The 70,667-nt window shown below is 45.5% G+C and overlaps 5 protein-coding genes across 6 annotated transcripts in view; 2 read left to right on the forward strand and 3 right to left on the reverse strand.

Moving 5' to 3' along the window:
* The window catches only part of tmem86a (transmembrane protein 86A), a 7,689-nt gene extending 7,349 nt beyond the window's left edge, over positions 1-340 (forward strand). Inside the window, exon 3 of the mRNA XM_007887450.2 lies at positions 1-340. This exon is cut by the window's left edge and continues 1,087 nt beyond it. The gene's annotated coding sequence lies outside the window, so the exon portion shown is untranslated.
* A 4,415-nt stretch (positions 341-4,755) lies between these two features.
* Positions 4,756-22,611, reverse strand: si:dkey-9k7.3 (circularly permutated Ras protein 1). 2 transcript variants are annotated; one of them, XM_042341598.1, is made up of 19 exons: positions 22,244-22,611; positions 20,049-20,288; positions 19,614-19,757; positions 18,509-18,607; positions 17,710-17,801; positions 16,440-16,619; positions 15,719-15,769; positions 15,028-15,117; positions 14,321-14,472; positions 12,719-12,800; positions 11,630-11,751; positions 11,449-11,533; positions 10,699-10,805; positions 9,065-9,177; positions 7,580-7,691; positions 7,004-7,144; positions 5,814-5,904; positions 5,549-5,605; positions 4,756-4,863 (listed from the first exon to the last, which is right to left on the reverse strand). In XM_042341598.1, the coding sequence occupies exons 1-19, from the start codon at positions 22,305-22,307 to the stop codon at positions 4,765-4,767; spliced, it is 2,121 nt and encodes a 706-aa protein (XP_042197532.1). In that variant the 5' UTR covers positions 22,308-22,611; the 3' UTR covers positions 4,756-4,764. The 2 variants fall into 2 exon arrangements, with proteins under 2 accessions (XP_042197532.1, XP_007885640.2); XM_007887449.2 differs by having other exon boundaries at positions 5,549-5,608.
* A 6,746-nt stretch (positions 22,612-29,357) lies between these two features.
* On the forward strand, positions 29,358-32,661 carry LOC103174868 (spexin prohormone 2-like). The gene is made up of 5 exons (XM_007887453.2): positions 29,358-29,635; positions 30,417-30,494; positions 30,626-30,683; positions 31,168-31,242; positions 32,540-32,661. Exons 1-5 carry the CDS (start codon positions 29,633-29,635, stop codon positions 32,623-32,625), a joined length of 300 nt encoding a protein of 99 aa, XP_007885644.1. The 5' UTR covers positions 29,358-29,632; the 3' UTR covers positions 32,626-32,661.
* A 3,275-nt stretch (positions 32,662-35,936) lies between these two features.
* LOC103174867 (glycogen [starch] synthase, muscle) lies at positions 35,937-55,602 on the reverse strand. Its single transcript, XM_042341540.1, has 16 exons — positions 55,446-55,602; positions 51,780-51,961; positions 50,357-50,548; positions 49,362-49,547; positions 46,778-46,922; positions 46,349-46,466; positions 45,798-45,918; positions 43,341-43,447; positions 42,900-42,959; positions 42,292-42,370; positions 41,861-41,974; positions 41,524-41,650; positions 39,045-39,140; positions 37,858-38,021; positions 36,772-36,852; positions 35,937-36,389 (listed from the first exon to the last, which is right to left on the reverse strand). The coding sequence occupies exons 1-16, from the start codon at positions 55,537-55,539 to the stop codon at positions 36,114-36,116; spliced, it is 2,142 nt and encodes a 713-aa protein (XP_042197474.1). The 5' UTR covers positions 55,540-55,602; the 3' UTR covers positions 35,937-36,113.
* Positions 55,603-60,953: 5,351 nt separating this feature from the next.
* Positions 60,954-70,667, reverse strand: part of LOC103175079 (tesmin-like) — a 23,299-nt gene continuing 13,585 nt past the window's right edge. The window contains exons 7-12 of the mRNA XM_007887842.2: positions 70,425-70,516; positions 69,646-69,717; positions 65,962-66,064; positions 64,350-64,487; positions 62,616-62,797; positions 60,954-61,128 (exon numbers count right to left, since the gene is read on the reverse strand). Coding sequence (XP_007886033.2) covers positions 60,963-61,128; positions 62,616-62,797; positions 64,350-64,487; positions 65,962-66,064; positions 69,646-69,717; positions 70,425-70,516 — 753 coding nt within the window. The 3' untranslated portion in view covers positions 60,954-60,962. The remainder of the gene's footprint in view (positions 61,129-62,615; positions 62,798-64,349; positions 64,488-65,961; positions 66,065-69,645; positions 69,718-70,424; positions 70,517-70,667) is intronic.

A 70,667-nucleotide genomic window follows, 5' to 3' on the forward strand; every position in this document is an offset into this window, starting at 1 on the left:
GGCACAAGTCTCGAAACACTTTACAGCATTTATGTAAAGGGCCCTTTACTTTTCAAATATCTATTCCTCTACCTCCTTTTCTGTACCGGTCTGTCTGTACTTTCGCTGGGGCAGGGCATTTTACATTCTCACCACGGTGACGTGCTCTCCCCCGAGGGACGGTCAACTTTGGGGTTGAGTTGGCTGAAGGTGACACGTTTGGCAACGGAAGGTTGAAATCGAGCCCACCCTCTGTGGCGTCCTCAGTTGTCTGGTTCCTGAGCCAGCCGTGTCCGTAGTATTATAGAGCCCTACTGATGACAGCCCAGTCAGCCTGGCTTATTGGCAGGACTTGGAAGGGCAGACCAGTCGCTAGGGACAGGGAGTCATCCCACTCAACTCTTGTTAAACGTGCAAGCCAAAGCCCCAACGGGTAAATCGCAGTGCGGACTCGTTGGGGCGAATGACCTGTGTTCCTATATCATTCTACGTAATTCTGGGCTGCTCCTGGCTGTACAAACTACCAGTGTTCACAATGGCAAGTGTTGTGCTTTTAGCTGGTTTAAACCCCAGCAATTACCCCAATGCACTGGTGACCCTCATTGTTGGCTCTTGCCTACCTGTGCCAAACTGTCTGGAATTAGGTTTACGAGGGTGTGCGCTCCAGGGAGAGAGCGGACGCACACTCCATACCAGACCAGACCAACACAAAGGGGAAGATCACATATGAGGAACTCTTAGTAGTTTAGTTTGGAGAACTCTTAAGCACAGGGATAATGTTACATGGGTCAGACAGATCAGAAAAACCCTGAGCGTGAAGAAATGTAAAGTGCAACATAATAGCACATTTATCCTGCATTTGTACAATTCAAAAACTTGATTCTCAGAGATTCCTGCATTTGGGGCTTTCTAAAAGTTGAGGAATTTTCAGAAGTTTTCAAAAAGAGTTTATTATTATTACTACTAATAATTAATTATTATAATAGTAATTATAGGATGATACTAGTAATTCTTATTATAATAAATAACTTCACACCCTCCGAGGGAAACGGGCAAAGTCAAAGTCTGAGATTTTTTTTAATAATAATAATAATAATGATCATTCTTACATTAGATAACACGCCTTATCAGGGCGGAGGGTGGCTCAAAGTGCTTCACAGGATTTTTTAAAAAATGTAACTTTTTTTGTAGGCAAACGAGGCAGCCAATTGCACACAATGTCCCACAATAACAACAACTTGCATTTATATAACGGCCTTCACGGGGATAGAGTCTCAGTGCACTTAAAAATGGTGGAGCCTCATGGTGAGCCAGAGGGGAGGAGGGAGTTAGCCGTAGGCACAGTTAAAGAGGAATGTCTTCAGTTGCAATCTGAAGACAAGCAAAGAAGAGTTAAGGGAAGGGGTTCCAGAGTTTTGGGGTGAAGTGGCTGAAAGCATGGCTGCCGGTGGTGGAGCGGAAGGGACGAGAGTCGTGTAGAAGATCCGGTTGGCTGAGCAAAGTAGGCGAGTAGAGGAATGGGGTGTGTTGTGTTGGAGAGGGAGGGAGGTGCTAGGATATGAAGTGACTTGAAGGTGAGTGTAAGGATCTCGAAATCGATCCATGAAGTGAGTGACCAATTTTATTTGGGGGATTGTTGGCCAGGAAACAGGAAGAAACTCCCTTCTCTGTACGAATAACGCAATGGGGTCTTTAATTGCCACCTTGGTTTAATGCCTCATCCACCTCTTACAATGCAGCACTCCCCCCAGCACTTTATTAGGGCGTCAACCTAGACCATGAGCTCAACGTCCCGAAATGGTGCTTGAACCCTCACTTCTGACTCAGATGTGCGAGTGCTGCCGATTGAGCCAGGCTGATACACAGCTGTACTCTCTGACTGAAGTTACCAGATAAACCAAAGAGTCTGCCAACTGTCTGTATTAGGAATCTTGTTTTTGTTTTTCCAGTACCTCATTGACTGTATAACTGTGTCTGTTTGCAGTGTGTGGACAGCTGTGCATATAATTGTCTCTACAGCATGTGGACATCTGTGTGTATAATAGGGTGGATGTTTTCAGTGATAATGTCTCAGGATAAGGAAGCCTATTAGCAGCCTGCTCACTCTGAGCAGGGTTAGGGTTAGCGCCTGGCACAGCCCTCCTGCCTGCTAGCGTGGCCACATGGGTGTGGGCCAGGAAAGGAGGAGGGAAAGAGAAAGTAACTAACCTGGAGAAGCCAGGTGCCAGGGAGCTGAAACAGTACATTATCACTTGAGAACCTACAATAGCTTAGCCTACAAATACAGTCACTACGCATGACAGCTATCCTCTCTGAAGTGCTTTGAGACGTTTCAAATTATAGGGATATCAAATGCCTGGATTATTATTGGTCCATAGAAACCTCTCACTCAGTGGGAGGCCAGTCCATCCAATCTATTAGTGTCAGTATTTGCTCCTCCACTGAAACCATCTACTTGAACCCCAGTTCCCTGCCGATTCTCGGTCCCTCTAATCCCCTTTCTCCACACGTGCTCGCCTGATTCCCCTTTAAATACCCCCCAATTAAACCAAGTGTTGTGGCTGCGAAGGGTGTGCCAATGGGCGAGGGTATGAAAGCTGGTATCACCCCACCATGCATGTGTGGTTTACACCAGTGCATCGCTCAGTATTATGCTTATAAGAGGAATTCCCTCTTAGAAGTTATAGATGCTCAGGCACAAAGCCACCAGGGTCCTTAATGACCTTACGCCAGAGCTCTTACTCCTCCTGGGACTGAACCCTGCTGGCCAGGGTAAGTGTGGGCCACCTCACCAGTGCTCCAAACAGATTAACTGCTGGATCTGAGTTTACGCATGACAGGGTGGTGGTGGGGGAGAGAGACAGCTACAGAGATGATTACTGACATACGAGAAAGGGAAAACTTTCAAAGGGACGACGAAAAGAAAACGGCGTTCTCCAAAAAAACAAGGTGGTTAAGCGTGGAGCGGCGTGGAGCAGGCTTTTGTTTCAGGCCTGCAAGCTACTCTTTGAGTTGAAGGAAATTGGCAGCTACGGTGTGCAGGTGATTGAGGGCCTATCTGAAGATGCCAGTCCTGTCTCTGTGCAGCCGGGGCAACTCTCACTGAATGTGAAATGAACTGCAGCAACAATGCAAGTCCCTGTATTCGCTCTGTGTGAGGTGGAGCCATGGACTCTCACACAGCCTTGAACTTTATTCGATTTTTACCGTTTTTTTGGCTTCTTTTTAAGCGTTTTAGTTTTAAATGAAGTGCGTCGCTTAGTTTCCTCTGCTCTGCACAGGCAAGCGGCTCACCACGTGTAGCCACGGAGAACCACGTGTGCATCATGTATCTATTTTGGGTGCTTTGAGTGTGTGCAGTGCCTATAGCACATGTATACCACGTGTGTAACTTGCATGTACCCTCTGTGTACCATGCCAAAGAGCCTGTCACCAGTTCGACAGTCGCATGGGTCACACACACAGCACACACCGTGTCAAGTTGTAAATCCCCACATAGCAGCATTTAGCATCAATGATGTTTACGTGTTTAATGCTCTGGATTGCCTTGCAATGTCAGTGTGTAATCTGTGCCTCACTTTTCTGTACCTGTTCACACTGAGCTCACTTTTCTTGTGAACTGTTCCTTCTGGTTAAAGCGAGCACCACATAGTGGTGCTGGACATTTTGTACCGAGTCTGACGTCTGTTGCTTTTACGAGTTAACTGCGAAATTAAAAAAGTTTTTTCTGTATCCGTCGCGCTTGATTTACGACCGGTATGTCAGTCAGTACTGGAGAGAGAACAGATCTGAAAAGGATTGAGAGGTTAGATAGTGGATAACTTGCCTCTGTTAGAGGGATCCAAGGCCCAGCCTTATTATCAGAGTCAAGATGGTTAGAACTGAGCTCAACAAGCATTCCCTCGCCCGGGCTGTGAAGATGTGAAACCCTCCACCCAGCAAGTCGTACAGGTAGAGTCAATTGGGATGTTTAAAAGAGAGACGGGCAGAGAATTAGAGAGTAGAGGTATTAAGGGGTATGGTGAAAGGGCAGGGTGTTGGGATTAAAAGGTCTGACAAGAGCTTTGTAAACCGGAACAGGCTTAAATGGGCTGAATGGCCTTCTCCTAGCCCTTTTTCCCCATGGATGAATTCATCTCATCCTTCCAGACTCTGCTGTCTTAATGCATCCAAATGTATTGATCTAGGTTTAAGTTTTCAATCCCATCTAAAATCTTACATACTCTAAAAGGTCCCTGCTCAGAAGTCTTCTCTCAAGTCTGAAGAGGCTTAGCTTATCTAACCATTGCCGGTAGCTCATTTATCTAACACCGGGGATCAGTCTTGTTGCTCTCCTCTCTTCTGCACTGCCTCTCGGGCCTGAGCAGCCCCCTTATGTCACAATGACCAGAGCTGTACTGAGTGCTCTAGGTCTGGCCTGACCAGATGACCAGAACATTGTACAACCTGAATACATCTGAGGATCTAAACTCACCTGATATAGCATTATAGCCCAGCATCCTGTTTGTCTTATAACCTTGGACCTTCTGAGATCGCTACTCCTCTGACCATAGCTGTAGAAACGCTCATAAAAGGAATTGGTGAGGTGGGGGCTGGAGTCAATTTGACAAACATAATTTATTTTGATGAGAGTCACATACAGTCATAGAAGGAAGAGGTGAGGGTTCGTACAGTCAAAGGAGGTTCCCGTCTGGGTGAGTGGGGGTGGGGGAGCTGGAGGGCGGTAGGAGGAAGGGGAGTGGGGGGGGGAGTGGAAGGAAGGGGAGAGGGGCATGGGGAGGGGGCTCAGATGATGGGCACCAGGCGAGGTGGGGGCTTCTTCAGCATCTTGCTCTTGGCGTTTTTCAGGCGGTAAACCACGCTAGCCACCTCATCCGACAGCATCTAACACAGGATTCAGCCATAACAACAACAACAATGGTCAGAGAGTGGTGCTCCCAAACACTCGCTGCTTTTCATTCAACATACAGCACAGTACGATTTACATTTACTAAGCACCTTTCACATTGGCTCGGCACTGCTGGCTGAGCACCCGAGCTGGGGGGTGGGGAGCCGAAGGGGGCAGTGAGGGGACACGAGGCCAAAAGAACAGAGACTTCATACTGGAGTTCCTCTGATTCGCTCCCACCTTCCCCATCTCAACAGTTCCAGAGAACGACCACAATTGGCGGAAAGCCCAACTGCTGATGGTGGGGTGGATCCAGGGCCCGTTAAGCCTGTTCCATTGTATAATGTTAGCATCGCAAACCCAGCACAACCGTGTTGAGGGAGCTTCACAAGATGACAAGGTTCAAGGTTCCAAAACGGTCACCCAACATAGCATCAAGCTGCTTTTTAAACGAGTTCATTGATCTGGTCTCAAGCTCCCTTGGCAAACTGTTCTGCTTGTCAATTACCGTTGGGACGGTGTGTGTAACCCGTGCTGTCATTGACCTGGAAGTGTGGACGGACAGTGTAGTGGGAGCTTTACTCTGTCTCTAACCCGTGCTGTAAGGCAATGACATGACCTGTGGTGAAGGCAGAGCTCAGAATGCTCTCTCCACTGACAACCTTTACGGTAAATATTCACCTTGAAAACAGAATCACCGCCGGGAGGCTCGTTCGTCCGTTTCGCTGCTTTCACATTCTGCTGCAGAAATAAAACAAAATGGTATAAACAAGGCGTGTGTGCCTGCGTGTGCGTGTGTGTATGTGTGAGAGAGAGAGAGAGAGAGAGAGGTTCCCCGTCATTGGGGTGAAAGTGAGAGGGAATCCTCAGTCAGCAAGGGTGACGATTTCTCATCATGTGAAGACGTGAGGTTTGTGGCACAAGTGAGAACAAAGGTGGAACAAACCTCAGACTGGCTCAGGTCCTCACACACCGTGGCCACACAGTGCAGCCAATTCTGATAGATTTCCTCCTCCTCCTGATCTTGGTTCTTCTCACTGAAAACAAACCCTCAGTCAGTGACTCCATCCTCAAACACTCCAACACTGCGCCCCCACACTGGGTATCCCTACATCCCAATACTGGATGGGGCTGGGGGAGATCAGAGCTGGCCTCAGCCCTGTTCTCCTCTGACCTCTGTATCCCCTCACTTTCCAGCTGGGGTAACATGGGGGCAAAATCTGACTGAGCCTTCTTTCCCCTACCCCAGTGACACTAGGCTGATTAATATAGCGTTACATAGAGGTATATAGATTATTACAGCATTCAAACAGGCCATTCACACCAACTAGTCCGTACCGGGGTTTATAATCCACACGAGCCCCCACATCTCTATTAGCCTCTTCTTTCTCCCCTGTTTCCTGCTCCCTCATGTAGTTGTCAAGTTCCCTTTTAAACACATTGATGATGTTTGCTTCAACCACAGTTTCTGGCAGTGAGTGAGTTCCACATTCTCACCAGCTTCTGCTTGAAGAAGTTCCTCTTAACTCTCTGTTAGATGTTACTGACTGGCCTATATTTACACCCTCTAGTTCCAGACTCACCAACAAGTGGAGAGAATCTATCAACATCCACCTTATCAAATCCTTCCATAATGGTAACCCACTCGATCAAGTCCCCTCCCAATCCTTTCAGTTCCAGAGAGAGAAGCTGTGAACTGGCCACTCTGTCCTGACACCATAGTCACTCAGCCTGAGATCAGCTCAGTACTTATACACGTTCTCTCTCTAATACTACACTAAGCTTCCTGTAATGATTTGAGTCAATAACTCTGTTGGTTTGTTTCACTGCATTAGCTAAGCTCGGGCTGCCTGGTTCTCAGGACTGCAGTTTTGTACCTAAGAGTCTGGAAATTGCGAACATGTAAACAGGCATCGAAGACCCAATTCCTTCTGGTCTTAGCCTCGAGGCCATTCTCTTACAATCCAAGATTGGGCAGAATTTCAAACCAGTCTTCAAATCACTCCTGATTTGGAAATTTGTTGTTATTAAGAACAGCAGAAAATTCAGACCAAATTCAGACCAAATTGACGCACTGCTGGCCAGAGGGTGCTGCATGAACTGCGATTGGCTTTCCTGTGACGGACACCGACTCACACGATCCTCTGGATGAGTTCCTTCTGGGCCTGCATCTCTCTACACGCTTCCTTCACACGTCCCTGCATTGTCAGCCTGGCGCTCAGCTGGGCCGCGTGGATCCCGAGCACCGTGATGTTCACACTGTCCTCCACCAGGCAGCTGAGAGACAAGAATAGAATAACAGTGATACTTGCATTTGATATAGCGCCTTATCCCGTTGTTGAGACGTCTCAAAGAGCTTCACAGAGTATACTGTAAAACAAATTAGTTGACTGTATATTTTGTGGGCAAAACACGGCAGCCAATTAATTGCGCACAGCTGTATCCCACAAACACTCGTGGGTTAAGTGACCAAATTATTATCATGATTTTTTTATTTTGAAGGGATTATTACCCCTGGAAAGTGATTTGCCAATCGTCTAACATACTGTTAGGTAAACAGACGCGTGGAGTAAGGAAACTTGCCTAAGGTTTTGTCCATGCCCACAATCAAAGATATCCCAGTGTACCCAGACACCCAGTACATATTTTCCTTGTTACGAGGGAGGGGATGTGTGTGTAACACTGTGGTGGGGGGTGGGGGGGTTGTCTTACATGTTGCTGGCGATGTGCTTCTCCTGGCTGATGATGCGACAGCCCCTCCTGTTGTCCCGGGTCCTGAAGTGAACCTGCAGTTGGAAGGGAAGCTTTGCTTGTTCCTGGAGAGCTGCAAACCAAGTAGAGATTCATCCTTACACACAGCAAACACAGAGACAGGTAAAGACGCACACAGGTAAAAAGATACACACACAGGCAGAGAGAGATACACACAAGTAGATGCGCACAACAAGTATGTATATAGATTGTATAGCATGGAAACAGGGTATTGGGTGCAACTAGTCTGGGCAGGTGTTTAGACTCCACAAGTCAAAGGTCCAATTCTGCTTGATGTTCACAACGTTCTCCATCAGAGAGCTGAAAGACAAGAGATCCCCAGTGCAGGTACTCCCCAGTGCAGGTACTCCCCAGTGCAGGCACAGCAGTGAAACATGCTGAGATACTTCACGCCGGCACGTTCCCTCCCATGCTTCTGACCGTTGATTTTGTCTCACGGTGAAGGTTTGCTCCCACCCCGCAGTGTGTGATGGGCACTCTCCGGGGCAGCAACAGGCAGAAGCTCAGCTGATCATGTTGCACAGCGTGTCAGAGAGGCAACTCTCACCACCAGGTGGCAATCACCACCCACTGCTCAGTGGTAGTGCTCTCGCCTCTGACTCAGAAACCCCACGTTGGGACATGGAATCAAATAGTCTAAGCTGACATTCCAATGCAACGCTGAGGATGGGTTGCATTGTCGGATGTGTCGTCCATCGGTTGAGACGTTAAACCTCGGTCCCGTCAGCCTATTCAGGTGGACTTTAAAGATCCCATGGTACTATTCGAAAAGAGAAGGGAGTTTCTCTGTCCTGGTGTCCTGGCCAATAATCCCCCAGATAAAAAATAAGGAGTCATTTACTGGGAGCTCCTCAGTGAGCAAGTAGTAAATGCATAGAACAGGCTCCCTCCAGGAAGACGGTGGAAGCAGAAAGTGTTGATTCGTTCAAAAGCAAATTGGATAGATTTCTTTTAGGAAATAATATAATAATAATAATCATAATCCTTGAATTTGATATAGCGCTTTCCATGTCTTCTAGATGTCTCAAAGCGCTTCACAGAATAGACTATAAAGTGAATTGACTGTATATTTGTGGGCGAAATGCAGCAGCCAATTGCGCACAGCTGTGTCCCACAAACAGTCGTGGATTGAAATGACCAATTTATTATTGTATTTTTCTTGAGGGATTATTATCAGGCATGTGGAGTAAGGAACTTGCCCAAGGTTTCACCTTGCCGGGAATCGAACCTGGGTCTCTCGCTTGCAAAGTGAGTGCTCTAACCACTGAGCTACAGGACTCTTGTATTTCAGAATACAGGATATAGTTTGCGACATGACACGTGCGACTACCAGGATGGTGGAAGGCAAACTGGATGGACCTTGGTCTTCTTTTGTTGAGCAATTTTTATGTGCTTATGTACTCTGACCATCCCTGTGTCACTTACTGTCAATGTGAGATTCCTTAATCCCAAACTCAAATGTCACTTCTGTATCCTTGGTCACATTTCCAATATTCTTCACCAGCTTATTCCCTGTCTGCTCCTCGTATCCAAAATACCTTGAGGTAGAGAGACAAGACTTAGTGCATGAGAAGGGTGATGAGTGCTGTATGCGATTATCATCACATCTCCAAAAAGTGAAATCCTAACAGGTCTTGAATTGAAGTCTCTCACCATAAGAAACCCATCAAGCCTGTTCCATCAGTTTATAAAATCACAGCAGATCTTTAAATGCCACTTCTCTGCCTTTTCCCATAACCCACGATGCCCTTTCTTCCCAAGTATCTTTCCCTCTCTCCTTCTCTTTGCAATAAATTCAACAGTACAGGACAGTGAATACTCACCCCCAACCCCAATATCAGGCTGTGGAATGAATGCTCTCTCCCTGACATCAGAATAATGGTTTGACGTGAACACAGCTGAGACCTCTAGCGAGCACCATCGTGTGCTGGCAGTGACAATACTGCTGCCAGCAGACAGAGACTCACAGTTAGGATGTTGTGTCATGCTATAGCGCAGACCCCAATATTCTGTGTGCGACTGGCGGGTGACTTATGCTCTATCCCTCGAGCTAAGTGATCCCTAAGCTCTTTCTTGCTCCTATTGCCTGTGCTGAAGGTTTTACACATTTATTCTCTCCCCCACCCCAACCCCACTCCTGGGTTGTTTTCTGTAACGATACACCGTCAGGGTATATTCCCAAAGCCCTGGTCCTGGCTCAGCAACTTATATTTGGCTACATTAAGAAAGAGAAGAACATTAACTAAAATATAACATTCTATTTGATACGGCGTCTTTTCACGTCTCAAAGTGCTTCGCAAACTTTTTCTGTACAGTGTGGTGACTATGTATTTGTAGGTGAAAACAGCAGTTAATTTTAACAAGGGATTGTTGGCAATGACACTGGGAGAAACTCCCTTCTCTTTACCAGTAATATCATGGGTTCTTTAATGCTCACCTGAAAAGACGGACCTTGGTTTGTTTAGACCAAAAAGACCACAATACAGCACTCTCCCAACACTCACTGAGTGTCAGGCTGGGCTGCAAGCTCAAACTCTTGGTGCCAACACATCCTGGTGTCCTGGACAACAATACTCCAGATAAAATTGGTCATCCATATTATAATAATAATACTAATAATAATCCTTGCATTATTATTATGGCTGTTGATGGGACCTGCTGTGCACAAATCGTCTGCTACAATCGCCTACAAAATACGCTCCCTCCACTTGACAGTATATCTTGAGGAGTGCTTTGAGATGTTTGGACAACCCGATAAGGCGCTGTATCAATTATAATTATTTGACAATGCCATGACTCACTCTCAGTGGGCTCTAAGTCCCCCTTCTTCCAACCTCAATCAAAATCATTATCATTAATGACTTTTCTTTGTAACAGTGTAATTGTAAGGGGCTGAGACTCCCTAGTTATTGCCTTTTGTATATAAACCCACCGGACATCTCTTAGTGAATTACCGGCCATTAATCCAATGAAGGGTCTCGGCTGATATCACAAAAGAAGAGAGCAGCTGGAGGCCACAGACGTGCTCAGTGTATTGATTGCTGTGGAGCCTCACTTACATCTGCTCAGTCACTACGAAGGTGACCGTCACGTCAGTCGCAATCACATCGTCCTCCAAAGTGGACTGAATTTCTGTGGCTAAGTTGCTTGGATTGACGATGTTGACCTGAAATAAGAAACGACATCCTGAAGTGGGAAGATGAGCGAAAACAGGGGAGAAAGATGATCAAAGGCATGTTACATCAACGTCACAATGGCGGAGTGGACAGCTTCCACTTGAGAAGCTGGTGGGACCGTGTGGCAGGTCCAAAAATGACTCCTCACAGTCACCATTCATCTCCTGCGGCCCCTCAATCACTCCCTTCACCAAATACCTCCGTCAAAGTAAACCAGGGTGCGTCCCATCAGGGACACAGTGAGCTTTCCATTCCAGACACGTGTGTAAGTGCCTTACACATGTGGAACCCTCAGTCTGTGCTGGACATTTCTAAGTATGCTAATGGTTACACATGGGTGACCACAAAAACACAAGCCATCTTACTTTCCAATTCCTTCTTGGATTCTCTGACCCAATCTGCCTCCACCGTCTGCAAGTCTAATGCACACACCCTGCATGTAACGTCATTAAACACGAACATTCCCTATTCTGGTTTGAGTCTGTACCCCCCTTCCCCTTGTTGTAGGGTTGTGGACAGCGACAAACACATTGTTGAGGTTCAGCTGATCTCCACCCTTTGGGATTGCAAATATTTCAGTAATGAAATGGTCGGGCTGGCTCGCTGGCCTTGCCTCCCTGCATGTGGACCTACCTTTCCTCCTGTCCGATCAGCCAGGCTCCCGATCTCGGCCAGCCTGCATTCTGTCCCCTCTATCGTCAGCACTGACACAATCACCCTGCAACAGTAATAGTTCAGCTGTCAGCGCACCTACGGGGTGGGTGGCGGGTACGAGGGGGATGCGGGGGATGGCTGGGCAGCGGTAAACACTTACCCGGCCAAGCTGGCCTTCTCCCCGAGCTCCGTGTAAAACTGTTTATAAACATCATCTTCGCACTCCACGTCCGTCAGAAAGCCCATGCCGGTGTTCGCTTTGCCGTCAGTGCAGATGATAACCTGAAGGAGGTAGAGATCACAGGAGTTACAACCTGGCCCTGACTGAGCAGCAAGCTGCCCTTAGCTGGGAATCCACTAGGCTCCCTGATTTGATACCTCTCTATCACTGGTGGTCAACACAAATTAAGACTTTTATTCGTCCACTCCAACAAGCGCTGGTGGAGCACTGCATTGCCAGAGGTGCTGTCCTTTGGATGAGATGTTAAACTGAGGTCCGCTTTGTGCCTGTTTAGGCGGATGTTAACGATCCCACGGCACTATTCCAAAAGAGAAGAGAGTTTCCCTCTCCCCTGGTGTCCTGGCCAACAATCCCCCAAATACGATTGTTCGCTCACTTCACGGCTGTTTGTGGGACTCTGCTGTGTGCAAATGGGATGCCGTGCTCACCTTCAAAATATAAACTTTACAGTATATCCTGTGAAGAGCTTTGAGATGTCAAACCAAATCAAGCCTAGTCCAGTGCCAGCTCACCCATTACAAGTTGGTTTGAATCTCAATTCCCTGCTCTTCCCCCGCACACTTTTATATTCTTCCTCTTCACATCTTTCTCCTTTTAAATCAAAGCTCGGCTCTCTATCTGCCAAGATCTAATAAACTATGATAATAATAATCCTTACATATGATACGTAAATATCCTACAGGTATATATCCTGTGAGGATTTTACTGGAAAGTGCAGTATTTGTAAGCAATTTACACACAGAAATGTTCCACAAACAGCCATGAAGTGATTGACCAATTTTGTTTCAGCGAATTGTTGATCAGGATGAACTAGTAGAACAGACTGGATGGACTGAATGGCCTCTTCCTATTCCTGTACTCAGCTGATGTTGGGTCAGTACAATACAGGAGGGGATTGGGACTGAAAGGTTTCCTCTCAAAAGAGCAGCCCAGACACGAAGAGACACCCTTACTGCTTAAATTTCTATGTACTGTGGTTTCATTATAGGTTCCCATGAAAAGGCTAACCTTTGACCCAGGTTTCTTCGATGCTATGACTATGGATATGAGAGCAGCTGATCCCAGGGCAGTTGTGCCCTTTATTTCCAATCTGCAGAGACAAAACAATAGAAATCAGCAAACAACAGGCCCAGAGGTGAGAAATATCTTTACACCCAGCACTGGTCAGATGTGGAATATCTCCATCAAACACAACCTTTAATGGCTTTCGAGAGGGTATTAAATAAATATCTGGCAAGGAAAAATATATAGACTGTGAGCAGTGGGGGGAAATGGCGGGAAACTGGAACTGAATAGAGAGGTCAAAACTTCTCAAAGGGATTTTACTGTGAGGTGTAGTGACTTGTAAATAGTTGGGATTATAGTATAAGATTCATTAGTATTGATCATGTAGTGAATAGATGAATTAAATAGAATGAATTAAAGAAATAGAAACTGCCATGTGGCATACACACACACACACACACACACACACAGTCCTAGTAAAGAGACACCGAGCTGGGCAGGAGTACACTGGAATGCCAGGGAAGATAAGGGTAGATGAATAGTAGGCCATCTACGCTTACAAGGGCATGTGACCTAAGGGCAGGAACGATAGGAACCTGGGATAATTGGACCAGGAGAATGGATGGGAGGCCAACCATGTGGGCAAGTATACAAAATTAGCAATTAAAACTGAGGAAAAGCTTGAGATTAGCAGGTCACATGGAAAGAGTCAGAAAGGAGCCCAATGAGTTACTGAAACTTCAAGGACATGGAGTCAGGCGGTCCGGTTGGATTAGATAAGATGGAATAGGAGGAGTATTGTTCTTTTGCAGAAGGTACCACTAGTTGGTACAAGGGAAAACTTGAAGATAAGAAAAGAATGCTGGGGCAAAACAGCAGGGTTTTAGAACTCACCATCAGAGGAAGAAGTCAAGAGAAGAAAGGAGATAGAATACAGATGGCTGGCGAAAAAGGGTATAAAAAACGGTAGCCAAAACTTAGAAGTATTTGAGCCTCTGAGGAGAGGATGGGGATGAACCTCTACGGAGAGAAAGAAGAGTGCCTTTGAGGGAAAGGGGACAAGTCCAGCTCTCGCCAGAGTGGTCCACCAAGAGACGTTTGCAACCAGAAGCAAGTCAGAGACAGTGTTTAACTTTCGTGCCAGCCTTAGAACTTTGTCACGACTTCCTGCCTACTTGGCAGTATCTCTCCTTCTTACTAAAACACGCACCCAACATATATAACAGTTAGAGATTATTTAGGCGCATTTCATCTATCACATAATATTTTTTATATATGTTTAGAATTCTAGTGTATCTTGAATTGAGTGTATCTTGTTAAGATAGTGCTTTAGTATCATTTAAGCCCGACGAGTAATGATAATGCGTCGGGTGAAATGTGATGCTTATGCTTGTGTGGTTTTATAATTGCTAATAAAAACGTTTTAATGATATCCTTGGTGTGGTTTCTGACAAACGCTTGAACCCAATTTCACAGACTGTATATTTGTAAGGGCCTCGGCGTGTGCTTCGGGGTTCGCCGTGTATTTCGGGATTCGGCGTGTGTTTAGGGGTTTGGTGTGCGTTTCGGGGTTCAGTGTGTGTAGGTGCCAGTGGATTGACTCACTTGTGTACTCGTTGACTCAGAGTCTGGATGCTCTCTGCAATACACAGGGGAGTGGGATAGTCTGAGGCCCGTGAGTGCAGGTAATCGGAATCCCAGAGCTCGTCCTCGGTCAGTGTTAGAGGAGCGCTCAGCCCGTCCCCGTAGATTGTCACCTGCAACAAAAACCATATGGAGTGTAAGATGTCATTACTGCCAGCGACCATCTCCTTCCAGTCCAGCTTTGGGTGTACCATCATTGCACATTGTGTACCCAGTGTACCCACACACCCAGTGTACCCACACACGCAGTGTACCCACATACGTAGTGTACCTACATACCCACTGTACCCACACAACCCGTATTGCTATACTATTGTAAAAGCGCTGATTGCTTTTTTTTGGGTCAGCCGGGTGTCTGACACATGCGGAAACTCATCCCCATGCTTAAGAGTATCCAAACCAAGCTGAGATTTTCACGCATCCCACCGACACATGGAAATCCCAGAGATTGATTGTTGGAATAGAATGCGCACTCTCTCCCTGGAGAGACACATCCTGCTAACTAACCCAATTCCAGAAAGTATTAGGTAAGAGCCAAGGCTTGGGGCTTGGGGACCCCAGAGTGTGCATTGAGGTAACTGCTGGAGTTTAACCAGCTAAAACCACATAGCTTGCAATTGATATCGCCATCTGGCCATCAGTACTGAATATATTATGTGAGAATATACCTCATCGTGGAATGTGACCAGGGCCACTCGCCGCTGAGGGCAGGTCTGCAGCATGTGCAATAGGGACCTCTGGATAGCTTCTTGAACACTCTGCAGGACCAAACACAGACAGCGCAACATCAAGCTCAACATCCAGATGCTTTAAGCCACTCCAATTGGAAGCCATTTCCCATCTCCCCACCCCGCACTTTTATAAAGAAACCGGTTTCCAAACCAACACCAAACTCAAGAATTTCCCCCAATTCCACGCCATTTTGAGTTTTGAGACCAATCAGTTCTCTCAGGCTGAGACTGAGCCTGTTTAGCAGGTGCTCGGCTCAGCCATGGTGCCCAGCGGGTCTCAGCCATGTCCCACACTGACCAGAAACACAGCACAAAATTTGTACAATCCACACAGCGCATAGCGGTCAACAACACTGCCCATCCCCCAGCTCAGCTCCAGCCCTGCCCCTCTCAGCTCCAGCCCTACCCATCTCAGCTTCAGCCCCACCCTCAGAGCCCTGCCCTCTTAGGCCCTGCCCTCACAGCCTCCCCCTCTCAGTCACATCCCTTCCAGCCTCTCCCACCAGACTCCGCACCTCTCAGCCCTTCCCAAGCCCCAATCCCCTCTGCCCTGACCCATCCTGGCTCTATGACTCTGTCCCTCCACCCAGTCCTGCGGCTCAGCCTCTTCCAAGCAACGTGAAATTACCTGCAATCTGGAGATGTGGACTGTTTTGGAAACTTCATTAGGCACCGCAATCTAAAGAGTACAACACAGGTCCCAGAGTTAGTCTACACACTGGTGAGGGGTGTATGCTGGGGAGTGGGGGGGTTAGGTGTACGCTGGGGTGGGGGGGTGTATATGCTGGGTACTCAGCTTCCCATTGAACAATGCTAACTTCCTCATCCTCACCTCAAAATCCCTTCACACAAGAGTCCCCCATTCCTCTGCCTCCTCCAAGGCCCATCTGAAGACCTTCCTATTTGATCATGCTTTCGGCCACACTCCCACCCCTACCCTTCCTGCCCTCTACCCCTATTGATTCCAACCCCCAGCTTGGGTGCAAACCCTTAACTGTCCAGTACCTTGGGACTTCCTCCCGACACGAGAGGCGCTGGGGAGGGTGTCATTCAACACCAATTTTGTTGGGCTTGTTGTTGTGAAGGGAGCTACATAAATACGATATTTCTTTTTAAATAAATATTTATTTTTCTTTTACTCTTTCTTTTTCCCTCTCTCTTCCATTTAACTCTTTCTCTTGCCATCTCTATCTTTCTCTCTATCTCTTTCTTCTCTCTGTCTTTCCTCCCTGCCTGTGTGTGCGTGTGAGATCTGCTGAAGATGGCTATAACTGGGGCTCACTGCTATATCCATTCCTGGAGCTCACAGCATGTGGGCAGCTGGAGATTGTCTCAGGTTCGCTCCTTACCTCATTGGTCACAGACATGCTCCCAGAGACGTCCACACAGAACACAACCAAGGAATCGTCCACATTGATGTAATCGTCATTGGTGGGACCCAAGAGATACGTGACATCCGGACACCAGGGGATCGATTCGAAAGAACGAGTGATGACATTCTGCTGCTGACAGAATTCACACGTCCAGATCTGCTCAGGAGAGAAACCGGAGAGCACCACCTCAGCACTGAGTGATGGCAACCCTGGTCTGATGTCTTACACAGGAAACAATATTTACCAAATCATCTGATAGAGCAAAGATTTCCTCAGCTGCCAGTGCTCATTGGTTTTTAGGATGTTCCAGCACAGAACAGGCCCATCAAGTCTGGGTTGGTGTTTGTCTCCAGTCTCCCAGTCTAATGCCACACTGCCAGTCGCTCAACTGACCTTTACCATTCATCCTCTGTTATTATAATAATAAACTTTGCATTTGATATGCATTGACCTTATCACGTCATTGAGACGCCTCAAAGTACTTCACAGAATATACTGTAAAGTGAATTTACTGTGGGCAAAAGACAACAGCCAGTTGCGTACAGGATGGTCCCATATATTTGATATAGCGCTTTCACATCTTCTAGACGTCTCAAAGCGCTTCACAGAATAAATTGTAAAATGAATTGACTGTGTATTTGTGGGAGAAATGCAGCAGCAGTGTCCCACAAACAATCGTGGATTGAAATGACCAATTTATTATTGTTTTTTTGGGGGGGATTATTATCAGGCGAGTGGAGTAAGGAAACTTATGCAAGGTTTCGCCCTGCCTGGAATCAAACCCAGGTCTCTCGCTTGCAAAGCGAGCGCTCTAACCACTGTCTACAGGACTCCACTGAATAGTGCCTTGGGATCTTTAACATCCACTTGAACAGGCAGAAGGGACCTCGATTTAAGTCCTGACATGGAGTTTCAACCCACAACCTTCTGACTTTAGAGGCGAGACTGCTATCACTGAGCCAGCTTACACAATCTTACATCGTTTGACAATATAAAGATTGTACGGATAGTGTGTAAATATCTTTGATTTTCTGTGGCTTTTAAGAGCTGCGGAAGCCCAGCCTGCAAATTAAGGCCTTGAATTGAAGGTACAAATGTTCTGTAAGATCATACTATTAAAAGCGCCTTGGGACGTCCTCCCGACGTGAAAGGCGCTCTATAAATGGAATCTTGTTGTTGTTGTTGTAAAAGACAAAATAGTCTCAAGACTAAGCTCCCTGGCATCACGGCAAAACACTCCACTCACTACGTCCAGGTGACGGTGGTGAATGCGACTGATACTGGACAAGGCACCTGGACATCTCCGACATTGTACAGCTCTGGCCGCCTGAGCTCCCACTGAAACACAGAGACACAGCGACTTCAGCTCCGACTGACCCTCATCATCAGAGACCGAGTGTCCAGCCCACAGCCCCTGTCCTCAGCACCTATTTCATACAAAGGGCAGTAGAAATCTGCAACTCTCTCCCTTCCCTAAAGGTTCTGGATGCTGGATCCATTCAAATTGTCAAGGCTGAGGTGGATAGATTTTTGTTAGGGCGGGGTATCAAAGGATATGGAGCAAATGCGGGTAAATGGAGTTGAGGTACAGATCAGCCATGTTCTAACAGAATGGCCTCCTCCTGTTCCTATGTCCTCCAAACAATGATGCCTCATTACCTTCTCTTTTCCAGTAGTGCACAACCTTCTGACTCAGAGGCTAGAGTGCTACCGAGTGAGCCAGGCTGACATGCAAATGCTACATAAGCGGAGTGAATTCAGACCCGGTGGAATTTCTCAGTAACAATCATCTCAGCTGTCGGTGTCCGTGTTTCCTTTGCTATTCTCCCACTCTCACACAGCTGTCACTGGGCTGCAGCCCATCAGCACCGGAGGTTTGTGGTTAAACTGCTCATCCCCCAATTACAGACAGGATCTGGTGCTGAGGCTCTGTCCTGAGCCCCTCTCGGGCCAGGGTCACTGCCTGCCTGGCTTCCCCTCAGTGTCAGGCTGAGGGCACTGAGCCCCACTCTCTCATTCTCTTGCTCATTCCCTCGCTCGCTCACCATCACTGAGATCAACCAACTTCCCCAGGCTGATGGAAACCACGTTCACGTTGGCTTTACTGCTGCTGTTGCTCTTGCACGCAGCGCGGAGCCTAGGGCCTGAGAGAGCAAGAGAGGAGAGTAAGAGACTGAGCAACGGGGACCTGAGAGAGAACGACAGAGAGAGAAGACACACATACGAACATAGCAATAAGAACCTGAGAGAGAACGACAGAGAGAAGACACACAAACACACACAAATAGCAATAGGGACCTGAGAGAGAGAGTGTGTGTGTGTGTGAGAGAAAGGAAAAACACACACACACACACAAGAGTAACCCAGAGTGAGTTGGGTTGGGGGGAGAGTTGTACAGAGTTTACTAGATCAAGAGTGAGTTATCAGCTGGAGATCGGGGATATTATATAGAAAATAATGCCCCACAGGAGTGAGTGCCAGACTGGAGTCTAATCCAGAGTTCTGGGGGTTACATACAGATTGCCAGATCCCGGAGTGAGCGATAGCCAGGTTTAATCCAGGCACCCTGTGAGTGTTAACTCTGGTGACAGTCGGGAGCTGCCCTCCACACACGCATGTCCACGTGTACAGGCCCTCCCTGAACACTGTGCACATACAGCCCCCGCACCAGGATGCAGGTGACACACACAGTTTCCTGCTGGTGTCTGCGCCTCAGTGGCTCTCAGTAAATGGTGACTAGAGCTTAGTCTCACAGAGTAAAACCCCCTCCATACTGTCCGTCCACACTCCCAGGTCAGTGAGAGCCCAGGTTAGAGACAGAGTAAACCTCCCTCTACATTGATCCCAGTGCACTCCTGGGTGAGCTCTGTGATGTGTTTCGGGATCATTGTGAGAAGCTGTTAACCTCGGGGCCAGTCTGCCCAATGGCGGGGGCTGTGTTTGGGATTCTGATGTGGGTTTCCTACAGAGACTCAGTCATGGCACTGAACCACCATTATGTCAGTACCACTGTTGTACAATGACAAAATGCTGGAATGATCAGAAGTTTGTATATTCACGAATAGCTTACCAGAGAGCGGGGTGTAATAATAATAATAATACAGGTGGGGGGGATGGGGAGAGAGTGTGGGGAGACTTGGGTGTACTCACTACGCTTGGGTCTGGGCGGGGGAAGCTGGGTGGGGGGATTCAGTGTGGCCGGGAGGCTGGCAGAGAGACAAGCTGTGTTGAGCAGGTCTGGTTTTCGGACGCTGGGGCGAGGTGGCAGGGGAGGAGCCTCACTATCATCCGACTCTGTAACAAACAAGGATTCGGGCATTAATGGCTGTCTGGGTCCCTCCATCCCATTATCCCTCCGTTTCTCTCTCCTCTCTCAATCCTCTCCTTCTCTCTTCCTCCCTCTTCTCTCTTGCTCTCTCTCTCTCTCTCTTTCAGAACTCTCCCTCTTTCTCTTGCTCTTTCTCTCTTCCTTCACTCACTTCCCCTCCCTTTCTCTCTTCCGCTTCTTCCTCCCTCCCTCTCTCTCTCTCTCTCTCTGATGGAGAGCATGTCTTACCCATGATAGAAGGGAATTTCTCCCAATACCTGAGTACTGACCGCGAGCCTTGAGTACCTCAGGCTGCCTGGGGGGAACAGGATTGCGGGTTCGGTGCTTAGGAACCTGAGCGTACAGACTGTTGGCCCTGGCCGAGGTGGTTCTCAGGTAGCCGTTGTCATAGTGATGAGCGATGCTGTGGTCCGGTATCTCGGGAGGTCTGACACGGGGAGGGTTGGGGGCTGGAGTCTCACCATCACCAGAGACCCCCGCTCTAGCCCGCCTTTGTTCTGCGGATCAGATTGAAGAGCACAGGTTGTGCGTTAATAACATTTCTTTCGCTTTCTTAAAGGTTTTTGTGATCTCTCCTAAGCAAAGTGGGTAATCGTAACAAACCTTGCATTTGACACAGCGCCTTATCACATCACCCGAGGACGTCTCAAAGCGCCTTCACAGGATTTATTGCAAAGGGTAGTGGCTGCATTTGTAGGTGAATGCAGCAGCCGATTTTGCGCACAGAAGCATCCCACAAACAGCCGTGAATTGAGCAACCAATTTTTGTTTTAGGGGATTCATTGGCCATCTTTTCGAACAGTGTCATGGAATGTTTAACGTCCACCTTAAAAAACAGACGGTGTCTCAGTTTAACGTCTGATCCGAAGGATTGCAGCTGCAACACAGCGCTGCCCTGAGTGTCAGCCTAGTCTGTGCCCTCAAAGTATCGACACATGGCTTGAATCCACAACCTTCTGCCTCAGAGACCTGAGGGATATGGCTGAGTCTGGCTGGAACCTCTGGAACTCTTAACACCAATATTGGTCCAGAGTCACTCTCCTGCTCTGTGACAGCACAGGTTAGATGCAGAGTAAAGCTCCCTCTACGCTGTCTGTCCACACTCTCAGGTCAGTGACAGTATGGGTTAGAGGCAGAGGTTGTCCAACTGGGTAGCCCGTGGACTGATTTTATCCATCCCCCACCCTCCATTTCATTTCATCCAGCCCACCCACTCCCTCCGTAAGCCATAAATGCTATGTTATGTTTCTGGAAGGGAAACACAAAGACATGCGGCCAGCAGACATTTCTCAAATAGGGCATCCGGCCCTCAGCAGCCAAAAGATTGGACCTGCCCCCCTTCCCTGACTTAAACGTTGAGCTGAAAGTCTCCAAGGTGGGGCTTGAAACCACGAGCAGGAGTGACCGAGCCAGGCTAAGGGTGGAGCACACAACTCTCGCTCGCTCTTTGCTGGGAAATTCCACCTGCCTCGTGCAGTGCCCGGGCAGGAAACAGGAAGCCAGAAACCTGCCTCCTTTATCAACAGCAGAGAAAAGGGGTGTTGACAAGAGCAGTGACAGTGATTCTGTGATAAAATTTCCTTCAGATGAAATCGCGCATCTGGAAGGGTGACTATCACCACAGTAACAGTAACGGCCATGGGATGCTACAGGATGTGTCACCAGCATTTGCAGCTCTGCCATCGAGTTTCTGATCTTCTTATTAGAAAATGACTGGCATTTCCCTCGCCCCGCCCACCCTACCCCCCCCCCCACCACCCCCGCCCCCGCTCCCGCCCCCACCGCAACTGCACATAAAAGCAAGGCAGCACTAGCTCGCGCTCTCGCCTCTGAGGTTGCAGGTTGTGGGTTCCGAGCCTCACGTCAGAGACTCTAAGCTCACAACCTAGGCTGATGCTCCATTACAATGCAGGGGGAGTGCTGCATTGACAGCGGTTCTGTCCTTCAGAAGAGACGTGAAACCAAGGTCCCATTCAGGTGCATGTTTGATAAGAGAAGGGAGTTTCTCTTGTGGGGCCATTGCTTCATGTCCCACGCTCTGTCTGCTCTACCATCAGCTGTCGGGCCTTCAGCCTCTCTGCTGATGCCCTCTGGAACTCCATCCTGGAGCCCCTCCACCTAACCCCTCGCCCCCTCCCTTCAATGTCCATCTCAGGAACTTCCTCGTTGACTGGGCCCTTGGTCATCTTCCCTCCACCACCTCCCCTTGCATGCCACCTTTCGCTGTGCCCAACCCCCATCTCGGGTGCAAACCCATCATTGTCCAGTACCTTGCGATGTGCTCCCAACATGAAAGGCCCTATGCAATTGGAATTTGTTGTTGTTATAATCCGGGTTGGGATTTTTACAGATCCCACACAGCGTGTAGTCCCTAGGCTCCCCTGTGATAAGAAAGTTCCTGACGGTGTAGTGACTATGCATTTGCAGAAGTTTGAGCCGTATTGACACTCACCATCCCAGCAGATCCTGGGGCGTGGCAGAGGGTTGTACACAATGTGACTACACGCAAACTCCATCACTCCACAAGCACGTCCGCCTGAGCCTCGGAGAGGGCAGAAAGAGAGAGCATCATCACAGACATCTGGTCACTTTCCCCAGCTGGAGGTAACGTAACCCTGGAAAGAGAAGGGAGTTTCTTCCCACATCCTGGCAGACAATCTCTCAAGGTCTGAGGGAGCCTTACTGTAAGGAAAGTGCCCGCTGCGTGTGTCTGTATTACAATTTCACTACTTTGAGATATTTTGAATTTAAAGGCGATGTGTAAAATCTAATATTGTATTCGCTGTAGCGCCTTATCATGTCATTGAGACGTCTCAAAGCGCTTCAAAGAACATATCGTATCCTGGATTGACTGTGTATTTTGTGGGTGAAACGAGGCAGCCAATTGTGCACAGCAGTGTCCCACCAACAGCCATGATCAGTTTTATATGATTGATCCAGACCTTCCGGGGGAAACTCCTTTCTCTTTACAAATCACGCGATCTTTAATATCCGACTGAACAGGTATACAGGTAGATCTGGGCTTAACATTTCACCCAAAGGAAGGGACCCCCAACAATGCCAAGCACCCCCAACCCTGCATTGGGGTGTCAGCCTGAGCTGTGAGCACAAAGTTTCTGCGTGGGGAGGTGGGGTGGGGGAACCCACAATCTTCTCTCTCTCTCCCCATAATCCTCGCATTTGATATAATGCCTTATCACATCTTTGAGACGTCTGAAAGCACTTCACAGAATAGACTGTAAAGTGAATTGACTGTATATTTTGTGGGCGAAACGTGGCAGCCAATTGCGCACAGCAATGTCTCACAAACAGTCATGGATTGAGTGACCAATTTATTATTATTATTTTTTCAAGGGATTATTACCGCCGGAAATGAATGACCTCCCCCATTAGCACAGTCCTATCAGAGCAGGCTGACAGGATGGGGGATGACAGCAGGGGAGAGAGTTTCTGGGCTCGGTCTCCTCCCTTGTTGTTTACCAGTGTAGGTCTGCGGCTCAGCCTTTCTGCAACGCAACACTGAACTACACACATCACGCTCAGTACCTCCCTCCTCTCCTTTCCCCTGACAAACCAACCCACCCCATGAGGAACACACAGGTGTTTATAATAATCATAGTAATCCTCACTTCTGATAGAGGGCCTTATCTTGTCGTTGAGTCACCTCAAAGCGCTTCACAGAATATACTAAAAGTGATTGACTATTTTGTGGGCGAAACGTGGCAGCCAATTGCATACAGTTTATAAAAAGGGCTTTACCCCACCAGAGGCCTTGTGAGGAAACACCTCGCCTGCCCCAGCACCGGCTTTCCGATCTTACTCAATTTATTTTGTTCAGCCGGGGTGTCTGACACGTGTAGAAATCCATCACCAAGCTTAACATACCCGAACCAAATTGAGAATTCCATGCACCCCACTTACACATGGATATCCCAGAGCAAGGTTGTTGGAGTCCAGAGATAGATTGTCCCTGGAGGGACACACCCTGCTTATCTAATTCCGGAGAGTATTAGGTGCAGGTTGGCAAGAGCCAAGGCTTGGGGAACCCCAGAGCAATGTTGGAGTAACTGCTGGAGACTAACCAGCTAAAACTGCACAGCTTGCCATTGAGAGCACTGTCTGGCAAGCTTTCCCGCTGCTTGTCCACCAAATTGGTAGGTTTGAGCTGTAGGGTTAAACAGGAGATGAGTGGGAAGAGTAGCTGAGCTCAGTGACAGTTGGCCTCAGTGCCCGGGTTTAGGGTTCTAAAATCAACCAGGAAGTTTTAAATGACATTAATAATATTTCCTATTTATAGAGTGAGTTCTGTTGATATCAACGGTTACTAGTTCTCAACAATCATAAGAGCTACAGTCAAGTCAACTCAGCTCTTTTCTCAGAAACACTTCTCCTCAATACTCTGTACTGGCTTGGTGTTATTCTAGCCTCTGGCTCAGAAGTTATTGGCCCCACGTCAGGACCTTGAGCTCACGGTCTAGGCTGACACTCCAGTGCAGAGCTGGGGGAGCTCTGCACTGTTAGAGGTGCCGTCCTTCAGCTGAAACATTGAACCATCTGCCTGTTGCTAGGACGGGTACCGAGACTATTTGGAAGATAAGGGAGTTTCTCCCGGTTTCCTGGACGATAATCATCCCAAATTCATAAAAACATTTACCGATCGACTGGTCAGTGAGTCAACTGCTTGCTTGTATCAGTAACAACCATTGCTCTGGACAGGATTAGGAGGAAGCAAACTGTCTGATCTTCAACACAGTCACTCAGCACAGAGCGGGGCTGAGATCAGTCACTCAACATATCACAACAACAACAACAACAACAATAAAATTATATTTGTATAGCACCTTTCACGTCGGGAGGACGTCCCAAGGCGCTGTCATGCTCACACTGTATCCAAAACTTGTGCGCGTACACACTTATGCTCACCACACCTTTGCATACACGTACACTTGCACACCAGCACGTACACGTAATCTCGCATACGTGTGTGTACACACACTCGCTCACAACCTTGCATTCGTAAAGACATCCTTGCAAACTGTATGTTTGTACACACACCCTCGCACAGTTGTACATACACACATCCAAACCTTTACGGTCACTCTCCGACTTGATCACTTTGACGGTGGGCACTGATAGTAGCGTCGTGCTCTCTTGGGCCAGAGGCCGATTACACAGATAAACCGTGTGGAGCTCACGTTCCACTCACCTTCTAGCTCGTGTTCTGACCCCGTTCAGTGACGCAGTCTGCCCCAGTCAGGCAGGAAGCCAGAGGCGTGATTATCTGCGCCACCTCATCAATGACTATTTATAGTGCGGAGTTCAGAGGCAACAATCTGAGTCTTGTTAATACTCGGGTAATGAACAGGAAACAGAACACAACCTTTCAGTCAATTAAATACAAAACAGGAAACTGCCTGGAGAAAATAAATTACATTTCAAAACTTTTATTGTTTATTTTGAATTATTAAACTTCTTCAAAATACTGGGTGAAGGCAAATGACCAAGAATCCACGTCTGGTTACTTCTGCCTTTCGAGGGATAACCTGGGTAACCTGGGATGTGTTCATGAAAACTTCACTGAACAGTGTGGTCAGTCCAGAAACTATTAGCTGGTTATCAATTTAACTCAGATTTTATGTGTTGAATTAGTGGTATTCACTAACTAGCGCATATCTAACTGGCATTCCACGAATCAACAACAACTTGCATTTATATAGCACCCTTCATGCCTGAGGTCATCTCGGAGCACTAAAACCAGTACTCTAATACCACTCCACTAACCAGCTCTACTACCACTCCATTAACTAGCTGAGATAGGTCAGCACAATTCCTCTCGGAGCTAGTTTAAATTTCTGCCAAAATGTAATAATAATAATCCTTGCATTTGATATGCGCCTTATCATGTCAGAAGGATGTCTCAAAGCGCTTAGAACATAAGAATTAGGAGCAGGAGTAGGCCATTCGGCCCCTCGAGCCTGCCCCGCCATTCGATAAGATGTATTGCAGGATATATTGCGAAAATGGAGTGACTGTATTTGTACACAAACATGGGCTTTGGTCCTATGGGGTGTAGGGTCACAGAGGTTGGTGTGGGAGAGGATACAGGCTGCAGAATTCTAGATGATCTGCAGCCTATGGAGGGAAGAGTTGAGGAGGCCAACAGCAAGGAGTTTGCATAGTCAAGCCTCGATGTAAGGAATGCATGTATGAAGGTTTCGGTGGCCTGTGGTGTGAGGCAGTGATGGAGCCGGGCGATGTTGCGGAGGTGGGGGAAGGCAGAGCGGGTCATGGCACAGATGTGGGGTAGAAAGGATAGTTGCGGGTCAAACAAGACCCCAAGGTTCCAGACTGGCTTAGCAAAGTGGAGTGTGCAACCATGGATGGTGATGCTGTCAGCGCCTGGGGTGAGGAGGCATTGACGGGAGCCAATCAGGAGAGCCTCGGTCTTGTTGATGTTCAACTGAAGAAAATTAGCTCTCATCCAGACATTCTGTCAGCAAAGCAGTGTCCTGGAGTCAAGGGTGGAGGCAGAGAGGTAGAGTTGGGTGTCATCCGCATACGTGTGGAAATTGACCCAATGTCTGCAGATGATGTCACCAAGAGAGAGCATATAGACGTTGAAGAGGAGGCAGAGCCCTGAGGAACGCCGCACGAGACAGTGTGGGGGCTAGAGGAGAAACCGTTTTTGGAGATGAAGTGGAGGCGGTGTGAGAGGTAGGATCTGAACGTCAAGGACAGATCCATAAAGGTTGAGGTGAGAGGAGAGGCGGTGGATGAGGATATAGAGTGGTCGATTGTGTTGAAGGCAGCAGAGAGGTAAAGGAGGACGAGGAGGCAGAAGGAGCCCTGGTCGCAGATGGACAGAATATCAGGCTGTTTCTGTGCTGTGGGCAGCATGGAAACCCGATTGGAAGGGTTCGTGAAGGGAGTGGCAGAAGAAGAAGGAGCAAAGCTGGGAAGCAACAACTTGTTCCAGGACCTTGGAGAGGAAGGGGAGGTTGGAGATGGGGCGGTAGTTTGAGAACCTTTTGACCCAGAGAAACAAGAATTACTGCCTGAGCCAGGCTGGGATTTGTGCAGTGCCCTCTTCCTCTCTGTGGCCCAGTCAATGAGAACATGTACTGCTTACTTTGGTTCACATTAATGTCAGAAGCCCTCGAGATTAGAAGGTTGAGGAGTGATCTAATTGAGGTGTTTAAAATGATAAAAGAATTCGATGGTGTAGCTACAGAGAAACTATTTCCTCTGGTGGGGAATCCAAAACAAGGGAACATTATCTTAAAATTAGAGCTAAACCACTTAGGAGTGAAGTCAGCAAGCACTGTTTCACACACAGGGTTGTGGAAATCTGGATCTATATCCTCCAAAAGCCTGTGGATGCTGGATCCATCCAGATTTTTGGAGGTCGTTAAAATTTTTGTTAGGTCTGGGTATCAAGGGATATGGAGCAAAGGCGGGGAATTGGAGTTGAGGTACAGAGCAGCCATGATCTAATAGAAAGGCAGAACAGGATCGAGGGGCGGAATGGCCTATTCTTGTTCCAATGCTCGTGTGCTTTTTGTTCAGCTTCAACACTGAGCGGAAAAGTCCCAGAGAGTGTAAGTGTGTGAAGGAGTTGGTACCTTCAATTCTTCCCACCCAAGTGCAGGTATGAAATGGTGACCACCTCCTCTGTATTAGTAGGAAATCTCACATGTGGCTCCTGCAACCTACTCTCTATGCAAAGGAGCTTGCTGACTGGAATCAGCCCACACTCCACAGTCAACACCGTACACAAGCAATCCTCTGCCTGAGAGAAACAGCACTCGGTGTGAAGTGTGACCTCCAGAGCAGAGAGAGTCACAGTCAGAGAGAGAGAGAGAGAGACTGTGAGAGAGTGACAGTCAGAGAGAGGGGCAGAAAGAGTGAGAGATATCGACAGAGAGATCTGGCAAGCTTTCCCGTGGCTTGTCCAGCTAGGACCACCCTACTTATTAGGGCTTTGGATTGCAAGGTTAACAGGAGCAAATGCAAAACGTCAAATGCAAAGTTTATTATTATTATCAACGTGCCAGTTATGGTCAGCCTCTTACACACAGTGCTCAAATGGTTAAACTACAGCTCAGGGGAGACAGGAAGGAATCTGTGGGCAGACTGTCTGGTGAGAATACTTTCTCTTTCCACTGTAGAAAATTCCGAGCTAGAAATAAAATTTTACAAATCTCTGAGGAAATACACTTGTTCACAGTGTATTGTGCTCATAAGATGTCAGCTATTAGTAGTGGGGTTTCAGTCACCCAGAGCCAACATCCACATTCCCAGGTCAGCGCCAGCACGGGCAAGAGACAGAGTAAAGCTCCCTCTACACTGTCTGTCGATCCCCAAATGGGGCGAAAGCCTAGGCAAGCTTGCTTATTCCACATGCCTCTGTTTACCCAGCAGTGAGTAGGAACCCGGTTGTTAGTCGATTGGTGTCTCATTTTCTAGAGGTAATAATCCCTTAGAAAAAAATCTGGTCACTTAAACCAAGACTGTTTGTGGGACATTGCTGTGCACAATTCGCTGCTGCGTTTTGCCCACAAAACGTCCAGTCACTTAACTTTACAATATATTCTGTGAAGCTTTTTGAGACATCTCAATGACGTGATAAGGGGCTACACCAAATGCAAAGATAATTAATATTCTTTGTGTTTTTATGTTTGTCAGCACACAAAGCAGAACAGCACAATGAGTTGGTTATCTGTGTGCTCTGGGTAGCCAACTCATTAGTGCTTTTCTGTCCTGTTCAATAAACGTTACACATTTATCCCCGAAGCACTTGAAAATAGCCGCAATTGAACTTTACTCAATAAGGAATATTCAATTGGTGTTAAAATGTAACTTGATTTGTGAATTAAACTGCTTTGAACCCTCATGCTGAAATTCACTACATCAACAAATGTTGTCAGGCTCACACACAGTGTGTTGTGGACACTAGGTGTCTCATCCAACTAAAGGCCTTTTTCATACACTGAATGTGATCGAAAGCTGATTTTAAATCCAGAATTCAATCTACAACCTATAAGTACAATCTCCACAGTCTGTTAATTCTAACTCCAAGATATAATCGATATTTATACAGTATAGTCAAATCTGTAGACGTACGGATATATATTTATCTGGATAATCAAATCTATTGATCGATCTAATCAATATAGTTAACCCAGGGGATGGATTCACCTTTACAATCTAATATATATGTTATATATTATGTATATACTGCAGTTATATTGCTGTGTTCACTCCACATCATCACTGACCGGATTAATTACCTATAGATGAAGGCTTTAATCGATCCCTTATCTATCATTGCTCTGTGAATCTCCCTGAAGGGTCAGCTTGTATCTAATGTACCTGAACGTGATGTACCGAGTTTTCAATCTGATCAACCTGCGTCTTTGAGCCAGAAAACAGCACCACAAATAACAAGTTCGTGGGCTTCTGGTCTCTAAACTTTTTTTTTTGACTCACACGTAACCCTGGTAAATCGAGTTAGTTGTTACTTTACACGAAAACTGCCTGAAGTGTTACTTTCCGGTGTGGTGAAAGATGACGTTAATGGGTGAGGATGGAATGGTTTAAAGGCAGACAGGGATTTGCCCAGTGCTCAGTTGGTGTGAAGGGCAGGCAATGAGCTTCTCTTCATCCCCACACTAAAGCCAGCGATAGACCAAATTTTCAGTGCAGTTTCCTTTTTTACAGGTAATGGAAACCACAAAGTGAGACACTAACAGGACATCACTGGTGCTTGAATGAGAAGAAGCTTCACCACACACAGCACAGCGGACATAGCTCAAGAGGAAGAGAAGAATCTGATAAAGCCATGGTAAAGAAAACATTTTGTTTTACATTGCTTTATACTGTTTATAGTGTGTATGTAGTTACGTCACAAAGACATTTTAAAAATTGCAGTGAGGGCAAAAAGCAGAAGGCTAGATCCGAAAAACTGATTGTCCATCGCCTTGGGACGTTCTCCCGACGTGAAAGGCGCTATACAAGTGTAATTTTGCTGTTGTTTGTTGTAGATTGACTTTCAAGAGGCGCTAAAATATACTAAGTGACAAAGTCCACTTGTTTACTAAAATGGAAAGAATAATAATCCTGGAGTTGGACATAGCGTCTTTCACAGGAGGACATCCCAATACCGCTTCATAGGATTTACTGTGAAATGCAGTGCTGTACGATTGTGGGCAAACAGGGTGACCCAATTGCATACGCACAGCAGCGTCCCACAAACAGCCATGGATTGAGTGAGCAATTTTATTTTTTGGCGGACACCAGGAGAGAGAAACTCTCTTCCCTTTTCGAATAGCGCTCCAGAATTGGTCGCTTTCTTCCTGGCTGTTTGTGATACATTGCTGTGTACTCCAAAGTAACTTACATGTTGGCTTCAGGCATTTATGTGACTGAAATAGCCCCTTAACTCTTAACAACCCACAACTTTCTGATTCAGAGGCGAGAGCCCTACCTACCACTGCGCCAAGCCGAATGAATCAATAGTGGGAACTGTGTTTTTACCAGAGGGGCAGAAAGATTTCCAATCTTTTGTAACAAATACTCATGACAAACCGCACTGACCGTCTCAATTCTGTTCCCATTCTGTGTAGAAAGTGTTGGCTGCAGTGATGTGTACTTGTGTTGTGGTGGTAACTTTTCTTGTGGTCGAGTCGTGCTGCACTGAAAAGGTACGGTTCTGATACCAACTGTTCAGACTTGACTTTATCAACAATTCCTGTGAAAGCTCCTAATTGTTATTCATATCTTTCTTATCTATTATTTCCTCTCCGACTCATCGATTATTTCCCCTCCGACTCAGAATAAAGCAAACCCAAGAAACTGGGGCCCACAGTCCATGCTGTATCTAAAAGGAAAGTGTAAGTAACATGTTATATTAATAGTTACAGTCTGTAACCTATGTCCCCCCCCACTTACAAGTCAATATACTGTACTTGCTCATCAGACGTTAGTCTGTAGTGTGAAACTCACTTACTTTAAATTGTCTTATGGAAGTTAAACGGATACAAATATGAACTCTGCTCTGTCAGACTGGCAGTGCTGGTTTGTGGAGCTCCAATGGTTTCTCCTCTTGTTTTTCTCCGTCGCTAACCTGCGCTGGAACTGACCTGGGAGTGTGGACAGACAGTGTAGAGGGAGCTTTATTCAGCTTCTGACCCGTCTGTAGCTAACTGAAGCTGATACTGAAACTCCAGCACTAGAACAGTGTGCCATTCACACCACTAACATGTTAAATTGTCAACAAGTTTTTTTTATGGGGACTGGGAACAGCCAGCCAGTGAAGTGACTGTGCAGAATAACTGGTTGTCAGAGCTCAGTGATGTGATATTCTTATTCCTTCAGATGGGAAGAGAGTTGTTGGGGACGATGGATATTACAACACCTTAGACATGAACATTTGGAATCTTCTCCTCAGAGGTAAAGTGTGTCTTCTCAGTTTACCGAACCATTCTAGTCCATCTTTTAATTTAGAGATCAGTCTACGCTGAGAATCCAGTGTAGTGCAGGGGGGAGCACTGCATTGTCAGAAGTGTCATCTTTTGGATGAAACATTAATCTGAGGTTCTATCTGCCGGTTTGGTTTCAAAGATACTAGAATGTGATTGGAAAAAAGAAGGGAGTTTCTTCCTGGTCAGCAGTGCACCTGATTAATTGATCATTTGCTTCATGGCTGCTTGTGAGATATTTATAGTGCGCAAATTGACTGCTACAATCACAACAACTTAGCGCCCCTCACGTAGGGTAGTGTCCCAGAGTGCTTGACAGTGACGGAGCATAGGCACAGTCGAATAGGAAGGTCTTCAGGCAGGACCTGAAAATGCAAAGGAAGGGGCAAAGTGGAGGGATAGAGGAAGGGTGTTCCACGGTTTGGGGGCGTAGTGGCATTGAAATACACGGTCACTACACCTGCTACCAAATCCTTGTGAAATAGTTTGAGATGTTTTGACGGTATATGTCCAGAAATCCCATTCAGGGTAGCTAGCGCCTTTGACAATGCCCGATTATAATGGAATTCTCACAGTGACCAACATCGCCAAAGGCGTTAGCACGTAAGTCCAAAAGATGCATTGTCAAACCATGGATTTGTTTGGTTTCATCAAGAAGTGAAGCATTCAATTACCAAAGCCACAAACTGGTCTGGGGATTGCATATTGCTGGGTTTTGGCTGATGAGATCTTTGTAATATCACCCCTCCCAGGCTCGGAGACCAGGCAGTGCTGTACGATGTATGTCACTCAATAAATGAACCTCATGAACTCTGTGTCCACAAGGCATAGTGGGACAGAATGGTGACTGGACAGAGAACCATGTCAGGATAATGAACCTACAATAATCCTATTGTGTCAAAACACCTCAAAATGCTCCACAGGGAATTAGTCTCAAGTGTAGTGACTGTTTTTTTTACAGCAAATACAGCAGCCACTTTGCGATGTTTCACACATAGCCAGGAAGTGGTTGAGGAATATTGGTCAGGACACCAGGAGAAATCTCTTTTTGAGTCATGTCACGGATCTTTAACATAAAGCTAAAATACCAGTTGACTGGACGGTCTAGTGATGAGCAAAACGGACGTTAAAAATCCCACAGCACTGATGGAAAGAAGGGTGTTTATCCCACGGTCCTGGCCATAATGCTCCAGATGGTTTGATCATTGATCCTCATGGTCTGTGGTTCGGTGGCTGAAGCTGTCCTCTTCTCTCTCCTCTCCTCACAGATTACAAAAAGGCAAGATCATCCTGGTTCTCGGATCACTGGAAACAAAGAACCGATGGAAATCGGGAGGTTGCAGCCGCGAAATAGCCAAGTCACTGTTCGAGCTCCACAGCGTTCAAAATGAATCCCAATCAGACATTCTTGTTCTCATGTCTGTTTAAGAACGAGTGTGTTTGTGGGTTGGGGGGGGAAGAGGGGGCGGGGTGGGGGGGGGGGGCAGTGATGGTGACATGCACACATACTGTCTTTGTTTGTCCACTAAGTAATTCCATCAAAAATTCATTTTATGTGGTGCATTTAATGGAGGGTGTTATAATGAGCCAGATTATAGATAATACATGTAACAAGAGCTTTCACAATGAGCCAGAGAACAGAGACTGTTATAACTGAGTGTGACAACAGTGTGAAGCCACAATGAGAATGAACTCGCTCTGCTAGTCTCTGCCATCTGTGAGTGTGTGTGTGTGTGTCTGTGTATCTATGTGTGGGGGTATGTATCTGTGTGTGTGTATCCGTGTGTCTCTCCATCCCCCGTATAGAGATCTTAAAACATCCTTTTAAAACGATCAGAGTCAGCAATCCACAACTGTTTGTGGGATACCGCTGTGCGCAATTGACTGCCGCGATTCGTCCACAAAACACACAGTCACTACACTTTACACTATATTCTGTGAAGTGCTTTGAGACGTCTCAACGACGTGATATGGCGCTATATCAAATGGAAGGATTATTATTATTATCTCTACATCTATGTGGCTGATAAAGCTGAACACTGGTTACCTTCGGAATGTATAGGCCAATGTCAGTCTCAAATAATAATAATAATCCTTGCATTTGATATAGCGCCTTATCACATCTTCGCAACGTTTCAAAGCGCTTCACAGGATATACTGTAAAGTGTATCGACTGTGTATTTTGGGGCGAAGTGTGTAATTGTAAATTGTTCACCTTCCTTCTTCTCAGTTTGAATCTGTGTCTCTTTGTTGAAGACACTTGTCAGTTCTACACTCATTAACCTGGAGAACTGAACTCCTTTGCTGCCCACAGGGAGCTGAGAGTTCTTGTCCTCTCAGACACTGAAGGAGCTACAGGCTTTGCAGCCGATCCCTGTTGTTTTCTTTGTGGCCATGGCTCAAGAGGGATTTTTATTATCATTTCCACTGAATTTATATTTCATAAACAGAAACATTTACTCACGAGTTTGCGGCTTCAGCAGAAAGGGATTGAGAGACACGGCTGGTGGGGGTGGGGGAGCCAAATGTGTGTAGCTGGATGTGTCCTGCTATCCCACAGTATCCGTGTTACAAACAAAAGATTATATTTATATAGAGCCTTTCACATTGGAAGGACGTCCCAAGGCGCTGGACAGTTAAGCACCCGAGCTGCGGGTTGGAATCAAGAGGGTTAGAGGGTAGGCGGAGTGGGGGTGGGAGTGTGGCCAAAGCCACGGTCAAATACTAAGGAAATTGTGTGGGAGAGGAGTTCCTGGCGGTCTGCGTGATTGGGACATGTGCCCGATTACTGGCAGGATTTGAGGACCCTTTACAGACTCCACAAATGTTTGTGAGGCCCAATGTGATCAGACTTTCCCAGAGATCGGCATAAAGTGTGTTAGGCGTTCTTTTAGGTCAGCCGGGTGTCTGACACGTGCAGAAACCCATCACCATGCTTAAGAGTATCCAAACCGAGAATTCCATGCATCCCACCTACACACAGAAATAGGTGGTGACCACACACGTGGGCACTAGGAATATTCATGTGGGCTGCGACACATTTAGATTTAGTGATTTGAGTGAGAATCTGTGTGAATGTATGTAATACACCTCTGTAATAAATCACCATATAAACAGCAATACCTGAGTGGAGCTTCAATAACACAATAAATAATCGGGAAAGATTTCTCGTTGCATTTGTTTCTGCTTTTCACTCCTCCCCGCCACTGCCGAGGCAGACTCATGCCAGGAGATGGCTCCACAGGCACCTTTTCCAGACGGTAATGCTTCATTGACGAGTTTGCACAGTGAGAGGGTTACAGCCCATTGGATTTGGAACTCAAGAACATCACAGTGGTTGGCATATATGTCCCAAGTTGTCCCGTACAGCTACATGCTGAAGGCAGATGTCTGTCAATCCAAATGACCTTCAGAGCCACCTTTGTTTGGTAACTTTTTAAAGAGGTTTTGACAGTGAAACCCAGAATTTCAAGGCCAATGGACCTTTAGAAGTTAATGGGATTTTGAGCTCAGATTCTAGACTGACACATTACTGCAGTCCTGGGGAGACACTGCATTGTCTAAGGTGCTGCCCTTTGGAAATGTTAAACCGAGGTCCTGTCTGACTGTTCAGGTGGACTTAAATATCCTGCAGGACTATCAATAATAATACTAATCCTTGCACTTGATGTACCTGTAGCACCTTATCATATCAATGAGTCACCTCAATGAGGTTCACAGAATAGTGGATTCACTGTGTATTTTATGGGCGAATCGCGGCAGCCAATTGCGCAAAGCAATGTCCCCAAACAGTTTTTTTTAAAAGGGATTATTACCACCAGAAAGGGATGATTACCACCAGAAAGACTAACAACTGAGTTCCTACTTACTGCTAGGTAAACAGAGGTGTGTGGCGCAAGGAAACTTGCCTAAGATTTTGCCATGCCCAGAACTCGAACCCTTGCCCTCTCGCTTAAAAGGCAACCACGCTAACCCTTACACTTCGGGACTTTAATAGAAAACAGAATGCAGTTTCTCCCAATATACTGCCTGCTTGTGGGACACTTCTGTGTGTAAATTGACTACAGTGTTTGCTTCCAAATACACAGTCGCTACACTTAAAAATAATTACAATGAAGTGCTTTGAGACGTTTCGATTGGATAAGGCGCAATATCAAATGCAAGGATCATAATTAAATACCACATTCGCCCCTTCCCTCCTTCGAGGTCTGTCTGAAGACTTTCCTCTTAGAGCACACCTTTGGCCACCTGTATTGAGAGTGATTGTGACAGACAGTTATGACTGAATATGATACTGAACTTGGGGATAAAGACACATTCTGTAAATTTAATATTGACGTTAATCTAACGTATGCCAGACATAACTCCTTAATGAATCATTCCCATGTTTCCTAATTTCTCAGAAAAACAACAACTTGCATTAAAATAACGTCCTTTCCGTGGGGCAGTGTCTCAGAATCCCTCCTCCAAGAATCAGAAATATCTACTTGCCATGGGCTGCTGTGACCAGACTATAACAAGAGGTGGCTTGCTGGCCTATAGGGACCAGCATGTAAAAGGACATGAGGCAAAATACTGCAGATGCTGGAAATCTGAAATAAAAACAGAAGTCGCTGGGAACACTCAGCAGGTTAGGCAGCATCTATGGAGAGAGGAAAGTGAGTTAACGTTTCAGGTTGATGACCTTTCGTCAGAATTAGAGTTCTGACGAAAAGTCATTTAACTGAAACGTTAACTCACTTTCCTCTGTGACAAAGGCCGCTGTGTAGATCTGTTTTCATGTGAGTCACTTGAGTTTGTGCTCGTTGACTGTCAGCTCCTCCCGGGATAGTCTGCACACTCTCACTCCACAGTGTCCTGGTCACTGTGATTCTCAGCATCACTGGAGGTAAGGCTTCGCGACGAGTCAGACCCATTCCTCCTCACGTGTCTCTTCCCTGATCGCCGAGTGATGCTAGTGATTGGCTTTATGTTCTTCCTGTCTTTCTCCGCCTCTTCCTCTTCATTGTATCGCTCGTCCTCCTCCTCCTCGGTCTCGCTGTGGTAGGGGCTGGAGTGGAGGGAGGTGGCGGGAGACGGGGGTTTGGAGGCGGGTCTGGGGTAGCAGAAACCTTCACTCTGTGATTAAGAAAAAAAGAAAATTGTAGGAAATTAACTCAAACTAGAGAATGAATCCACGACTGTTTGTGGGGATACTGCTGTGCGCAACTGGCTGCTGCGTTCCGCTCACAGGATACAGTCAATTTACTTTACAGTAGATCCTGTGAAGAGCTTTGAGACGTCTCGAAGACGTGATAAGGCGCTGTATCAAATGCAAGGATTATTATTATTAATCAATCAAATAGATCTATTCTCTTCCTCGGACCGGTCACTTCCTGCGACACTCTCGATTGGATAAATCTCATCATTGTCACTGTACAGAGTCGTTGTGTTCTCACAGGTTGAGGGTCACTCTCTGTGTGACGTTACAGCTACTAATGTTAATGAGGGGATCACTCACCACTTCAGGCTCCCAGAGAGTGGATGTGAATGAATCTGGATAAGCTTTGGCTAAAGCCATCTGCCTCGCGTGGACATAATACTGAAACGACAATCAGAGATGTTTGCTTTATAAGGAGGTAAAGAGGCATCTCGCAGCACAAAGCACGAGTCAACACCATCACAGCATGTATATCAGGTGCTTATCTAACACTGTGTCAGCCTGGACCGTGAGATCAGCTCCCTGACACGGCGATCGACCTCACAAACCTTCTGACATAGAGACGGGAGCTCGCTGACCTGAGCTGAGCTGCCTTATGCAGACTGCAAGTGAAGCTGAAAGGCAGCCAAGCCTTCCAGCTTTGCCAGGTTAGGTATCAGGCTGGCTGAGTCAGCAGTACTCTTCCCCTCTGTGTCAGAAGGTTGTAGGTTCAAGGTCCACCTCAGGCCTTTGAATTCACAGTCTCAGATGACACTCCACTGCAGAGTTGGGGGTGAGATGCATTGTCAGAGGCGCTGTCCTTTGGATGAGATAAGAACAATAAATTGCATTTATATATTGCGCCTTCACTTCGAAAGGACATTCTAAGGTGCTGGGAAATTAAGGATTTACGCCTGAGCTGGGGGGCAAAATCAAAGGCGGTGGAAGGTAGGGAGGGTGGAGGAGGAAAGGGGACCAAAGGCACGGTCGAAAACAAAGGTCTTGAGACGGGCCGAGAAGGAGGCAAGGGAGTGGGTGAAGCCGAGAGGCTCTGGGATGGAGTTCCTGCGGGTGGGGGCACAAAGGCTGAAGGCCCGACCACCGATGGTGGAGCAGGCAAGGTGGGGGACATTGAGGGAGTTTCTCCAAGGGTTCTGGCCCCACAATCCCCCAGGTGAAATATAGGTCATTCAGTTCACAGCTTTGTGGGGTTTGTGGCTGTGCACAAATTGGCAGTGCTGCGTTAACATAGTGACTACACTTCACAGTGAATCACGTGAAGCATTTTGGGACGTCCTCCCAACCCGAAAGGCGTCACATCAAATGCTGGGATGGCTATCGCTCAGGCAGTGGAACGTGCTGTGTAAAGACCGTCTGTGTGAAGGACAGTGAGTAGCTGATGGTTACCCTCCCCAGGTACTTCCAGTCCAGCAGGTCTGAGAGACGCTCAGTGCGGTTCCTCTGGATGATGCGCTGACGCCGGGTTTGCTGACAGAAGCTGTAGATGAACGAGGTCAACTGGTTACACGATTCATCCAGAGACTTCACGTGCCGATCGAGGATGTAAATGCCTGAGGAGAGAGCAAAGGTGAGCGCCCGCCAGGCAGAATAAACAACAATAATCCTTGCAATTAATATAGAGCCTTATCACGACTTTGAAACGCCTCAAAGCGCCTCCCGGAATGTACTGTAAAGTGGATTGCCTGTGTATTTTGTGCCAGCTGTATACAGTGGGTGTTATTTGCTCTAAAGCAGCTATTTCTTCCACGCACAGCGTTGCAGGATGTTCACTAGGCAGGAAGGTGCATCCATTGCTCTTGACATAAGTGCTAGAGGCTAATTCTGTTAAAAAAATAAGCGTGAACAGACTGGTCCTCTCACTAATGTCATTATCACGTGACACATCCCTCACAGGGGCTGCATGTGGACTGCAATCGGCCCATTTGTCAAGAGTGGAGCATTTTATGCAGGAGCGAGGTGAGGTGTTTGTGAGTACAGCAATTATATTAATTTCAGCAATGACTGAACGCCGTGCCCCACTGATCTCATTACTCAACGTGAATAATACGCCACAGAAGGAACATGGATACGGAGCGCCTGAGAGACGATAGGTAAAGTCAGCCCTTATGTCTGTGTGTTATTAAGTTAGGGAGCTGGGCACAAAGTTAGAGTACGTCAGTCCCTCTAATGCTCTAATCCCTCACTGTGATTTACAGTAATTCCTCATTGTAACGACATTTAAAACACATTATTGATGTCACTCAATCCCTCTTATCCATTATGTACACCCAAGAGAAGCCAACGTGACTGATCCAAGTGAATCTTTTTCCGTTAAAGCACTCAAAGACACTTGGATGTATGGAGTGGGGTGGGGGCAACATAATGGGGGACTCAGCAATGGACAGGGTTAGTACAAGTAGAGGATGACAGATAAGAGATGGAGAGAGAGACAGAGAAAAGCCATGGTGTATATTCTGCTTCATTCACTAATGACAGCAAATAGTGTGCTTCTAAGTAACTGATTCAATTTTCTAGATATAATTTAGTCGTGTATGACTATTGTCACTTAATTTCAGTTTCACACTGTGACTCACCATAGGCGGCTGGGTCTGCGATGTGTTGCTGCATGAAGCAGCCAAACCCAGAGAGATTTGTGGTGACGCTGGGGATGCCCATCACTGTACACTCCGCTGCAAAACACAACATCAACAGTGAAGTGGATAGAGACAGCATCAACGGTGAGTGTGGCAACAGCAGATAGTTATACAATACAAATTACATTTACACAGCGCCTTTCAGGTCGGGAGGACATCCCAAGGCACTGGACAGTCAGGGACCCGAGCTGGGGGGCGGGATCAGGGTGCGTGGAGGGCAGGGAGCGTGACCGAAGGCTCGGTCAAAGAGGAGGGTTTTGAGACGTGCCTTGAAGGAGGCAAGGGAGGGGAGCGAAGCGAAGGGAATGTGGGATGGAGTTCCATAGGGTGGGGGCAAAGAGGCTGAAGGCCCGGCTGCCGATGGTAGAGCAGGCCAGGCGGACCAAAGCACTTCTCCAAGCACTTCACAAGGAAAGAAAGGGTCAGATGTTCAGGGAGGAAAGAGTGCGTGTGACTGTAAGCACAGTCGATGAGGTAGGTTTTCAGGGGGTGGGAGGATTAGAGTAACACGAGAATCCTTGCAGTTGATACCGTGTCTATAATGTTGACACACCTCAAAGCGCTTCACTGCTGAAGTGTAATGCGGTCACACAGTATGCTGTAAAGTGTAATGCGGTCACACAGTAATGCCCCACAAACAGCCATGATTTATCAGGAGGATGTTGGCCAGGACACCAGGAGAGAGAAACTCCCTTTAAAGTTTGAACAGTGTCATTAATCCCCAATTGACGATACAGAGCTCGGAGTGTCAGTGGACTGTGAGCTCAAAGTGGCTCAAATTTCTGACTCAGGGAACACTGTTACCAATTGAGCTAAGGTCATACTGAAATGGTTTCAAGAGAAGGTGGCATCAGCACAGGGATAATAGCATAAAGTGGAAGGGTGGTTTGAGTCGATATCTCCAGCGGGGGAACGAACACCAGTAAAGAACACGATGGGAGGAGAGCAGGGAAATAGGATTAGAGCGGAGAGCTCCAGTGTGTGAGTGAGATCATGTACAGATATGATGGGCCAATAGCAGTATGACTACAAAATTAAAATAGTGTCTCGTCAGCAGAGCGATTTCAAGCCAAAAATTCGAGGCTGAAAATTCTGTCCATTTCTTAAGTGTGCAAAAAAACATTTTGTCTCACAATTTAAGAGTGACAGTGATGGGGATTGATCTGTGTGTGTAACTGAACGGAACGCAGTATCAGAGATGTGAACTAGTCACATGCTGCCTTTCTGCACCAACGTGACAGACCAACAAGTTCCACCAATATGAAGCTCCCATACTGACTGACGTGATGATCGACGCTACAGAAGGTCACTAGCTGGAAGATTATAGTGCTTTAGCGGCTGCTTTAGAGCCTGTGAGCTCTACACGGGAGTCACAAGAACCCTGGACCATTCGCATTTTCTGTGACAGTTGGTGTATTTATCTCCAGTTAATTTACCTTCTGTGTCTTTCACTGGCTAATTGGTGTCTGGATTAAGTGCTACATTACGCTCGAGGCAATGCTAATTACCCTCATTTTCTGTGGCTGTTGCTTTACAAATGGAGACTGTCTCCTTTGAGGCCATCTCCAGGTGGAGTTAGGATACTTCTAACCATAGGAAAGCACTGGATTGAGTCAGCGAGCGTGGCTAGACGGTCAGAGACGCTTAGTGTCCTGGCCAGCAATCATCCATATTCATCTCATGGCTGTTTGTGGGAACTTAGTGTGCAAATTGGTTGCCGCGTTTGCCTACAAAAACAGTCACTACACTTGACAATAATTACTCGTGACCCACTTTGAGATTTGTTAACGCGATAGAAAAATGCCAGTTCTTTTATTCTAACAAAAGAACAATTCCATGGAGCAGTAGAGTGCATGTGTGGTGGGGGGCAGGTCAGGATGATACTCAGTTATACCAGACAACTCTTTTGCAAACACCGGCTGGCAGAGTGGAACGAGTGCATGTTGTGAGGGACTGGACATAATAATAATAATAATAATAATAATAATAATAATAATCAAGACGTCTGAAAGGGCTTCACAGAATATACTGTGAAGTGAATTAACTGTATATTTCGTGGGCAAAACGTGGCAGCCAATTGCATACAGCAGCGTCCCCACAAACAGTCGTGGATTGAGTGACCAACGTTCTTTTGAAGGGATTTTTACCCCTGGAAAGTGATCTACCAATCGACTAACAACCGGGTTCCTATTTACTGCTAGGTAACAGAGGAGTATAGAGTAAGCAAACTTGCCTAAGGTTTCGCCCCGGCAGGGAATCGAACCCGCGACCTCTCAACTTGCTCTAATCACTACGCTCTGGATCTCCAGGACACGAATCTCTGGGGAAATCCACCAACGTACCAGGAATCCATCAGAACCGTGAAACCCGGCTTCTATATCACTACAGCACAGAGTCTCCCTCCCTGACTGGGACTCACCAGGAGTGTATCCCCACGGTTCATAATAGGAAGGAAAGACGCCCAGATGGCAGCCACGCACAAACTCCTCGTAATCCAGAGGGAGCAGCGGGCTGGTAGATGACAGGAACTCTGGGTGAAAGATGATCTGGAGAAGGAATAAGATACATTTATTAACAGCTCCGTCACTCATCCTCCCCTTGCTGTCCCCGGCTCACCGGCGAGGGGTGGAAGTGTCCTGAACACCTTAATGCGAGCGTGGGTCTGACTGGACAAGCACCGGGAAAGCTCTCGATGCTTGTGACCGAGAGCTGCCAGGTTACCATTGGATAGAGCGCCTCTCACATGGGGCCCGCACCTTGACTCGGTCAGTTGCGTTATTGAACAATCTAATTCTTCGGACGGCTTTCAGGATCTGGTCGTTGGAATCATCCAGCATGTTGTGCGTGCAGACGGGAGGCAATGTGGTGCGCTGAGCGGGGAGAAAAAAAGACACAAGGGCAAAACGTCAGGGATTGAGTTTTTAGTAAAACCCCGATCTGCTAAACCAGGAGCCAAACACACAACCTGCCTCATCGAACAAGATATTCTGTCAAATCTGGACGAGGAAAGGAGAAAACGGGAGTGCATTTGCACCCTCGTTTCTCTCCATTTCGCCCAACAAACACACAGTCGATTCACTTTACAGTATATTCTGTGAAGCGCTTTGAGACGCCTTAAAGACGTGATCAGGCGCTGTATCGAATGCAAGGATTATTATTATTATTGTTAATATTACTGAGAACTTACCTGAGTGGCATATATTGCTCTCTTCATCAGAGTGAAGTCCTCCCGATCCAGCATGTTTTTGATGTCAGGCATCTCACCTCTGCAACACAAACAGGGAGAGTGAGCTTTCAGTCGCTGGCAGGCAGGAGTTTTAGCCCGAGATGCTGAATTCCATCCTGGGGAGCGACCCCCATTATACAGGGCGGTTCCATCTATTTAAACCCTGTTATAATGCGTCCGCCAAACAAAATGGCCACCCAGTCCCACGTTCGGGTCGTCAGGTTGCCGCTGACATCACTTCTGGCTTCCAATATGAAGCTGGCCAGCCCATGGCAGAAGTGTCCCACTGGTCCTCCAACTGTGGGTCCAGAGAGCAGAGCCTTAAGCACACTCGAGCTTTACAACATTTACATCTACGGCCAATCCTGGAAAATGTTCTTGTGTGAACCTTGACAGTGAGTGTTGGGAGGCTGTTTGACCATCGTGACCGTGTTATTGTATTGAAGATTGCGTAGCGATAAGGAACAGCAGTGCGTCTTATGGTTGATATTTCATTGGGATTGATAATGAATCGGACATTTCCAGCTTAGACCGAGTGGTGATCCATTCAGTGCTGCAGAAGTACTTACACCAAGAGCGACTCATAAAGGTTTTTGCCAAACTTCTCCTTGATCACATTGGCCGTGTCCCTGTAACATAAGACGGGAAACTTTAAGATTCCCAGATCAACACCTGCGGCAGAGACCAGGCACTGCCTACATCAACAACAACAACAAGTCCATTCATGCTGTGCTCATCTACAAATACACAGTCACTGCACTTCTTGGAAAACTCTCAACATCTCAACGACGCGATAAGGCTCTGTATCAAATACGAAGATTATTGTTAACAATAATAATCCTTTGCATTTGATATCGCGCCTCATCACATCGTTGAGATGTCTCAAAGCGTTTCACAGAATATATTGTAAAGTATATCTTGCGGGCAAACTTGTTCTAATCGTGACGATGGGAAGAGCGTGATGGGGGGGGTCTCGGGGGGGGGGGGGGGGGGGATCCGCGGAGTCTCACCAGAGCTGCTTGCGCACTGCCTGGCCCTTCAGTGTTTCCACGTTGAAGTTGTTGGTCTTCGCGGGCATGATGAAGAACACCACCACCGTCACGTCGCTCTGGTTGACCTGTCCCACAGGGGGCGGTGCACATGTTAACACACGCACATCACACTTTCACACCAAAACTCTCCACAGAGATGCTCACAGCGCTCCGAGCAAGTACAGGCAGACAAGGCTATCAACAAAGAATATGGGATTCTAGATTTTATACAAACGGGAACTGAAAATAAACACGAGGAAGGGATGGTAAATTTATACAAGGCGGCTGCAGGTGAATACTGAGTGCATTTTGGGAAGCTCAACGCAGGTTATATACAGAGTAAAGATGGAGCTGATAACTAACTCTATAACTTAGTTATTCAACTGGATAAACCGGCTTATCCGTGGGGAAGCTGTGCTGTTTTTGCTAATGTAGAACACACAATGAGTAGAATGCACTGAAGGCTTTAAGGATTGATAGATAATATTCTGCTGTGATACAGCCTGACGACCTTTATGAAATGATCACAAGATTGGTTGGGTTTGAAGGCCCTTCAGCCCATTCAATCTTATCTTTCCAGAACACCTACCCTCCATCCTTAATCATAGCATCAGCTGTTTTTTCTAAGTGAGTCCCAGTGTCCTGGCCTCAACCACCCTTCCTGGCAACCCTGTTCCAGTCATTAATTACCCTCTGGGTAAAGAAAGACTTACTGATATCTGCCCTGAAATTGCCCTTTGTAACTCTAAATCTGTGTCCTCTTGTTCTACTATCTTGGTGCATCCTAAAGTATTTTCGGAGTTTACAATCCCAGTTAATGACCAGATCTGCATGCAGTACTCTATATGTGGCCTGACCCAGAGCACTGTACGGCCTGAGATGATGTCTAGGGGTCTAAACTCAACTGATTTAACAACATCGCCCAGTTCCTGTCTGTCTTGTTTATTGCTGCCTCGTACTTTTTGATACAAGACCGAACGCACGAGGTGAGATTTCTGAATGGACCTTTAGCACAAGTGTAGGTGAGTCACCTAACCTCACAAGAGCTGCTCTTCCCTGAGCCGCGGGTCAGGAACACGTGAGACCAAACTGGTATGACAACCTGGGCTTCACACATGGAGAGAGAAAGGTGTGATCTGCTGCCACCCAGTGGGAACACACTGCCACTGATGGAGAAAGGTCGAGAAATTGGTCAGAAAATAGAGCCAAGTCAGGTGGGAGGAACGTTGAACAATCACATTGTCTTCACTGCACTACTATCCATGGTTACCCAATGAAAGCATTATTCAGATCTCGGCACACGTATTATTCTGGTGCCTCCAGAGCAACAACAGCGACAACTTGCATTTATACAGCGCCCTTCATGCGGGGTAGTGTCCCCGAGCGCTAGGACGATGACAATAATAATAATAATCCTTGCATTTGATAGAGCGCTGTTCACGTCGGGAGGACGTCCCAAAGCGCTTCACAGAACACACTGTAAAGTGAATTGACTGTATATTTGTGGGCGAACGCGGCAGCCAATTGCACACAGCAATGTCCCACAAACACTCGTAGATTGAAAATGACCAATTTATTATTGTTTTTGGTTTTGGAGGGATTATTATTAGGCTCTGTGTGGAGTAAGGAAACTTGCCCAAGGTTTCGCCCCCTGCCTGGAATTGAACCCAGGTCTCTCACTTGCAAAGCGAGTGCTCTAACCACTGAGCTACAGGACTCCACGATGGCAGAGTCTGTCACCGATCTGGGGTGAGACGGAGGGGGGAAGGTGACCGTAAGCACCGTCACAAAAAGGATGGGCTTTAGGAGGGATTTGAAAGTGGGGAGCGAAGGGGACAAGGCGGAGGGATTGAGGGAATGAGTTCCAGAGTTTCGGGGCGTAGTGGCTGAAGGCACAGCCTCCGATGGTGGAGTGGAAGGACAAGGGACAAACAGGAGGCTGGAGCCAGCCGAGCCGGGGCAGCGGGTGGTGGAGTGGGCAGGGGGGGGGGGGGAGGGGGGTGTCGGTAAGCAGATTGGATAGGTAGGGAGGTACGAGGGCATGAAGAGATTTGAAAACGAGTGTGAGGATCTAGAAATCTATCCGTTCGCGATAGGGAGCCAGTGGAGCCTGGCTAGAACTGGTGAGATGGGGGTATGGAGTTTAGGGCAGATGAGTTTGCGGGCGGCGGAGTTTGGATCAGATGGATTTTGTGGATGGTGGAGCTGACAGGGACAAGGCAATGTGCTACTTCATCAAACATGGTAGGTGTGAAACTCCTCAAGGTCAAACAAACTGTGCAGGAGCTTTCCCCGAACCATTAGCACGAATAAAGGTTAGACAATCAGGTTCTTTGATAACACTGAACCCAAACGGCACAATGCACAGAACTCCAGCATCAAATACTGACTGGATACAATGAGAAATGGAGAATACTGAAAGCACCCGAGTCTGACCTTGAGCAGGTAATTGAGACGTGCCAAGGCTTCCAGGAACACATCAGCCCCCTTGTTTGAGAACTCGTATCTTCCAGCAATGAAGAAGAATAGCGTCTTGTCCAGGTTGAAGTTCAGACATCTGGAGAAAGAGAGGAGAGAGAGAGAAAATGAGTTACAGAACATCTGTGGCGTGCAATGAGCCAAACCAATACAGTACAAAATTACATTTGTATAGTGCCTTTCCCATCGGGAGTACGTCCCAAGGCTCTGGACAGTCAGGGAGTTAGTGGATTTAGATCCCGCTAACAACTAGTCAACTGCTAATTCCTCACTCCCTCCTTCCCACAATTGTCGTCTGAGCTGATAGCCGCTATGCTCTGTAACCTTCTCTCCCAGCTTCAAAACCACCTAGGAAATCTTTTTGGATCGTGTCTTGAGTCAACAACACCCCAGACTCTTCCCACATTCTTCCCTGCTCGGTAATTCCTTTCCAGATGTGAAGCACGTTGAGATGTTCACGCCATGCGAAAGGCGCTGGAGAATTGTGAGCTGACGCTGGAGGCTCTTACCCGTAGAAGTGGCCTCTGACGAACTCCTGGATCACGGCCTTGCTGCGGGCATGCAGGTTCTGGAACTCGTGCATGGCTGAAAACTTCTTGATGTTCAGTCCATTGGGTGTCACCACCTCTGAGCCACGAGAGAGAGAGAGAAAGTCAGGCTCAAAAACCTGCAGCCAGCACCGAGCCTCCCTCACACCTCTGTAAACATTGATGGTGTATGACCCCATTGCCCCCTTCCTGCCCGCTGCCCCCTCCCTACCCTGAGTGAGCAGGAGAGTGGGATATAAGTTGATGTTTTCTTCCACATCAACCACTTGATGGCTGAATGATCTGTCTCAGTGTGGAACTGATACAGCTCTATGATTCTCCAGAGGCAGCGCTGCTGTGAACTGATTTGACACTGCGTGGACCTTGCTTCCGTCAGTCAGAGGGGCTCACCTGGCTTTCTCTTCAGCAGATGCTGTGCTTCCATGGCTGTGATTTCAGATACCGTGGTGAAGATGTGTGCGCAGTGCACGGCAGCCCGTTCCATACAATACCTGTGGTAAATCTGCCTCGTCCCCGCCTCCTTGTCAACATCAAACTGGTGAGGCGAGAAGACAGAAACTCAGCAAATACACTGGGCAATTGGGTGACTCGTGTGCTGGCTCATTCCAGACTGGAGAGGGGGAGCAATCTGAACCCAGCCAGAGACTACTGAGATTTTGACTCTATATTTATATCCATTCACACTCTGGCACCTCCCGACCTCTCCGACCTCCTCACTCCCCCAATCCACCACACTCCGCTCGACTGGCACCGGCCTCCTGCTCGTCCCTCGCACTCTCCGCCCCACCATCGGAGGTCGCGTTTTCAGCTACTACGACCCTAAACTCAGGAATACTCTCTCTCAATCCCTCCGACTTGCCCCCTCTCTCCTCTCTTTCAAGTCCCGCCTGAAAACTTTCCTCTTCGACCGTGCTTTCGGCCACCTCCTCCCCTTCCCCACAGGCTCGGAGTCAGGCTCCGCCACTGTTCAGCACTCTGAGATGCTACCCTGCATGGAGGACGCTATATAGGTGCAAGCTGTTGTTGTTGTATATCTAACTTAGATTATAGCTGACCTGGAAATGTGGATGAACAGTGTAAAGGGAGCTTTACTCTGTATCTATATTTTTTTAGTCAGCTGGATGTCTGACAGATGCAGAAACCCATCAACACGCTTATCAGTATCTAAACCAACCTTATCCATCCTACCAAGATGGAAACTCTAGAGACGTTCATTAGAATGGAATGCGAACTATTTCCTTGGAATGACGCATCCTGTTTATTTAATTCTAGAAACTATTAGGTTGGCAAGATCCAAGGCATGGGGAACCCAGAGTGTGTGTTGGGGTAACTGCTGGACTCTAACCAGCTAAAACCAAATAGCTTGCCATTGAGAGCACCGCCTGTCAAGCTTTCCCACTGCTTATCCAGGTAGGACCACACTGCTGGTCAAGGTTTTGTCTTGCAGGGTTAACAGATGAGTGGGAGGATTCCCTGTCCCAGTGACTGGTCTGCCCTTCCAGGTCTTGCTGATGAGGCAGCCTGGCTGTGTTGTCGTCAGCAATACTCTGGAATACTGCAAACCCGCTTGGATGGACTGGAGACACCGTCACACTGAGGGTGGGATCAATTCCAACATTCCAATACCAAACAGTCAGTTCAGCTCCAAGGAGACCCTATCAATAGTGTTTCACTCACTGAATTGCTCTGAAGTGCCGTGATTCTTATTCAAACAAACACAACAGTTAATCTGCGTCAGCAACGTCCCATACACAAGGATGAGATAAAGGACCAATTAATCTGTTGTTTGGCAAATTTGGATGAGGAAGGAATGTTGGCCAGAACACTGGGTGAGTTAAAGATGAGATCTTGTCGAAATGTTTTACCACAGCACGGCTTGCACAGCAAAGCCATTTCATTTGTAACATGAGCTTTCATATGGAGTAAACAACCTGGTCTTAGTTCACTTTGAAAGTGATTGTGGAAGTGGAATTTCCAGGCGAAGAAATGCTTATTAAACGGCTACTGTGCGGGATCTGGATCTGGATTGAAGCCCAGGGAGCAGGGAGGGCCCTCAGACCCAAAGCTGTCTGCAGGAAGGGGCACAGTTAGTGTGTCATCGTGACTGACAGCTCTGCTCAGGGGAGGCCCCTTGGAAATAAACTGGTGGGGGAATGAAATTTGAGCAGAAGCTTGGAGAAGGGCTGTAAATCTTAAGCAAAAGCCGAGATGGGGGGAGGGGGTAACCTGACCAAGCTGTTGATTACCTTCTATGTAAAGAAATATTTCTGGATTTACTTTCTCAATCCTGTTTGGTATCTGGTGTATCTCCTCTGAACCATCTCCTTATGAGGCTGAAGAGTCCTTGTTCCTAGACCATGGCTCATACCTCCGGATATCCCTCCGGATTAGCTTTGTGGCTCTCGTCTGCATTGCCACTCGGGCCTCAGTCCCCCTTATGTCGAACCATGCGCTACGCCAGATATGGCCTGCTCAGAGCTTTGTACACTTGAGCATGGCATTTGGGACCTGAACTCAATTTTAATCTGGAGCAGAAGAAATAGGCTTGATCAACTGCATCGGACTTCTCTTGTTCTGCATTGGTGTTTGGGATGGATGTGAAGCCGGGCCCTAGAGCGCGGAACACGGCAACATTGAGCCCACCGACCTTACGTTCATCTTTAATTGAGTTCCTGTGCGTGCTCAGGGAAATATAACCTGAGCATTAACTCAGGCAGAACTGCAAGGTGGTCTAACATACCTCATGGTCTCATTTCAATGGTATATTGTCTTTAAAATTTATGGAAAATTCTTCGAATCAGTCGTGATTTGGGAACTGTTTTCCGCGCATCTTTTATTTTAAAAAAAAGAAACTTAAGTTAAGAGTGAGTTAAGAATGAAGATAAGAATTTTCCAAAATGCTGTGTGGTTTAAGGCTGGTGTGGTTGCGAGGGCCTGGAAGGACCTTCCCCGAGCATCTGACGGACACACTTACACGTTGAAGGTTATTGTAAAAGTCGACGTTCCCCGCGCAGAGATAGCGCCCCAGCAGCGTGGCGTGGGTGGTGAAGATTGTCGCCAATTGAAGCTTCCGGATGCGACTCAAGAGGAGTCCGACTCCTGACAGCCACTCGTGGAAATGGGCCAGGATGAAGGGGTTGTCTTCACACTGAGCGATGAACTGAGGAGAGAGTGGGGGGAAAGGGTGTACGTTTCAAACCAAGAACAAGGACCAAATGTATTTCACCAACAGACACCACTGAATGTTACAATCTTCACATCACTTACTTTGCCGTCATAAAGAAGCATTAAAAACACTTGATCTGCAAATAATAAGTCCCATACAGAAGGCACGGTGTGAGCGACGATGTTTGCAACAACAACTTATATTTATACAGCACCCGTCATCCGGGGTTGTGTCTTGGGAGTCCTTTTCAAGTGATCGCACTGGGATGAACGCAATCATCATTGTGCCATCAGCCAGGGCTCGCTCTGCACAGCCCTCCTCAGAGTCTGTGTTAGGGGTAAACTGAAGCTATGACTGCATGTCGCAGTTGGGAACTCTCTGAGACAGGCAGTGGGATTGTCGACGTGCCCCCACCAGGAGCTGCAAACAGGGACTTGGGTTGGCAGGTGGTGACTCCTGCAGTCAGTCAGGTCTGGGTTAGGGCTGAGCTTCTGCGTCTATCACGCTGCATGTCTGGCCACCTGCAGGAGGAGCAATCTATGACTCTATGTCGCTATTTAAGGGTCTGTTCACAGTTTCTGCATTAGAAACATAGAAACAGGAGTAGGCTATTCAGCCCCTCAAGGCTGCTCCGCCATTCTATAAGATCACGACTAATCTGTACCTCAAGCATTCTCAGTCTCCCTTTGGTTGAGGAGAGGGTAAGAGCGGGAAGGTTAGGGCATGAGGTAATGGCATATACAGCGATATAACTTGAACAAGCAGCACATAGGTTAAGTGGAGGCAGATTTCTCTGGACTTACTTCTCCCAGAAACCATGTAGTGAGAAATCCGAACAGAACAGCATCATTGGCCTCCTTATCAAACCAGGGGATTCCTATATTGCACGTGTCCCACAGCTCAGTCTTCCACTGATCCAGCATCCAGCTCGAGGCACTGATGTCTATCAGCACTACATAGGGACTGCCGTCAATCAGCCATCTGCCGAAATACATCTGTAAAATGCAACACAATCCCCGTCAGACACATCTGGGGCAAGGCAAAGTCTCAAAGCACTTCACACAGCTGGCTGGACACCTGAGCTGGGGGGCTGTGGGTTTGGGAGTTGAGCAGAGTGGGGGCCAAAGATGACTAAAGGGAGGGGGTAGGGGGGGTCAAACTGTTAAGTCTTAAAGGGCAGGCTTTAAAACCGAGGAGTAGCACGGACTCCTGGATACAATTACAGAGAGTGGGGGCAGAATGTCTTAAAGCTTGCACGCTGATGTTTACTGAGGGCAGGGGGCGGCTGGGCTGGTTGGGTTGCAGAGGGTCGCAGAGGAAGTGTATGGTGAGGCCGCGGAGGGATTTGAATGTAAGGACAAAGATCTTGAATTCGATTTACTGGGGAACGAGAAGGCAGTAGAGCCAAACAAGGATTGGGCTGATAGACTCACAGAGCCAGGACCTTGCTGCAACACTGTATAAGAATAATTATCAATGTATTATTTGTAATATTATGTATATTATTATTATAAAAGGTTCCTAGTGCCTTGCAGTAACATAATAACAAAGTGTAAAAAGATTATAAATACATTAGTTATTGCCAAAAGATACTACAATAAACTTTCACACAGAATTAATGGCAAGAAATTCCACCAGGCTCTAGGTGCAATAATAATCCTTGCATTTGATATAGCGCCTTATCATGACTTTGAGACGTCTCAAAGCGCTTTACAGAACACACTGTAAAGTGAATTGATTGTATATTTTGTGCGCGAAACTCGCCAGCCAATCGCACACAGCAGTGTCCCACCATCAGTCGTGGATTGAAGTGACCAATTTATAATTTTTTGGGGAGGAATTATTAACTCTGGAAAAGCGATCCACCAATCGACTAACAACCGTGTTCCTACTTACTGCTCGGTAAACAGAGGTGTGTGGAGTAAGGAAACTTGCCCAACATTTCTCCCTGCCGGGAACTGAACCCAGGTCTCTCGCTTGTGAGGCGAGTGCTCTAACCATTGAGCTACAGGTTTACAGTACTTCAGATAATGCAGCATATGGTTACAAAACTTTAAACACATTTATATCAAATATGTAATTACAGAGGAAGCAGCTGAATAGTTTCATTTTTAAAGAATGCAAATGATGTTGGGTGGGAATGTGTAATAGAAATATCTATTCCTTAACCCATGCCATGTAGTTTGCTCCCTGCTAGGTGCCAATCCTCCAAGATGCTCCCAGTACCTTGCAGCCCTTGGCGTTCATGCAATCGATGGTGCGTTTAATGGACGGGATGGGTGGGTCGATCAGCTCCACTTGAGCCCTGACGCTGTTCTCGAAGTACGGTCCAATCAGGAAATAGTTCTCGCCAAGTGCGTCCACAGTCATCTTAGCTTTGGTTTGAATGACAGTGTAGATTCCACCCACTGAAACAGAGGGACTTCAATGAGATAGATTAAAGGCATAGGCAAAGGCATAACAATAAAGGAGTCCTGGAGTCCTTCTGTTTCAGCAGATTGACTTCAGGATCCTGGACCTCATCTTCACTAACATGCCCCTCCCCATCTTTGCAATCTCCTCCGTCCGAATTCACTCGGGGGGGGGGGTGGGGTGTTTGGGATCTCTTTGGGGCTGATGTTTTCCAAATTGTAGTGCCTGACAATGAAATATCAGAATCCAGTTCACCCTCTGTGTTGGTATCGGTTATCTAGTTCCTGAACCATGTGGGTTGCAGAACTCCAGGCGCTATTGATAACATATCAGCCAACCTGGCTCATCATCAAGACTTGGAGGGGCAGGAATTATTTTCCATTTGGTTCCTGTTAACCTTTGCAACCCAAAGCTCTCACAGGTCGTGTGGTCCAGGAGGAGGAAGCTTGAAAGACAGTTCTCTCAATGGCAAGGTGTAAAGGTTAATTGTGTTTATAGTAATACAGAATATTCCCTAGGCAAGAGGATTCAAATACAGAACTAACAACATCTTGCATTGATATAGCGCCCTTCATGCAGAGTAGTATCTCAGAACGCTTAAGAGTGGTGGAGCCTGATGCCGAGCCCTGGCAATGGGAGGAAGTGACCGTAGGCAAGAGGAAGAGGAAGGACTTCTGGTGTGATCTGAAAACAGGGAAGTAGGGGGCAAAGTGGAGGGGTTGAGGGAGAAAGTTGCAAAGTTTCAGGGGTAGTGGCTGAAAAAGCACGGCCGCCGATGGTGGAGCAAGGGTGGGGTGAGGGATAAGCAGGAAGCTGGAGCCAGCCAAGTGAAGGCGGTGGGTAGTGGAGTGGGGAGTAAGCAGGTCAGAGAGGTAAATTGAATTAAATGAGATGAGAGAAGAGTGCTTTGTTTCAAAAATACCGAGGCTCTGCTGCTTCACATGTCTTTACTGGTGGTGTGAGTCCCACAGGATCTGTCAATGCATGAAGGAATATTAAATCTGGAATAACATCAGTGACTTAATTAGTTTTCAATTACCAGGATTAATTGGAATAGTGAATCCCAATGGAGCTCGAGACCTTTCTGTGTATTTAGTGCACTGGGAGTGCCAAAGCCCTCAATTACAGACCTGGGTTACACGAGTTTGCTCAGCTAGCACTGAAGAAACCGCATCACTTTAAATTCGGTTCAAAGTACTTCACCCCAGCTCCACTGGGATAATAATAGGGCAAAATTTGCTGTGCTAATATTGACTTTCTTTGATTGATTGTGTGATTACTCTACGCCAATCATGTGAAGGGCACTATATCAATGTAAGGGTCATTACTATTATTATTCACTAAAAATGCATCTGCCATACTCATCCACATCAGAAGGTTGTAGGTTCAAGGCCTACATTGGGATTGATCTATTAATCCTAATTAATCCACCAGTGAGTGTGTTCGGGGGGGGAGGGGCAATGTTGATGAGTATTTTCAAGTGGATGTTAAACACTCGCCCACAAAATAGACAGATAATTCACTTTACAGTACAGTATATTCTTTGAAGCGCTTTGAGACATCTCAATCATATAAGATTCTATATCAAATACAAGAATTATTATTATTATTATCCCATACAGCAAAAGAGAAGCAGGTTTCTCCTGGTGTCATGGCATGGCCAATACACCTACAGATAAATTGGTTATTCATTTCATGGCTGTTGGTAGAACCAAGATAGGTTTGACCTCCTCTCGTGTGTGGCGGGGGGCTGGGGGGTTTGGGGGAGGGGGGCAGGAGAGGTTAGAATTACAGCCAAATCCCACCTTGGTTCTACCAACAGCCTTACCTTATCGACACTCAAGGCTCACACATGAATAAAAGCCATTTGAACAAAGTACTGAAGGGCACCTGCGAAACTGCACTAGTGTATGGAAAAAAGGAGTTGAGCACCTTCAGGAGAAGGGGGAGGAAATAAGGTGGGGAGTACTGTGTTCAAATACTTTCGTCCTCTTTAAGGAGGCACTCTCACTCTGTATGATTTTGGGCTGTGTGGGTGTTGAGTAAATATTGGCACAAAATGTTAGAAATTCTGATAGCCTCTCCGCCCCCCACTTTGGAAATATTTAGCAGCATCTAGTGACAGAATTAAGTTCTGCACTCACACATCATGTCTCGATGTGTCCCAAATCTCATGTTCCGGATGTGACAGGTGTCTGCTCTCAGCTCCTAGTTGTACAGTAAAATGTCAGATGATTCAGTTACACCAAGAAAAGGTTAAATAAATTTGTAATAGAGTATATATAGCAATGTAAAAGCCTCGGACCAGCTGCGTTGTGTTATTTATGGGAAAGTTAATATTCCCTTTATGGTTATCTATATTTGGAAAATCACGACAAAGTGATATAAACAGCCGTGTAATAAGGATTGAGCTCTGACACGGAGAGCCATAGTTTGTGGGACAGACATTTGACCTCTGCTCATGAGTTGTGTGTGTAACAGGGGACGCGGGGGGTGGGGGGGTTAATAGTGAACTACATCTCCTGTAGCGTATGTGGAGCCCTGCCGAGTATTGGTTAGAGCACTCGCCTCGCAAGCGAGAGGATCCGGGTTCGATTCCCAGGCAGGGTGAAACATTAGGCACTTCTGTTTACCAGCAATAAGTAGGAACCCGGTCGTTAGTCGATTGGCAGATCGTTGTTCTGTGGGTAATAATCCCTTCAAAAAATTATTTGTTCACTCAATCCACGACTGTTTAACGGGACGCTGCTGTGCGCAATTGGCTGCTGGGTTTCGCACCCCCCCCCCCCCACTCCCAAAAATATACACATTACAGTATATTCCGTGAAGCGCTTTGAGACGTCTCGAGGACGTAATAAGGCGCTTATATCAAATGCAAGGATTTATCTTCTTATCGCTAGATCCGATCTCTTAACTCCCAAACTACCTTCTGGAGACCAGCGAACACGGGAGCAAGCCATTGCTTAGCCTCTGTGCAGGAGCTGTCAAGGTCAGAGCGGCCAAGGATAAATGGAAGGGAAATATTTTTTTCATACACACACGCACAGTAAACCAACTTGGGACATTTCGACTTGAGTCCAGAGTTTCCTTCTCCGCCGCTGCAACTAAACTATCCGCCCTGCATCTTGGAAAGCGGATTTAGTTGGCAATCTCACTGGTGGGGGGGGGGTCGGTCACAGTGTTGCTAAGAGTGGAAAGAGAAACAAGTGGCTGGTGAGCCACCGCCGCAAGGAGAAGGCAAGTTGCCGCAGTAATTAAAGCACAGCAGCACAGCAGCACTGGTGTTGGTCTAACCCCAGACACAAGGCTACGTGTTGCTGCATTTCCTGAGTTGCAGGAGGAGGAGGAGGAGGAGGGGTGGGGGTGGGGAGTCTCAGTTGGTTTAATGCTGCGCTGGGGGTGGGGGGGGGGGGGGGGGGGGGTTGTGCAGTGCAGTGCAGAGAGGGGCAGGGGCTTGCAATTGCCCATTGCCCACCTTACCTTTATTGGCCACTTCCCAGGCGATCTCGAAGAGGAAGAGGTTGTCAACTGGGAGCTCGTCCTCAAGGGCAGGGAAGGAGTCGTTGAAGGACATGGTGGCTGTGTGGCTTCACAGACAGCTTCTCTCTCTCTCTCTCTCTCTGTGTGGTGTGTGTGTGTGTGTATAAGGGTGTCCCCGTCCCCCCCCCACCCATCCACCTCACCCACCCCCTGGAGTGGAGCTCAGGAGCGAAGCTGCTGGAGAGAGCTGGACCTGGGGGTACAGAGCACAGCGCTCTCTCTCTCTCTCTCTCTGTCTCTCTCTCCCTGTGACCAGGGCTGAGGGCTGAGCGCTAGAGGGCTCTCACAGCTCCAGTCCAAGGCACCAATTGCAACGCTTGTGCCTTCCCAACTCGCTCACATCCTCCCTCCTGGACTGGTTCCTGATACCATTCCACACTCCCCACACACCCCCTTTGGCTTTAACTCAGTGCTTCCCCCCCCCCCTCCACCCACCCCCCCCCCCCACACACACTGGTTTTTACTATTGCTATCAAGACGTGAACATATCATCTGCCTCCTGAGCACAGCACTGCAATTGATTTCCTACCCACACACACACACACACACACACACTTTTTTTTTGTTGCAAATAAAATATTGCACTGCACCAGCCTGCAAGTCGATGCTAAAAGTCTGCAGGGGGGGGGGGGGGGGGGGAGTGTGTGTGGTGGGGGTGTGGGGGGGGGGTGGGGGGGGATGTGGGCAGGGGGTAACAGAGTGATGGAGATGAATCATCCTTTCTAAATACTGACAACAACAACAAGTTGCATTTAGAAACAGGAACAGGTCGTTCAGCCCCGCGAGACTGTTCTGCCGTTATATAAGATCAGCGCTGATCTGTACCTCAAGTCGTTTACCCGCCTTTGCTCCGTATCCCTTAATACCCCGACCCAAGAAATATCTATCGACCTCAGTCTTGAAAACGTGAATGGATCCAGCGACCGCAGCCTTTACGTATTTATGTGGTGCCCCTCGCACGGGGTAAACATCCCACAGCGCTTAAATCGTGAATTGTAAAGCTGTACCAATAACCTAACAAGGACTTGGATTTTTATAGCACCTTAACACGTTGCTTCAATATGCTTCACAGACTTAATGTGGATAGATATAAAGTACTGCAAGTAGGAAGTAAGAATATGAGTCACGTGCCCCAAACCAGCAGAACAGGACACAGGTTTAGCATTGCAAAGGGCAATTTCAGGAGACACAAAGACATATTTCTTTGCCCAGGGGGATGAGATAAAATGGGCCTTCTTCGTCCAAACTTGTGACCTTGTAACTAACCACTGTACGGTGAAGTGTAATGACTGCTTTTGTAGACAAATAAGGCAACCAGTACAGAAATGAAGTGCATTTGAGTGGAGTTAATACCTATTTGCATATACTGTAGTTAGTGCCTTTCACAGAAAGAAGCAGCTGTGGTACATTTGGAGTTAGGGAGTTAATTCCTGGATGCTGTCCAGTGGTCGCTGTGTATGTGTATGGCAACAGCATTCCCTCTTCCATCCCCTGCCAAATTGCTTGCGAAAACTCGTGTTGATACTAATGGAGAGCTTGCCCAATCCGAGCTGTCAAATCAGCAGAGAAACTAAAATGTTCATTTGCGAAATCGGTATAACAATGCAGGCCGGACTCTGACAAAACTCGAGAACTACACCTCCTACAACAAGTGCTCACTTGTTTGTGGGAAAGAGGCAAGAGATTATTTTGTTATTTTTTATTTTATGTATTATTTTATTATTGTATTTTTTTTGTTCTCACGCCCGCGTGCGTGTGCGCCTGTTATTTATTCGAGCGTCGTCCTGTTGCGTCCCATTCCGTGACTCGAACTCGCGATCACCCTCGCAACACGGACCCCAGAATTCCCCCCCTGGCTCAGCCTGCCCTCCCGTTCTTGCCTTAAGCTTCAGGCTAAGGTGGGCTGGAGCTGGTGGAAAATTCACTGATCCGGTTTGAAGTTGGAAGATTTTTACGATCGAGTAAGTGCTGTGCTGCCAAACTCTCTTTAAAATAAGCAGAGGTTGCCAGACAGAACAGAAATTAACCCACTAAAACTAGACACCGGATTTATTTGCACAAAATATAAAAAATTAATGATTAGTAATGGCTACTGTCACAATACATCACAATATCAGTTCGGAAATAGGTTGTTTATTCATTCAAACAGCTCAGCCCTTTAAATAATATCAATTTGGTTCAACTGTTGAACAGTTCTGTTCCGAACCCACTGAAAATACTGCAGTTTTTCTCCTCACAGCTGTTTTTATTCAGATTTTATGTCTCTGGGTCACTTCAGACTGAGATTTTTCCTCTCAGTCTGAAGTGACCCAGAGACGTCCGCCCACATATTAGGTCAAAATATGAGGCTTGAACTCATAACTTTCTGACCTGGAGGCAAAAGTGTTTCCAAATGAGCCAAGCTGATGTGAGTCAAGTACTGCAGACCAGTTTGGCTCTGACTGTAAACATCAAAACAGTCTCTATGAAGCAGTTTCCTGAGTCACATATTCTCAGGAGGTGGACGTCCTCCTGACGTGAAAGGCGATATACAAATGTAATTTGTTGTTGTAATATAATTGTCCAAACTGATATAATATAATGGTCCACACATTGCATTATCAAAGGTGCCATTTTTTGATTGAGATCTTAAACTGAAGTCCTCGTTTGCCTCTAGTTCATGTGAATGTTTAAAGCTCCATTGACACTCTTCGAAAATCGTAGAGAGTCTCTCCTGGTGTCTCCATTGCTTCGTGTGAGACATTATTGTACACAAAATTGCTGCAATATTTACCTACAAAAGTCTCTTAATAACTAAAGCGTTTCAACATGAAAAAGACATTGAGGAAAAATCTCAGTTTGAAGTGACCCAGAGACACAAAATCTGAATAAAAACAGCTGTGAGGAGAAAAACTGCAGTATTTTCAGTGGGTTCGGAACAGAACTGTTCAACAGTTGAACCAAATTGATATTATTTAAAGGGCTGAGCTGTTTGAATGAATAAATGACCTATTTCCGAACTGATATTGTGATGTATTGTGACAATAGCCATTACTAATCATTAATTTTTTATATTTTGTGCAAATAAACCTGGTGTCTAGTTTTAGGAAGGAGAAAAATAATCCTTGCATTTAATACAACACCTTTCATGTTAAAAAAACCTTTCATTGTTAAAAGAAACAAGAGGGGAGGTGAGGAGAAATTTTTTCACAGTGAGTTGTTCGGATCTGGAATGCATTGCCTGAAAGGGCAGTGGAAACCGATTCGATAACAACTTTTAAGAGAGTAGATAATTATTTGGGGAGGACAAGTTTGCAATGGCCTCCTTCTGTGCTGCATAATTCTATGATTCTATATCAGGAAGACATCTCAAATCACTTCACAGGATTTGATGCAAATTTTAGTGACTAGATTTTGCAGAAAGAACAAGAAAAACACTCTACTTTGTCCTGATGGCACCCATAATGACACTCAATGGGAGTTATATCATTACTTTGAATGTTAGGAGAGCTTTAAACACCTTTTAAATAAATATTGGTGATGATGCCCTTTTAACACAATCGCCAGATAACATTATAATTAACAAGGACACAAAATCATTTGCTTAAAATATTTTATTTTAAATATTATATAGTTAATATTAATACAATGTAATTATATACTATATATTTGTATCAAGTAGTTAAAATAAAGTATATCAATTAGATTCATTAAAATATTCTACCCTGGAAAGCGAAAATACCAACAACTGGATGCAGCAGCCTGACTTAAAAGGCTAAAATCGGATTTAAAAACTCTTTTCTATTTCAATATTATGAATCTAAAATCAATTTTCTCTTGCAATATATTAAGCTAAAATCTATTTTGTAATTCAATTCATGAATTTAAAATCTATTGTTTCAATATTATGAATTTAAAATCTATGTTATGCTTCAATATCATGCATTCTCTTTCGCAATATATTAATTTAAAATCTCTTTAATTGAAAGATATTAATATCCATCAAATCACTGAACAGGAAACTAATTTTGAGATCAGGAATGTTTTAAGTCGTTATGGTATTTTATAACACCAGTGAGCTTTTTAACAGAGTACGTTTCACCGAGTCCATACAAGGTTGAGCATTACTTTAGCACTACATTTGTAGCAGTAAAATAACTATCACATTCTGTTTACTTAGATGATCTGAGAGCCAATGGGTTAATAACACTTCTTTTAAAATGTCTGTTTTATCAGGCTCTAAATGTGCAATGCACAGGCCCGGAACACAGTGCCAACTGACTACTTGAAGAAATATATTCACAGAAGTCAAACTTTTGAAGCTATTTCTGTCAATATTACATAACATCCTCCAAAATACTGTTCTGCATATTTTAACTACTGGCAAAGTTTCACTACTTGTCTTCCGCAGGCTGCAATATCACCATGCAACCGCTCACAGCCTGCAAACAGTCACAGACAGCACCTGTATACCCATGCAGTGGATGTGTGATGTGTAGCATGATGGAAGCAGGGCTTAAACGCGGAAGTTAAAATAACTATCACACCTAAATGTATATTGAGAGGTCATGGTATGATAAAAAACCTCACAAAGGTTATCTATGGCATTCTGAACGAGATATCAGACCCATAGTGTACAGTGCTGTAGACCTTTCTTGATCAGGACAATTGTGATGAACACACACCAAGAATCACTTCTGTTGAATTACTGAGACCTTAAAGTTAAAGTTGACGTTGAATGTTAAGTGACAATTCACAGGTGCAAATAGATTGAACTCTCACTGGTCTGGAATATTCTGTGGGTTAGAACTCCCTGAACTTCTCTGGCAATAAACAGCACTAGGATCATTCTCATTGCAGTGTTTCGTCCATGCTGAAACAAGTCTATTTTCACCTGTGCGTCCAGTAAATTTAATACATTTTTTACTTAGTAATCCTTGCATATAGTGTCTTTCATATTAGGAGGACATCTAAGGGGCCTTATGGTACTTACTACAAAGCATATTTTGTATGCTGACAGCCTATTTTGAACACAACAATGTTCCACAAAATGTTTCTTGTTGAGGTAAACTGGCTGCAGATAGTCTCTGACCCAGCAGCAAGCATTAATTTGTAATATAAATGCAGGATACACTTTGCACAGCACTCTGGTTTTTAACCTAACAGATAATGCAGCATTGACAAAATACCTGCCAATATTCAGGGGTCAGGAAGCAGTTCTGTTTCCATCTATTTGACATTCACTGCCCCTGGGAGATTCAGAAGAAAATTAGCTCACAGATAGCCATGTTCTTAGGAAATATGAGTGTCAAATGCATCAGACTAAAAGTAGCTAATTTCAACATCCAACAATCAATAGCTCTCAAACATTATAATCTACTGACGTTTGAACTTAAGCATTCCCTTTAAATGCTGGAAAGTGCTGTTTAAGAGAAAAATCGAAGAGCTACAGACACTGCAATCCTTTTGATTTCCATGCTAGGATTTATGAAGGATTTGTGCTAAGCATCGACCAAATTCCTCTAGAATCATGTGCTCCGCAACTGAGAGGGAATGATGGGCTTTTTCAGCCTCTTCTGCCTGGGCCAGGAGACAGCCACATGTTGCGTCTATCACGTCACAGGTAACAAAGGTAAAGGGATGCCTGTCAACAGTAAAAAAAAGACAAAAACGAGGAAATGAGCCTTTTTATGCTTTCTTTTGAATGCATTACTTGAATGTGCTGATCACCATACTTAGGAATTTAGGAACAGAAGGGTAAGATATAATATTTTAACATGTCAGAGTCCTCACCAAGGGTGTGCATGCAGAGTTTTAGTGGTGTGACCTGAACTAAATGGCCTCTCCAACTGTGATCTGGCCAATGCTTAGTGGAGCTTGGCTTAAACTCTGGAGACTCGCAGTGTATTGATGTTACTATGTCTATCCCAGGATTTGGTTTGCCTTTCTAACTGCTTTGTCACATTATCCTGACTCTAAAGTGACGTTTCTTTTAAGCGTTTAACAGTGATGTGATCTGTAATGGAATTTTACTTTTCTTCAAATTCTCTCTCTCTCTCCTGGCTGGCGAGTGCTGGAGTATGGTTCCGCAGGGGAAATACAGCCACTGGTACACCACCATAATGGTAGCTGATTTCACTGTGGAGAGCGGCATAAGTGAGCTTGATTGTGCTCTCACTTGACATGTACACATGTCCTGGATGTACAGCAAGGGTAAATATTTCCACTGTAAGCTCAGAGCCACTGTAGTATATCAATTGCTTCCCTGGCTGATGTATACCAATTTACAGTGCTAGAGGGCTGAGCTATGAGAGATGACAAGGTAAGCTTGGACTCTTCATCCTCAAAAAAATGTCTCTAAAGGGGGGGTGTGGTATTATAGAACCATATGTGATGCTAAATAGCATTGAGAGAGTAAATCTAGAATATGGTTTTCAGATATGCCAAGGCAGCAGGACAAGATAGCACACATTCAGGGTTGTGCAGAGCAATTTGTAGACACCATTTCTTTACACAAAGAATAGATAATAGATAATTAATAGATACTAGATAATTATTTGGGGAGGACAAGTTTGCAGTTCTATGGGGAGAGAGCGGAAGAGTTGTATTGATTTGGTTAGCTCTCTTCAAAGAGCCAGGACAGACACGATGGGCCAAATGGCCTCCTTCCATGCTGTATAATTCTATGATTCTATGAAAGGAGAATTAACAACTGGAATGGGTTACAAAGAAGCGTGCTAAGAGGCTCAGATGGTGGACTCATTTAGGAAACAGTTTGATTGAAAGCCTTTGTTATTCTAATCCGTTGTGTATAATCTTGTATTATGAATTTAACTTGATAAATGCCATAAATGTGTAAGTCTCAACAACAATCTGCATTTATATAGTGTTTCCACATGGAAAGAGTCTAAGAGCACTTAACAGTGGCAGAGCGTGACACTGAATTGGGGATGACTGTAGGCACAGTCAAAGAGGAAAGTCTTCAGATCAAGGAGGGATTGATGCAGAGAATTTCAGACCTTCAGGGCAAAGTGGCTGAAAGTACGGCCGCGATGGTGGAGGGGCCAGGGAACACTTACTCGGGAATCCCAATATCAAAGAAGATAATCTTCTCTGTAAATTAATTGTTACCTTTCCTGTTTCACTTTGACTTGCTTTCTATAGCTGAAAATGTCAGGATAGAATTTAGTCCAGGGCTGGCAGAGGCCCACATCACCGGGGTCAGGAATGCTCATCAAGGTTCTCCTCTCAGGACTTTCCTCATAATTCCTGCACCCAATGCACTTGCAGATAGAAGAGCACATTATTTTTGCCTGTTGGAAAGACAACGGTCAATGAGATCAATTATACCCCTCAAATCACTGCTCAATCAGGAAAACACAGCACATAATTACATGGTTGTTTTAATGCCCACAAAATGTTGGCAATTAAATATGGAAAATGAATTTGTAATTTAAATCTGTTGAGTCAAAAGCAAAAAAACTTTTCATCTATTTTGACTTAATGCAGATTTACCATCAAAACGGCATTGTGCTCATGAAAAATGTGTTTTGTAATTATTTCAAGTTATTTCTGGAAAGGTATGATAATTACATCAAATATGATGAAATTCAATTTACCCCATATCCATTGAAAAAAGGAATGGGCAATATATTTTAGCCCAAGTAAAAAAAGGCTTGTTAAAAACATTTTTGTGAAAACAGTGGCCTTTAAGCTGTTAAACTGTGGGCGTCATAAAGCTTGTTGAAAGAGTGTACTTATGTAATTGAATTGCAATGTCCTCCTTCTCCACGAGCAGAGATCTGGGCAACATTACATGATTGTATTTGTTGAAACATTACTAACTGTAGCTACAATATACAAGAAAAACAGCTAGAAGTTGAACGTGATAGCTCTTTCATACTGTGAGTTTCTCTCTAGTGGGAAGTAGAAGTGTAAAATGGTTGAGTTTCCCTGAATGCCAACCCTAGAAAGGCACAAGTGTGCGCTTTCCACCTGAAACACTGTCAGATCAAGCACAAACTCCAGATAACATGGAATGGTGCATACTTGAGCACGATGGATCTTCGGTGTATCTTGGGATCACGTTAGACTGAACTCTGACATTCAAAGAACACATCAGGAAGCTAAAAAGAACGTGAACTCCAGGAACTGCGTACTCCAGAAAGTGGCCAACACAAAAAAGAGAGCTGACCCCAAAATACTCAAGAGCAACCAGTCTCGCTGTTACTCAACTGCAGAGAACTCTACCCCAGTACGGTCATGCACACAAAATTGATACTGAGCTTAATCGATCGTGTAGGAGCATCACAGGGACTCTGAAACCAACTCCCACACTGTTGCTCTTCTGCCTCACCGGGATTGTACCACCATCAGTGAGGCGGGTTGCCTTCAGTAAAAAGAAGACAAAAACAGGTATATGATCCTAGACACCCACTGCAAGGACACATTTCACTATCCAAGAGGTTAAAGCACAGAAAGAGCTTTGCCTCCGTGAATTCCTTACAACTTATACTTATTTAGTGCCATCCACGCAGGGTTGCGTCTCAGAGTGCTTAACAGTGGTGGATTATTACCCCAAAATATTGGGGAACACCGATGATCTTGGAGAACCTGGTTCCTTTAGAACAACTCTCTCTAGGCACTGACCTCGAACAAAAATGCTGGTGTACCCTAAATCGAGCGAAAACTAGGGTGGTGACAATATGACCAAGTGTAAGCTGAGAATCGAGCTCAGTTGTGAATGTGGAGAGCTTAGGCAAACGCTGCCTGATGCAGTGCTCCCTGTCAACATCCTGTACTCCCGAGGAACTCTTTGAGATAATTGGCTGGGGTTTTGGAGCGACAAGCTATGATGATAATGACCTCGTAGCATTCACAATAATTCTTCAGACATCCTGAACGCTTGCAGTTGCAGCCCTTGTTGTGTCGAAGTTTGATTTCTCCTAGCATTCCTTTTCCTATCTTCGGCCTGAAGGCTTCTGGGTTTCTATCCAGACACGCCTAAAGAGGCAGGAACACATCACATGTTAAAAGTCACACTTTTTGTTATTCTTTGCTTTATTTCATTTAATATCACATGAGTAACATGCAATCTACCATGACTTAAAAAAAAACAGAATTGGATCAACAGGTCAAATGGTCCACTCATTTTTTTATAAACCGAAAGCAAACCTCCATGGGATAAATTTATCTTCAGAAAATGACATTAGACGTAATGTCTCATGAGTTCAGACTTAGACCATCCCTCTAATGACTTGTCATTCTGAGTGACAAGAAATTCTACCTGGGTCTAGATTTATTCTAATTATGTAGCAATTTAGAATGCCCAGATTTTGGCAAATTATTGAATTCAGTCTTAAACTTGAAGTTGGTATTTCAATAGGTATTCTGCAAGAACTTAAGGCTGCATTTACGAATTTGACGAAATCTGGATATAATAATAATTCTTGCATTTGATATAGCGCCTTATCATGTCTTTGAGATGTCTCAAAGCACTTCACAGAATAAACTGTAAAGTGAATTGACTGTATGTTTTGTGGGTGATTAAAGCATTTAAACAATATTGTTTAGTGCATCAGTCTGTGTGATATGCTTAGTGAAAGATACTATACAAATGTAATTTGTTGTTAGAATGGCTTATTTATATCGTTTCTGTCCGTAAGAGGATCACAAACAAATCACAGTATGTCAGTAATCTAATGAAGAGATTCCGAGTTGTAATCTAGGTAATCTGTTAAAATGGCACTGCAATGTGGAAATATAATGGGATATCAACATGCAGAGCTCGAGTGCCAGACCTGGGGCCACGGCTGCAACGTTTCACTGTATGATTAGCTGGAGTCCTGTAGTTCAGTGGTTAAAGCACTCGCTTTGCAAGCGAGAGACCTGAGTTCAATTCCAGGCAGGGCGAAACCTTGGGCAAGTTTCCTTACTTCACACGCCTAATAATAATCCCTCCAAAAAAACAAAAGAATAATAAATTGGTCATTTTCAATCCATGTGGGACATTGCTGTGCGCAATTGGCTGCCGCGTTCGCCCACAAATATACAGTCAATTCACTTTACAGTATATTCTGTGAAGCGCTTTGGGACGTCTAGAAGACGTGAAAAGCGTTATATCAAATGGAAGGATTTTATATATTTGCATTGTTTTCAGTCTAATTCTGATTGGATTATTATTATTATTATTAAAGATGTGGGAGCTTCACAAGCATGATTGGTACCATGAACAGTCCCTCTTAGTGCCCAAATCTTCTCTACAGTGGTACAGACGAGATCAGCAACTCACCTTATGGGCAACAATAAAATCCACCACCTACTGCTTTGTGTCATACTACCATTTTGATTCAGTTTATGTTTGTTCAACTTCTATATCCTGTCGTCCTAAAGTAAGAGCCTGCCACACAAACCCCAATATGTTTCTGGGTTGCCCAAATGTTGAAGCTGCCAAAATGAAAAGCCTGCACAGGGTTACCTTAATAGCTTTGAACCTCTCCGCTTCATGCTCAAAGTTGTTGAAGCAGTTGGTGCAATTACAGTTACTGCAGAATTCTCCATTGGCAAAGCAATCACAGTACCTGTAACACAGAGATGGAAGCAAAATGATAGCAATAATAATATTCCTTGCAATTGATATAGCAGCTTATTACATTGTTGAGACATCTCAACGCCCTTCACAGAATATACTGTTATAGTGAATTGACTGTATATTTTGTAGGCGAAACTCGGCAGACAATTGCACACAGCACGACTGATAGATAGACAGGCCACAGTGATAAACAAAATTCAGTTTAAACTGCAATTTTATTACATTTTATTATATTTTGTTATATTACATTTTATTATTCGTTGATTCTATGATGATAAATTTATCAACAACTTTTGTCTTTTAAACCAAGGGATGTCAGTTTGCTAGATTTTAAATTGTAGATTAATTTATAGAAACCACAGGATTTTTCTTCACCTCCACAGTGAACCGAAATGCCACTCAATGTTGACCTGTGAGGCCATTTTTGTCATTTAAAATTTACTGTGTAAAATTCTTAAAAAGAACTGCTACCAAATTTAAATTTGAATAATTTTTCACAAATCTTCATGACTTGACGTTTGAAGATAAATTAATCTTATAGGTTAAATTTCAGCCGACAGGTCTCCCAAAAGTGTAGAGCATTCTCCATATCCGAAAGATTTGTTTCTCACAATTCCACTCTATAACTGGTTACCGCATTGTATGCAAATTGATGCTGGGAGACAACCACTCCATGGGGCAGCAGATGGACTCCATTCAGCTGCACTTGGTAAATTACTGTGTGGGGAGCCCTTTTCTAATCTAACCTCCAGAAATATGGCCATAAAAAAAGAATTGCTGGTTTTACGTCTAGAATGATGGAATAAGTAAGGAATGAGATAATGTTGAACATATACAAGACTTTGTACAAGACATTAGTTAGATCACAGTTGGAGGTTAAGGAGTGATCTCATATATGTCTTCCATATTATGAAGGGTTATGATAACATAAATAATAATAGATTTGTAATTGCTAGCAAGCCAGTAACAAGAGGTCACAAAATTAAATCTGAGCTGACACTCTGTTGCAGAATTGAGGGAGTGCTATATGGTTGGATAGATAACAGGAAGCTTTTCTTTCCCCAGAAGGTAATTAACAACTGGAACAAGGTAGTTCAGGCCAGGACACTGGACTTGTTTTTTAAAAAAAACAGCTTGATGCTGTGATGGGAGGCGGGGTATCCTGGAAAGATGAGGCAGATGTGCTGAAGCCCCCTCTTCATCAAACTAATCTTGAAGTGCTGTCTTTAAGTAACATGCTAAATTGAGGTCTCATCTGCCTGTTCAAGTGCATGTCAAAGATCACAAAACACTATTTGAAAATATAAGAGTCTCTTCTGATATCCTCGCTTACAATGATCTAGAGTCATTGGTCATTCACTCCATGCTGTTTGTGAGACTTTGCTGCCACACTGTCTTCAAAATGTCACAACTAGCTGTAATGTGGTTTGAAACATTGCTACAAGAAGCCATAAAATGCAAGCTCCTTCTTTCTTTACCAACTTCAATCATCACAAATGCTGTTTACCAGTGTCGATTATCCAGTCAATTAAAATTCTACCTTCATCCCATGAGGATTTGCTGTTGCTATAAGTTTCCTGTGAAGAACCCACACAAAATGCTTTGTGAAAGTCCAGCAGAAATGTAGAGGATATCACCACAGCCAAAAACTATGCTGCATCGCTCAAAAAATTTCAATCAATATTTCATGGATGTGAACTTTTCTTCACAACCTGCCTCAGCCTGAATTTATAACCTTCACTTCCATTAGATGTACTTCAATTGCGTCCATTCTAAAATAACTCCGATATTTGGTGCACTGTAGACTATAGGCTTTAATTCTTAGCATCATTAAGATGCTAATTTTAATTAGCCTTGTTAATGTTGATATGCTTTAAACGTCACGATTTTCTACTGCGCTTGACAAACCCTGTACCTCATAGGCTGTGAAAACTGTCAGATGCATCACCTCTTATTATTCTACACCCAGTTATTTAAACATGGATGCATCATGTGTAATTCTGGTGTTTATCAATGTTCAAATATTTCACTTAATCAATGTTTTCTTCCTGCCCAGTTGCTGGATTGAAAATATTAACACTTTCTGTATCGAAAGTCATTGTGGCAAAGTAATTAACAGATTATGCAGTACTGTTTCTCCTTTTTTAATCCTTCTTATTCTCAAGGGACTCCACTTGTTCTTAAAAGCCTTGCTTCCTACAAATGCACCCAAAAGCACCATGAAAGTGAAGCAATCTTCAAGCTCTATCTCAGTGATAATTTTTAAAAATCTTGCCAATTATTCTCCACGCTTGAAGCCATTAACTCTTTACAAGGCTATTGGCCCAATAATGTCAATTGTCCACGTGGCATTTTTCATGAGTGAGCTTGACAATGAGTGCTGACAAGCTATTTCAACACAGATTCATGTTCAATCTTCTCCTTGCTTGAAGTGGACACACACATATATACCTTCCAGTATGGATCTCTGGATAGCAATTGGGGCAGGAATCCTAGCTCATTTTCCTCTCCTTAACTCAATGGCACTGAGGCCAAATGTGGCCCTCTACAGAGATAAGCTAACTCAACCAATCTGTATTGTTTAGTGCTGCACTGCCGTTATCATTAAGCTACTACACTACCTTTATTCACTAGAATAAAACAAAATTAAAAAGATTCTTCTAACTATTATGACACTCAGTTTCCCACCATTGTGATTAGAGCTACAACCCACAAAGTAGAAGTGCTCTAACACATTCTCAGACTTCTCCAGAAGAGGGATAAGATTTTTGCTGTGTCTCACTTGAAGTAATTCTCAAGCAGTACTCTTCAACCCACTTTACAGTATAAATGTTCAAATATTTCACGTAATCAATGTTTTCTTGCTGCCCAGTTGCTGGTTTGAAAATGAAGAGCTGAAGGATGCCTGGTTATTTTTGTTGAAACATGCAGTCAGTTTCTGTATATTAGTGAATTAACATACATTGGTTGTATTAACATTTGATAATGTGTTTGGTGTATAATGGCTATGGATGTTACCTAGACTTTTCAAATGCATTCCACGCACCAGTTTAGTTCCACCATCCACAAGGTACAAATAATCCAAACCTCTGTCATGGTACTCACGGGCGGCATTCTCACCCATACCAAACTCTGCATGTCCATCACCCCAGTCTTTGCTGGTTCCACTGGTTCCCTGTCACTTAATGGACCGATTTCAAAGTCCTCTCTTCAGGCCTCAGCACTTCCCCATCTCTGTGATCTTTTACTCTACTTGTCTGCTAGCCCTCTCCGATTGGTTAACTCAGGCCTGCTCTGTGTTCCCTATCCCTTCTGTTCCAACATTGGCGGCCAAGCCTTCAACTACTACCCCCAATCTCTAGAACCTCACTCCTTCTACCCCTCTAACTACTCTTCACTCTATCTTTAAATTCTGCCTTAAAATATTCCTCTCTTGACTGTGCCTATAGTATCGCTGTATCCAACCACAAGATTGTTAAGTGTTCTGAGACATTATTCTATGTGGAGAACGCTTATACAAATGCTTGCTATTGTTGCTGAATGCTTTTTGCTTCCAACACACATACTTACAGTTTGAGGCACTGGGACTTGGTGCAGTTACAAGGCTTTTTAGACCTAGAGTCTGTTGTAATTATTGGGAGTCTGTGGTGGGAACAAATCAAATCTTACAGTAACTCTGGTAATTTATAAAGGTTAGAAATTCTCTGAGCAATAAATTATTTAACTGGAAGCTTCAAAAATTGTTACATAAAATGAATCAAAAGCCCCCGGTGAATCGGTTTGTAGCCTCAATCTAACAATACTAGGTATTAGGGAGGGACAGGTCAAGTCAATTAGTACCAGTTATAATAATAGATCATACCTCAAATGTTACATCTCTTTCAGGGGTTGTGGACCTACTGTGGATTTCCAGTATTTCAAATTTCTAGTGTTCACGGTTTATATTTTAACCCAATTGAATGAACGCTTAGTAAGGGAATACTTTTGTTAAGTGAACAGATGTAAAGAATCAAGCCTTTTCTGTTCTCAATCGACATTCATATGAACCCTCACTTATTTTTTTCTTCCCTAACCCAGGGCGTGATGTCAATTGAGCTCCTATCCGAGCTGGGATCAGATAACTCAGTAAAATGGCAAATCCCCTTGTCTTCTGAGTGTAATATCTACTGGACTTGTTCAGTCCTGTTCACATACATCTCACAGAACAAGTTTACATTGTAAGGTGATTCATGTTGCTGTAATAGAACCTTCAAAACAATTACTCTTAATGAGCTAACATAGTGCGTGTAAAATTGCCATATATAGTCTCACAACATGGGCAAATTAATTAAATGCAGTTGCTCACTTACCTTGCTAGTGCAATATTGGAAGATACATGGATGTTGGGCTCAGAGGCAAGACTTCCATTATCAGCAACAGGAGCACAAGGTGCTGGTTGCAGCTGTTCAAAAACAGAATAGATCATTTCAAATACAGCAAAACATAATTCACTAGGCCAAGTGAAATATTTTAAATACTAATATTTAGTATTTAAATTCAGATTGATATTAACTACCGGGCTTGCTATGAGACTGAAGCAAAGGCAAAGGCAC

This window comes from Callorhinchus milii, unplaced genomic scaffold, assembly GCF_018977255.1.
Source record: "Callorhinchus milii isolate IMCB2004 unplaced genomic scaffold, IMCB_Cmil_1.0 Scaffold17, whole genome shotgun sequence".
NCBI lineage: Eukaryota > Metazoa > Chordata > Chondrichthyes > Chimaeriformes > Callorhinchidae > Callorhinchus > Callorhinchus milii.

What these genes read in the sequence shown, in the direction of transcription:
- si:dkey-9k7.3 (XM_007887449.2), bottom strand. Translation starts at nt 22,307, where the DNA reads ATGGAGTTTGCGTGTAGTCACATTGTGTACAACCCTCTGCCACGCCCC. An exon ending in GCATGTCTGTGACCAATGAG is followed by an intron (nt 15,770 to 16,439) that starts GTAAGGAGCGAA and finishes TGTACTCTTTAG; the next exon opens with ATTGCGGTGCCTAATGAAGT. An exon ending in CTGATCGGACAGGAGGAAAG is followed by an intron (nt 10,806 to 11,448) that starts GTAGGTCCACAT and finishes TTCTTATTTCAG; the next exon opens with GTCAACATCGTCAATCCAAG.
- LOC103174868 (XM_007887453.2), top strand. An exon ending in AGTCGTGCTGCACTGAAAAG is followed by an intron (nt 30,495 to 30,625) that starts GTACGGTTCTGA and finishes CCTCCGACTCAG; the next exon opens with AATAAAGCAAACCCAAGAAA. An exon ending in GCTGTATCTAAAAGGAAAGT is followed by an intron (nt 30,684 to 31,167) that starts GTAAGTAACATG and finishes TTATTCCTTCAG; the next exon opens with ATGGGAAGAGAGTTGTTGGG.
- LOC103174867 (XM_042341540.1), bottom strand. Translation starts at nt 55,539, where the DNA reads ATGTCCTTCAACGACTCCTTCCCTGCCCTTGAGGACGAGCTCCCAGTT. An exon ending in TTTACAATAACCTTCAACGT is followed by an intron (nt 46,923 to 49,361) that starts GTAAGTGTGTCC and finishes TCGCCTCACCAG; the next exon opens with TTTGATGTTGACAAGGAGGC. An exon ending in GAGCAATATATGCCACTCAG is followed by an intron (nt 41,975 to 42,291) that starts GTAAGTTCTCAG and finishes CTCCCCGCTCAG; the next exon opens with CGCACCACATTGCCTCCCGT.